The sequence below is a fragment of the Rutilus rutilus genome, assembly GCF_951802725.1.
Source record: "Rutilus rutilus genome assembly, chromosome: 7".
NCBI classification, from domain to species: Eukaryota; Metazoa; Chordata; class Actinopteri; order Cypriniformes; family Leuciscidae; genus Rutilus; species Rutilus rutilus.
In genome coordinates, this window is record NC_140221.1 from 31,229,001 (window position 1) to 31,291,697 (window position 62,697).

The following is a 62,697-nucleotide window of genomic DNA, read 5'->3' on the forward strand; positions in this document are numbered from 1 at the left end:
ATTAATTGCATACACTAACTTTAAAACTCTGGCCAATACCAATAAGCTGATAACTAAGTATGCTTTATGTTATGGTCGATAACCAATAAATGTATTATTAATTTGTAAGAAAGAAAGAAAGATTAACCACTATAACTTTCATGCTACAATTAAATTTAGGTATCCGAAGTCACCATAAAGTCTTTTCTCCCATATTGTGACTTATATCCAAGAAAACAGCTGCTTGAACAAGAAAAGATGTAGGGAATGACTTGATTTTGTCCATGAGGAATTGATTGAGTTGTTGTCTTTGTTATCACTGTGATTGACAGGTTGTCCCACCCTAACACCAGTAAACACTTCATCAGAGAATATAGCTGCAAGTAGTAGGGGATGTTATTTTGATTATAAATAAGTGCAAATGACATTCACAGTTAAATCATTTATAATAAATGCTGCAATATTCTATAACAAAATATGAATGGTGCAGTTTTGATTCCATCTATCACCATCCCTTTAAGTTACTGCATGATCTAAATCACTAAACAGTAAGTATTAGCAGATAAATGCCCAATGTTGGATACTGATGAGGTGCCAATTTTGATTCCCAATTTCAAAGCCCTTCTCGCAAATATTTTTGTCCATTTGCAAAATATATCATTCACCTCATTACTTTGAAAAGTATCTTTTTTTTTTATTATTTATTCACAATCAAACCAGTCAGATTTACAGAAGTGGGTAGTAGGCTATTGATCATTTCCAGCTAAAGCAATCGTTCACTGCAGGCTGCATTAATAGATCCGCTACACATATCATAAACATTATGAGGAAGGGCTTTGGAAAAAAAAATTCCGACAGAGAAAAAGGGTTAATCAGACCCTTAAAACGCAGTAAAACAGTCTCCAGGACGCACACCAGAAACATAAAGAATATGTGCCAATTGTCCTTGAGGACGCTGTGCTTCACTCAGTGCGCGCCCTTCTGCACCATCTGCGTGAAGCGGTTGGTGATTGAGAGCGTCGTGTCGATGAAACGCTCCACGCAGCTCACGAGACAAGTCTCAGTTCGTGAATCCAACTTAGAGCTCGGTTTTTCCATGCACTTATCCCAGCAAACATCTGTAAAGTTGTGAACCTATGAAAAGAGCGTTAAACACTGTTAAAGCCACCAGACTTGCTAATACTGGTGTTGAATGACAGAAGAGCGGTACTGAAAAGGTACCTGGGCTTGAAACTGAGCCTTCTGCTGCTCCACCGCAATCAGACGCTGGAGCTCCGCAGATTCCGCGTTTTCAGATAAACTAGCCGACGGCATGTCAAAGCTAGAATTAAAATCAGCCATGGCAAGACTTTACTAACAGATTAATATACACAGGGACATGTGTGAAGGACAAATATACTGCGCTCGATGACAAGCATGGACGTAAAGGGAACTACTTCCGCCGCAGAAATATGACGTCATGACAAGGTTGAAATTGAAAGAATTCTGGCTTCTTCTTCTCCAAATTAGGTGGTCTGTTTCTCTTTATTTGCAGTTACAACATTTTCAAAATCCCTCTGAACTTACCTTGCTTTCAAAAACGAATGTTGCTTGGTCCTTGGTCTTTGTAACAATTAGCCTATATATTATTTTTAAATAAATCTTTATTTTTTGAAAGATGGTTTTTAGCAGGCATAACAAGAGTTGAACAATTATTAAATCAAGAAATCCATAATGTCCATACATTTCCAGTGACACCAAGGGAGTATTCTATTGTTATGGATGCGATTCCCACAGGGAATAATCAGAGCTCTCTAATTGGGAAACTTATGCCCCCATAGTTTTATGTTAATAAAATGTTAATGTTAATGTTAATAAAATCTGCTCCTTACTTAAATAATAATAATAATAATTTTGTCCATTGTCACCATGGCAATATTGTTTATTGGAATAGACTTTATGGAAGGCCAAACTAATATTTATTAGTAAATAAAGTTCAGCAAAGAACTTTCAAAACCTTACACAGATGTAAATCATTTTCTTGTTAAATTTAAAAAGGATATTGATTTGACCTGTTCTTTTTGCAATACGTTGGCTGAAACCTTGTTTCGGTTATTTTGTCATTGTGCTCAAGGACATTTTGGAAAGATTTGACGATTTATAATTGATAACACTGACCCCACTTTTTCTTTGTGTTTAGGAAACATTATATTTGGTTTTTCTAATATCCCCTCAAATAAAATTAAAGAATACTATAAATGTAATTTAGATTTTTGCTAAATGTCATATAGGCCTACATACAGTAAAACCCAACCATTGTTTTTGGTTCTTAAAAAAGAAATTCAAATATATATCAAGACTATTTTTCTTTCACATATTAAGAAAGCAATTAAAACTCTTTCTGTGAGTCCTTTAATATATTTACATAATGTTTAGCCTATACCCCCCTGGCTGTATGTTTTTATATGTAGCCTATGTATTATTGCAGTTGACTGTAGCCTACATTGACGTTGTTTGTTTGAAGTTTAATTAAAAAAAAGAATCTCTTATCCCCCAAAATTATGTTGAACTTCCTTTTAAAATTGTAAAGTTTTTCGGAAGTATTTCACACAGTTGCTCCGTTGTCATCACTTAAAACAACAACAACAACAACAACAACAACAAAAAACTATACATTATTTTTGCAAAATGTATTTGTTTTTTGCAAAGTGGTGTGGATTGACTTTTCTAATTTTGTAAAAAATGAATTTATTCTGAAACTTCTGTAGCCTATTACTATTAGGCAAAAAAAAAAAAAAAAAAAAAAATTCCAATAATAATATTAATAGGCTATTAATAAATGTGTATGGTGACTCTTTGAAAAGAGACACATTTCATAGTAAGTTATTATCTTATTCCTTAATTTTACACTGTAAATGTATAAACACTATAAACTTTTTTATTTTAAAGAAAATTTTGCTAATTAGCTCTATTTTCACTTTTATATTATGTGTGTGTACAGGTTTATATTACATTGTGGGGACCAAATGTCCCCACTAGAATAGTAAAACCATCACCTACATGGGGACCAGGCAGCCAGCGAGGGACATGGATTAATATAGCACTAAATGATGGTGTTTTTTGTTTTGTTTTTTTTTTATGTAAAAATGCAGAAAGCTTTCTGTGATAGTGATAGGGTTAGGGAATAAAACATTTTTACAAAAATCATCACGCCTATGGAGAGTCCCCGCAAAGATAGCGAAAGTGTGTGTGCGTGTTGTTTGACTACTGTCCCCCAGAGCGATAGACGGCGTAAGCGAGTAGTTAAACAACGGACTCATGAGTCATGAGAAAAATGACCCGCTGCTGTTAAAGAAACCGCTCGTCCTTAAAATCACTGATCTGACCTTAGTTAAACAATCATGGCGAGCTTGACTTGTTTGAGCACGGTCCGCCAAAGAGGAATAAGACGTAAGTCACCATTTTAACATTTTATCCGGATTAATTAATATGAGAGTTATATAATGTTATACGATATAATGCACATAAATGCTGTTTGACAGATTTAACATCACATAAATTAGTCACGGAGCATTATTATTATTTTTTGTCTTTCAAGTTGTTGATATTTGTTCTAGCCTATAGCCTAATATATACATTTTCAAACGTAAAATATTATGCAGCTGTACGTCTCTGCAACACACACCTGTCTCGTGGGCTGATTGCATATCAGAAGAATCGAGATGTAACGTTAGAGCCTTTCCCATTGCCTGCTGGGAGGATCCACGCAGCTTCATCACACGTGAGCAGTGATAACTTATTATTAAATGCATTTTAGTCATTTTCTTATCCACTGGCGAAGCTACGAGTGGGTCCAGGTGGCCCACCCAGTCAAAAGTTGGACATTTTCCAAAGCCTACGACATAATTTAATAAACAATAATAATTCAAATAAACGTCTTATCACACTATATATAACTTTATTTATTTAGTTAAGAATGATTAAATGCACGTTACCATGGTCAATTACAGGCGATTTCGTAGTTCTCCCTCTCCCCATATACAGGACAGGCGTATAACGCTTGACAAAATTAAACAATGATTCCTCAGTTTCTGTTAGTCGCGTCCACAATGTTATCTTTACGACGCAAGGTTGTAAAACGTGTAATAGCGATTTGCTCGTTTGAGGAGCTGAATTTGAAAAGGGCATATCGATCAGTTAAAACTAAGCCTAAACTGAACATCTCGATCCTGACTGCTGCAAGAAACAAAGTCTAGCGATTCCTTTAATGCGAACTCTGAGTAATGGTGAATGTGACCGGTGCATTTTAATACTGGTGCATCTCTACAAGTGCCCAAGCAACTGCCCTGTCAACCACTTTATTCAGGACAGTTTGCTAAAAGCGAAACATTGGAAGACGCAAGGGCTGTTAAGTGCTGATATTTTGAAAACAAAACCAAAGGAAAACAAAACCAAAGGCTGGAAAAACTGAGCCGTTTGAGTGGAAAACATGCCTCCAAAAAAAGAGGCAAAACAGGAAGACGAATATGTGACTATCAGCAGTGTAAATGAACTGCTGCAGCAACAAAAGGCAATGTATACCGCATTACTGGAACAACAACACGACAATTTCAAAGGCTTTGTTAAGCTAATAATGGATTCCACTAACTCTAGATTAGAGTCAATAACCAGGGAACTACAAGAAATAAAAACCAGCCTGCAATATACACAAAAAGAAGTGGATGATATTAAAACTGAGACAACAGATCTGAAGGAACGCAATACCTCGACGCAAAATGATATTTTTAAAGTCTGTGACAGCTTGCTGGCGGTCTCGGACAAAGTGGAGTATCTGGAGAGCCAAACCAGGCGAAATAACCTGGTATTTGACGGGATACAGGAGTCACAAGGAGAGACCTGGTCAGAGACGGAGGAGAAGATAAAAAAAGTTGTGAAGGAAAAATTACAGCTGCAACGCGAGGTGGAGGTAGAGAGGGCTCACCGTACAGGGAAACCCGGAGGAGACCGACCAAGGCCAATTGTGGTAAAACTTCTAAGGCACAAGGACAGAACGGAAATACTACAAAGATCCAAAAATCTAAAAGGTTCCAGAATATACATCAACGAAGATTTTACAGAGGCAGTAAGAAGGAAAAGAAAAGAACTCATGCCGGATTTAAGAGCGGCGAGAGAAAAGGGGGACATTGCCTATTTACGGCAGGATAAACTGATTATTCATCCCCGGTCCAGTACACCAAAACAACCAAGACCAGCTAATATCAACACATAAACAGGTAGGCCCATGATATGTTGAAATTTTAAAGCCCACTATGTCACAAAATAAAATTCACACACATAACGGAGATAGTCACTTAATACAAAGATTGGTTGAATATGAGCACCTGGAACTGAACACCTTAGAGTACACGGAACACCATGAACAGGACATGGAAAATGACATTGATCCGGTGAACAATTTTTTTGCTAGCATCAACAATAACTGTCACTATTACACTGATGAACAATTTAATAGTTCAATCAAGACCGAGCAGCAGTTATCTATTATCCACTTTAATAGTAGAAGTCTGTATGCCAACTTTCACAGTATCAAATACTATCTAAAACAATTGAAACAGCACTTTAACATAATTGCAATAACTGAAACGTGGATAAACAGTGAAAAAGGATCAGATTTTGAAATTGAAGGATATGAAATGTCTTCTATTAACAGAGTAAATAAGAGTGGGGGTGGTGTGATACTGTATGTGGACAAGGATTTAAATTATAAGGTGGTGGAAAAAATGTCAATGGTGGTGGATAATTTGCTGGAATGTGTCACAATAGAAATATGTATGGAAAAAAAGAAAAATATTAGTGTAAGTTGTATATATAGGTCACCAGGTTCGAATATTGACACATTTAAGGACTGGATGGAGGAAACATTTATAAAAACTAGGCAAAAAGTCATGTTCATCTGTGGGGACTTCAATATTGATTTGTTAAACCCAAATAATCATAAAATGACAGAAGATTTTATTAACACCGTGTTTAGTTTAGGCCTGTATCCCCAAATTACCAGACCCAGCCGAATTACTTCTCATTCCGCAACACTAATAGACAATATATTTACAAATATCATACAAAATAATACAGTGAGTGGATTACTGATTAATGATATCAGTGACCACTTACCAATTTTTACAGTGTATGACAATAATTATAGTTTAAATAGACAGGATAAAAAAACATTTTCCAAAAGGGTCAGAACAGAAGAAACAATGGAGGCATTAAAAGTTGATCTGCTAGCACAAGATTGGGAGTTTATGGATAATGAAAAAGATGTAGATAAGGCATATGAAGAATTTCTAAGAATATTTAAATTATTATATGATAAAAATTGCCCAATTAAAATATTTAGTAAGAAACAAAAACAAAATGATAAACCATGGATTTCCAAGGGATTACAAAATGCCTGTAAAAAGAAAAATACACTTTATAGAGAATTTATAAAACATAGAACTATAGAGACTGAACATAGATATAAGAAATATAAGAATAAGTTAATCAGTATTATGAGAACTTGTAAGAAAGAATACTACGCAAAACTAATAGATAATAATAAAAATAATATTAAGGGTATGTGGAACATCTTAAATAATATTATTAAAAATAATACTAGACAGGCTACTTATCCACATTACTTTATTGATAATGATAAAAATATCAATAATATGGAGGAAGTGGTGAATGAGTTCAATACATTTTTTGTAAATGTGGGACCTAACTTAGCAGAGCAAATTCCAATTCCACAAATATTAGAAAGGAATTATAATAATTTAGTAGAAAGAAATCCCAGCTCAATATTTTTGACAGCAGTTGATGAAAAAGAAATAAAAGATATTGTTAAAGGATGCAAAAACAAACCATCCACTGATCATGATGGAATAGACATAAAAATTATACAAAAAGTAATAGAGGGGATTGCCAAACCACTAACGAACATCTGCAATTTATCATTTTTAACCGGCAAATTTCCAACAAAAATGAAAATAGCAAAAGTCACCCCTCTATACAAAACTGGAAATATACACCATTTCACAAATTACAGGCCTGTCTCTCTATTATCACAATTTTCAAAAATTTTAGAAAAACTATTTAACAACAGATTAGAAAAATTCATAGATAAAAATAACCTACTCTCTGACAGTCAATATGGATTTAGGAAAAAAAACTCAACATCATTAGCACTAACAGAACTCATTGAAGAAATCACAAATGCCACAGACAAAAATAACTATGCAGTTGGAGTATTCATTGATCTAAAAAAAGCATTTGATACAATAAATCATGAAATATTAATCAGTAAATTGGAACGAATTGGGATTAGGGGGGTAGTTTTAAACTGGGTAAGTAGTTATCTGAGAGACAGACAACAATTTGTGAAGATAGGAGAGTATTCATCTGAATGTTTGAGCATGGTTTGTGGCGTTCCACAGGGGTCAGTGTTGGGACCAAAGTTATTTTTATTATACATTAATGATATTTGTAAAGTATCTGAAGTATTGAATTTTGTATTATTTGCAGATGATACAAACATATTTGGTTCAGGGGACAGCTTACAGCAACTCTTGGAACTAATCACTTCAGAATTTAAGAAAATAAAACAATGGTTGGACATTAATAGGTTATCACTAAATTTGAGTAAAACTACATTTATGGTATTTGGAAATTGTAAGTCAAATCATCAAGCACAGATACAGATAGAGGGTGTTAACTTAGAAAGAGTACATGAAAATAAATTTCTTGGAGTGATCATAGATGAAAAGATCTGCTGGAAGCCTCACATAAAATACATCAAAAACAAACTGTCCCGAAGCATTGCAATTCTAGCAAGAGCTAAGCATATATTGGATCTTAAATCTCTTCGTATCTTGTACTGCTCATTATTGTTACCTTATTTGAATTACTGTGTAGAGGTTTGGGGAAGCACTTACCAACATTCACTACAGCCGCTAGTTATAATGCAAAAAAGAGCAATGAGAATTATTCATAATGTCGGATTTCGGGAACACACAAATTCATTATTTTTGCAGTCTAGATTAATAAAATACCATGATCAAATTGAATATCAAATTGCAGTATTCATGTTTAAAGTAAGAAATAGGTTATTGCCAGGGAATATACAAAAGATGTTCTCAGAGAGGGAGGGAGGGTACAACTTAAGGGGAAGGGGACATTTTAAGATTAATAGATTTAGAACAACAAGGAAAAGATTATGTTTATCAATTTGCGGAGTTAAATTGTGGAATCAACTAGACGAAAACTTAAAGCAATGCCCTAACATATTCCTCTTCAAAAAAATGTATAAAGAACAGATTTTCAAGAAGTATCAAGAAGCACTGTAGTGAAAGTAGGAGTGCTCCTTTGTTATGATTTAAATACTTGTTAGTGGTCACTTTGATGCATGTATGTAGGTATGTAAATATGTAGGTATGTGTATAGGTATATGTATATACATGAATGTATATGTATGCGTACAGGTATGTATATGTATGTATATATGTATGTGTGTATAAGTGTGTATGTGATATCAGATAACAAAAAATAATAATAACATAAAAAAATTGTTATTTAAAGGAATGTAAGAATTAAAGGGGTAGGAGTACATAAGTTTAGCTTCTTCCTACTCCTTTTCGCACATGAGATAGAAGTATGTTCACACAGAAAAAAAAAAAAAAAAAAATTGTAATTTGTTACGGCTTATCTGGAGTTATTTTTTCTCTTTTTTTTCTTTTATTTAAAAAAAAAAATGCTTTAAACATTTTTGTATTTTATTTTACATATTCTTCTCTCATGTTCGAAATAAAGACTTCAATCAATCAATCAATCAACTAACAGAGACACTCGATTATGTTCATCCATACTGCTGGAGGACATGTAAAGGTAAGTACAAACATTTCCTCACTATTTATAGTTTAAAAAGAAAATCTAAACATTAATTAATTTAATGTTTGTATTGTAATGACATGCTAGAAGAGCCATTATTGTATTTTTTTTTTTATGCACTGTAAAAATAATATTGATCAATAATTCATGGCAACATATTATGTTACATTACTTTATGCAATTTCAACTTTAATAAGTTATACGAGACTCAACTGGATTTTTAAGTCAGTTTTAAAGTTGAAATGACTTGTACAGACAATTTGATTGTACTTAATTTAAAGCAGCAACATAACTTACATTTTTAATTTAAAATAAGTTAAAAAAAAAAATTTTTACAGTGTAGATTTTTTTATAGGTTGTTTGCTGTTTTGAAACTTTGAATTTGAAACTGTTGCTGTTATATTTTTGAAATAAGGACATCAACATTTAAAACTGTGAATTTCCTTTTGTGCAAAAATGAAGACACTGTTTTTTTTTAACTCTCTTACTTTGCATACACAATTGGACGTTAACAGGTGAAATGAAATTTTCTAATTGTTTTTTTTAGCTGTCTTAAGTTCAAAGGCAGCCTCCAAGCACTGGACGGGTGAACGGGTATTGAGTATAGTTCTGCTAGGCATGGTTCCAGCCGCATACCTGTGTCCTGCTCCGGTAGTGGATTACTCTGTTGCTGCAGCTCTCACACTGCACGGACACTGGTGAGTGCGTGTCACACTCGTGTGTCTGAAGAGTCCTGCTCTATTATGCTTGTTGTATCAGGTGTTTTATTGAAAGTGAACTAATGAGGCACCTCATTCATCAGTGAGGTCATGTATTTAAATTATGTAAACAAACGTTACACTCTTCAATACGTTTCTCCTTCTGCAGGGGGATTGGTCAAGTTCTTACTGACTATGTCCATGGTGATGCAAAGATCAAGCTGGCTAAAGCTGGTGTTTTTATGCTCTCTACAGCCACATTCTTTGGTCTCTGCTATTTCAATTACCATGATGTTGGCCTCTGCAAGGCAGTGGCCCTGCTCTGGCAAATATAAATATAACTTACTGACTTTGAATGATTTATTGCTGTTTAGGTACTTGAACAGGTAGGCCTACATGCCTTCAGCTTTACAGAAGACAACTTAAGGTCTCTTTACATATGTTACATGTTTGATTTACAATATTTGCAATGATATTTCACAAAGACAGTTTAGTTGTTAGCTAAATGAAGAGAAATGTGAAAAAAAAAAAATATATATATTGCTTTGTCGATGACCTGTAATTACTGAGCATTTCCAAGGACCACCCGGGGTTCCCGCAGATCCTTAAAAAGTCTTAAAAATGTAAGGCCATAAGAAGTCTTAAGTCTTATTTTTACTTTTGAGAGGTCTTACATTTTAGATGACACTTTGACTTAGATGTATCTAAATACTTTACCAAATTAAAAATGTGATTTTTATTATTCTGGATTTTTACTTGTTCACGTGACAATTATAGCCTTATAATTTATATTATAGCCTACTGCCGTGTGAAAGGAAGAGAGAAGGAGAAGAAAATTGGTAAATGTTAGTCCAAATGTAAGTTTATTCTTTATGGGTGTGGGATATGTAACGCAGATTATATAGTAATTATTGTTTTAACAATATGCATCAAGTATGTCACTCGTACTTTCATATGCCCCAAAAATTCAAGATACACAGGCATTTTTGCCCAGATGAGTTTTTGTCTTATATTTATATCATATGATGTAGTGATGTATATTAATATCACACAAGCAAGAGTGTCATTTCCCCCAAATATCAGCATGATTGCAAATGTGATATTTATGTTATACAACAGTTAAATGAACAATAAGTTAACATTGTGATTTAGATTTTTGCAAGCATTGAATATGAATAATATGAATGTCTTTGTAAGTCAGCTGTCTAAACCAGCCATGGTACCAGCACAAAAACACATTCAGCAAAATATCATCTTATTATTGTTATCAACAAAATCTTTGAAAATATCGAGATACATGTTTTTGTCAGTATTGCACACCTCTAATACAGTATTCACTTTTATTTCTTCAGGTCTTAAAAAGCCTTAACTTTGACTTTAAAAAATGTGCAGAAACCATGCCACCATGGTTGTTGATCATTTGTTTTCCTTTTTGGTATATGAGAACAAGCAGTGTGTGTGTGTGTGTGTGTTTGTGTGTGTGTGTGTTTGTGTGTGTTTGTGTGTGTGTGTGTGTGTGTGTGTGTGTGTGTGTGTGTGTGTGTGTGTGTGTGTGTGTGTGTGTGTGTGTGTGTGTGTGTGTGTGTGTGTGTGTGTGTGTGTGTGTGTGTGTGTGTATTTATTTCAGCAGTTATTGTTGGTCTCCAGCAGAGGTCAATGTTTTCCAGTTTTATTGGGAATGCGTGATCGTAATCACATTGTCTGTGTAGGTCACATCTGTTTACAATATGCATTAAAACCAAGAACTTTACTTGTGTATACATTTGTGTATTTGTTACTTGAAGCATGATAACAGATTATTGCACAGAATAAACTGCTAAGATTCATTACTGCTTTTATTTATTCATTTATTTTTCTGAATAGCTTTTTAAGTTGATTCATGGTTGGAGTTTACTAACCCCAACTGATAAAAGAAAAAGAAATCATCTTGTTAAACTTATAATACTAAATTATTGGACTCTCTCACTGTTCCTTTAGCAGTGGGAATCAGCAGGGATTTGCCGGTGCAGTACAAACATATGATATAATAAAAATTCAAATAGATATATTTTTTTGAGTTTGATATTTGACCAAAATCTTACTTGGCACCAAATATGTTTTGTAAGATTGATTTGAAAGTATTTGAACACCTCTCTGAAAAGCCAGCAGGACCTTTATATTTTCACAGAATACAAATAAAAGGTAAATATAATGATATGGAGCTTAAAATATGACAATATGATCTGAATTTGAATTGTGTAAATTTGAATTATTTACAAGTGAAATCTAACAAAATTGAATTTTAGGTGGTAGTTTAAATAGTTCTGAATTAGATTTTTTTTTAACGAATATTGAACATTTGAAATGGAAAAATAAATATTTACTTATGTTGGCGATTGCATTTAGTAGTCAAAGTTCTTTGGTTAGTTTGGATGCATTTAACCAGAAAGCTATACAAATAACCTTTGTATAATGTGTTCTTCTAGAGCCATTATAAGACATGTAACAAATGAAATGATAATGACACGGTCACCTGCCAGAGTTAAAAGTAATAAACAAAAAACAGACAATATAAGCACTAAGACTTGAGTGAATGAACGTCTGTCCATTTCAAAGTCAAATTCCTCGTAAGATCAATCTTACCTCCTATTTTTGTATTCTGATTATAATGAAATACTTTCTAAAGTAGGCTAAGAGAACCTGGCCTCTGCATCATATGGTCAAAAATATCACAAAGTCTCCTATAATCTTTGATTTGACAGACATTCACTGCAAATATCTTGTCATTATAAACATGATAAATGTGAACTTTCATAAGAATGTTGTGCATAGTAATACTTCACAGTCTCAAAAACAATGAATCAGTTGAAGGTATAAGAAAACAGTGAGCCAAAGAATGACCAGGAAGTGAATGAGTTTATTGGGATTGAAGTGTACGTAAAGTGGGTCATACTGCTCCGTCCAGTGTAAATAAGAATTTTAAGCTAGCAGCATTCTCTTGTATTTGCATTAATCATGCCAACAAGTGCACTTAAAATGCATTTAGGACTAGCAAAGGTAAGCTTTTATTATTGTTTATCTCTGCATTTTATTATAACTGTGTTGTTTGTTGTAACCAAGAGCTGTGACAATTTAGCTTTTGTTGCTAACTAAACTGAGATCCAGACAAATGTTCAACACAAGACAGTATATGTAACACAAAGATAATAGATAAGTATAAAACATTTTCCACTTGCATCTAGCATTGCTTAAATGTAAATAGTGATTGAAAGTAAAAGTAAAAAATCTGTTGAATGTAAAACAAGAACCACTAGACCGGTTGAGGGTTTTGGTTTTTGTTGATCTCAGTCTGAACCAAACTTTCACAGTATTTAGCTTATTGTAACAAGTGGCTAATGTTATTATTTGTATTGATTGCTTTAATGTGACATTAAATATTTACATAATTATCAATAACCACAACAACTATGATGTGTTGCACATGGTTACATGATGCTTAATGACAAATTTTCATCTCTTTAATGTGAACAATGCACATGAACCCTGTACCATATGCACTTTTGCATGGAATAATGCAAAGAAAATTTCTCCTAATGATAAATGCATTTTTCATGCGTTAAGTGCATTTTGTAGTATTATCCAAGTCCTCTCAACTCCGTTCAGCCTTGTTGTTTCTCTCACACACGGCCATCCCCTCCCCCGCTGTCACGTAATCGTGTTATGTAACAGCTGGCAAAAGATGCATAAAGAAAGCTCGTCTCCTCCCTTCTGCGTGCACATAGTTTTTATTGCTCTTTACAATTTGTCGTACACTCTTCTTTATCCTCTGTTCTAATCAAGGGTGCAGCCTCACATATCTACAGGATGTCCTACAGAAAGCCTAAACAAATTGGTAAGAATGAGAGCTCTTCTGCATGGATGCACATCTGCACGTTTAACTTTCTGTTGTATGCTAATGCACAGGCTTTGAGATTGTTCGCATTTGTGGGTGGGTGAAGCAATGCAGTGTATATGAGGGCAGTGCACATTCCTGTGTATTCATATGAGAAAGGCCGATATACTTTGAGTCTGAGTGTTATCATATGTTTAAATTTAGCTGCAGTCACAGCTTACTTATGAATAACTTAATTTAACTTTGACTTCTCTGAAAGAAATGTCTGTGCATGTCCATGTAGTTGCTTCATTATTTATGCATTAGTGTATCAGTATCCCCGTACATGTGAGTGTGTAGAGAGGGACTGTTTTTCTAAAGGTAATACTTCTCTTTGTAATATCGCTGACTCTCTGCCATTTCAGCTCTGTCATTTGTTGACTTCAATCCTTTGTTCTTTTAGCTGACCCAAATAGTGATGGTTAGAGCAAAGTTGTATGTCTGCAAATCTGTTACTTACTACGGCTAATTTGACATAACTCAGGCTTGCAGTTTAGATTGCTGATATAAAAGTGACAGTACTCTTTATAAAAATGGTAATTGTATTACCATTATCATGATTTTAGATCCTTTGTATTCATAAGTGCATCTTTATTACATGATCTATTGTTCGTTATTTTGATCAACAGTTTCTGTTCTGTCAACTTGCCAAATAATCAGATTTTGTATATCATGTAAATCATTTGTGATTTTAACAGCTGCTGCTCAGAGAACACACTTCACAAAAGTACATGGGCTGCCAAGCATCAGTCCCTTGGTAAGTTCTGTAGAGGAGACACCTGAGCCCATCCCCACCACAGTTAAGGGCACCATCCCAACCTGGATCCGTGGGAGTCTGCTGCGGAATGGTCCAGGAAAGTTTGAGTTTGGGAATCAGCAGTGAGTATGGCTATTCTACTGTTAATATATGGTGATTTATTTTGATCTTACAAGAACATCACTGGAATGTAAGGAATAGTAAAAGAAATGAACTAATCTGTTTGGTTAGCAGTTAGTAATTGGCTATACAGCTAATGACATTTTGAAAGGTGTAATTCAGTCATTTGGGATATGCCGTGGTGGAGGTAGTGACCAAACTAGGGACAACTAATGAAACCTTTCACACAAGGCTGTTATTCTAAATTTCGATTTGTGATTTGTTTGATCACAATAATATGTCTTTCAAACTCTAACATGCATATTCAGGCGCACTCTTGCTCACGTCAATTTTTCCTCAGCTATAACCACTGGTTTGATGGCATGGCCTTGATGCATCGCTTTCGGATTGAGGACGGTCAGGTGACATACAGAAGCCGTTTTTTGAGCAGCGACTCGTATAAGCAGAACAGCGAGAGGAACCGCATTATGGTGTCAGAGTTTGGCACTTTGGCTTTACCTGATCCCTGCAAGAACATTTTTCAGCGCTTCCTGTCCAGATTTGAGATGATAAGTACGTATAGATGTTGAATATGTGTGTGAATGATAGTAAGGAGGTTAGCTGTGCTGGCGAAACGGATCTCAATCAGTTTAGAAAATGTAAACATCACGAATAGCTGTCTGCTTTAAACAGGTTACAAAAGGCTCTTTCTTTTTCTGAAAGAGTGAAGAGGCATGAGAGCCTTGCTCAAGAGGACACGAGTGGTCAGTGGAAGCGTCCAAGTGTGTCTAAAGTGTGTCCTAGACAAACAACTCTATGTCTGTAATCATGAGAACACATTTAAATCAGATACCATAAGCACTCAATTAGGATGAACTAAAGTGACACGACTACTAAAGTGTTGAGATGGAGCTGGCAGAATGTTCTGGACACTATAAATGAGATAATTATCAATTAAATATGGGTCTTTTAAAATAAAATATTGCACAACCATTTTTAAGATCAATGCCTTAAGAAATGAATAAACAAAACCCACCACTGGATGGAGAAAAAAAATCCATTAAGCTCTCAGTATGGTGGAAGTGTGACTTAATGTCATCATGAGGTTTGCATTTGGATATGTGGGTTACACAACTAAAATCAATATGAAAAGAAATATACTGTAAATAAAAATGTCTGTAAAAACAATTTCATCATTTTAAACCAGTAGTTCTTATCCAGGGGGCTGGGGCTGGGGCCCATAGGGGGCCTCATCAAACTTTTTTTAAGAGGGCTGACTTAAAAGTGTTTGAATAATAAATTATTATTGTTATCTCTAATCTAATTTAAACTCGAATCTAAATTAAAATGCAAAAAATCAAGGTGAAACTGAAATCATTTCGAAATCATTTCCCCCGCAATAAATATTGTTTTTATGGAATAATATTCTGTTCTTGAAACTTTTGTAAATGCTAAATTAATTGTAGTTAATTTAAAGGTACACTATGTACCTTTTAGTCTTCTAACAGTAAAAACAAAACAAACAAAAAACGCATGCATTTTGCGGAAGAATATTGTTTTGGTTGTGCTTCGGCTCTGCGTGACTGTGCGGCTGTATTTGGGTCTTTTTCATAACTAAAAAACTGAGAGAGAGATTATCCTACTGCTCATAATCAAACATTCACTACTAGGCTTAAGAGACATAACCTGTTTAGATGGAAAGGATCTCAAGCTGACTAGCTGAATACGTTATTGTACCCATTAATAAACACGGTAAAATAAATTCCAGCACAGCAATACAACAACCCATAATACAATAGATAATGCTTTGATTAACTCTGACAGAAAGCTAGTTCATGTGGCATAAAATACCATACTCGCCTGTTGAGTAATAAAACGCCATCTCCATGTCACTTTTACAACATTTCAAATCCCTCGGTTCTTGTCAAGCCAAGCCATTGTTGATTCTCGCTGTATTACTAGCTCTGTCACGCTCTCTTTTCAGTGTTTTTTTTAAACGGTCTGATTCCATGGAGGTTCGAGATTTAGCCTGCTCAATGTCAACCTTTCTCGCTCGTTGTTACAAACAACTAACCACCACTACCACACCATGCACGAGACATGCACGCGTCAAAGTTGCCGAATTTGCCGGAGCAACTTTTCTCTATTTACGTGTGAGACACGCGCGGGCAAATTATGTATTTCCCGCAAAAAACATCCTGTCAGGTCTAAAATATAAACACTTAGAATAGGCTTACCATAGTGAATCAGGGTAAGACAAAAAGAAGTATTGATGATGTATTGACTTGTTCAAAAAGAAAATTGATGATGATATGAGGCATTTTGATGATGTAGTGCACCTTTAATAGCCTATAATTAATAATCCCAGGTTTTGTTAATAAAAAAAGTCTGAAAATAAGCAGATTTGTCAAAATTACATAAGAAATACCTTCGAATATTAGGGTCCTTTGAGTCAAAAAGGTTAAGGTTTTAAATCCATTGCCACCTCAAAGTCCAAAAATAAATAAATAAATAAATAAATAAAAGGTATTTTTCTCTCTCTAATTCCAGAGCCAACAGATAATGCCAGCGTCAACTTTGTTAAATACAAGGGTGACTATTACGTCAGCACAGAGACAAACTACATGCACAGAGTGGATCCAGATACTCTAAAGTCCAAACAGAAGGTATGAAGAATAACCAGCTTTTAGTCACCAACCTAGACCAACAACCAGGCATGTCTAATTTAGGAAGGATGATTATTTGTAGGTGGACTGGAGCAAGTTCATAGCTGTGAACGGTGCTACTGCTCACCCACACATTGATCCAGATGGCACGGCTTACAACATGGGCAACTCATACGGAAACAAAGGTTAGGTTCTGGTCTTCTCCTTTTATACTGACCGATCTTTAGGTGGCATGATGTTGTGCTGTGATGTGTTTTATAGGGGCTCTCTATAACATCATCAGGGTGCCCCCAGAAAGAGACAGTTCAACAGATACTCTAGAGGGAGCCAAGATACTATGCTCTATCGCCCCTCATGACAAATCCAAACCCTCTTATTATCACAGCTTTGGTGAGTGAAGAAGAAAATCTTGTCATGTTTATTATGTTCAGATCTCCTAGACAGACAGACAGGTAGTCATTCAACAATGACTATCATGTGTCATTTTATTGCACATCCACTGTATGTTCTTAAAGTCATGTGTCATTTTATTGCTAGGCACTCTGAATGGTGTAATCATATAGTATGAATGGAGTGATCCTATGAATGTGCAGCACTGAAAAAAACATTTTATTTTCCTGAACCTTTCAGGCATGTCAGAGAACTATGTAGTGTTCATCGAGCAGCCCATTAAGATGGATCTGTTTAAGATAGTGACTGGTAAACTAAGGGGGAAATCCTTAAATGAGGGTATTTACTGGGACCCCAACCAGGAAACCATTTTCCACCTTATTGACAAACAAACTGGAAAGGTAAGGCAACTGTCATGACAATAGTCTCACAGAGGCACAATGAGGTTATTCTATATTTGTTCACTGATTGTGCTTCATATGGTTCAACGAAATCTGATGGAGGACATAAATACATTATCAGATTATATTTAAGGAAAAAAAATAATTAAAGATTTCTTAACAATTTAGCCAACTACTCATTATCTCTCTTTGCAGGAAATGCCAGTGAAGTATTACACCAAGGCCTTGTCCACCTTCCATCAGATCAATGCTTTTGAGCAGGATGGATTCCTCATGCTAGACATGTGCTGCTCCGACGAAGGCCAGGCCATAAACAACTTCCTCGTCCAGAACCTGCGTCAATCGGGAGAGGCACTGGATGAGGTTATGTTCTTCCTTAAACTCTCTTTCTCTGTCTATCTTAACTCTAATACTAATAATAATTATTGTTATTATAACATAAATTACATTCTGTCAGTCCTGTCGCTCTCTCTCTCAGATGTATTACACCATCTGCCAGTAGGTGTATTATTATTATTATTACAAAAACATTGTTAACAATACTACTGCTATTATTATTAAGTCTATTAGTAGTAGTATTATGCACTTTATTATTATTACATAAATGACAGTCTCATTTGTCCTGCCACTCTCTATTTTCTGTCAGATGTATAACACTATGTGCCAGCCGCTTCCCCGTCGTTTTGTGCTTCCTCTCCACATCACCAGTGAAACACCACTGGAACAGAATCTTAACACAAGGCCTGACAGCACCGCCACCGCTGTCTGCCGAACTAAAAACCAGGTGTTGTCTTTGTGCTTGTTTTTTCTTCACAGTCCTTCATGGAATTTGGTCTGTAGTATTGTTTGCTTATATTTGCCCGCACACACAGCACAATTCAAAAGTTTGGGGTCAATATTTTTTATTTAGCAAGGGCACTTAAAATTGATTTAAAGTGACAGTGAATACATTTATAATATTTTGAATTGTCTGTTCCTCAAAGAATGTATCATGGTTTCCACAAAAAATATTAAGCAGCATAGCAATTTTAACACTGTTAATAATAAGAAATGTTTCATATATAAGAATATCATGTGACTATGAGGACTGGAGTAATGGCTGCTAAAAATTCAGCATTTTTACATTTGAAAATATATTAAAAAATAAATTTTAAATTGTAATAATTCACAACATTGCTGTTTACTGTATTTTTGATCAAATAAATGCAGGCTCTGTGATCATAAGAGATTATTTTGAACGGTAGTGTAACTACAGTATTTAGACCTTCACATTTTTATGTGCTCAAAATAACAGTGATTGATACATGTCACAAAATGTGCATTTGCGTGTTTGCGAGTCTAAAGCTCTTTTAGGACTACATAATGTCTCTCTCACAGGTGTTTTGCACATTTGAGGATCTCCATGGTGAAGACCTGAAAGACTATGGTGGCTTGGAGTTTCCTCATATTAACTATGAAAAATATAACACCAAACCTTATAGATACTACTATGGTTGTGGCTTCCGCCACCTAGTGGGTGACTCCTTAATTAAGATGGATCTGGAGAGCAAAAAGTTCAAGGTGAGATCAAATTATGACCATAGCTGCTAAACTGGGACTATGACTGATACCTACAATGACCAAAAAATCCCAAAATATGTAATATATGACAGCTGTAAAACTTTTCGTGTCCATTTGGCTCACAATGTTAAGAGTGTTTATGTTTGTTAAATGAATTGATTTACAGGTATGGCACCAACCTGATCTCTACCCATCAGAGCCTGTCTTCATTCCTTCACCCAATGCTGAGGAAGAGGACGATGGAGTCATCCTGTCTGTGATCATCACACCAGTTAAGGTACCCTGAATGTGTGTAAAAAAAAAAAAAAAACCTTTAAAAAACAAACGTGCGTATTTTGTCTAAACTCTTTCTGTCTCTTCTCTCTGCAGGATAAGAGTACATTTCTCTTAGTCCTAGATGCCAAAACTTTTGAAGAACTGGGAAGAGCTGAAGTGCCTGTCAACATTCCTTATGGATTCCATGGAGTCTTCAATTCTAGTGCATGAAGCTCTTGGCATCCCTCCAACCAAATAACATCTAATGACAAGTAGCTCTTCAAAAATGGTAATGGTAAAAGCTAATACACCACTCAGCTGCTACTATTGAAAGCAAGAGACTAACAGAATAATATTTCTATGAAATTAGTCCAAAGACATCCTCCACAGATTGATCTCATTTTTTTAAAGAACAACACATACTTTATAGTAACAGTTAGTTGGTAATGTAAGAATTGAGAAATTAGAAAATGCCGGACAGTCTAGTTGAAGAGCGACCAGACCCTGAGAGACCTCTCTGGAAATGAACATTTGAACTCCCCCTTGTGCACTATCGAGACGAAAGTCTCACCTCCGAGTCATCCTCATCTACATTTCATTCCCTCATCCCTCACCCCCTCTCTCTCATGCTCAGATCACCTGAATTCACCCAAGAAAATATATAGTTTAATGTGAATGATTATCATCGAGTATTGTACATTTTGGTATCATTTGAAATGTCTCAGGGCGACTGGTACAAATGTCTCATTTCCAAATAAGTAAAACAAAATGTAACCCACGATTCAGGTCAGTGTAACCGATAACTAATTTAAGTAGCTATGAATTAAAGCTGGCTATTATCAGAAGGTCTAGGTACGACTACGGAGCCTGAAATAGTAAAAGAGTTAGCAGAGAACAGACAACACAAATCAGGTAAATTTGAGAAATGTATTACACAAAATTGAAGACAGTTATTTACATTCCCTGCCTATCTAAGCCGGCTTCCTGAGTGCACAGTGCACAATAAAATCCCAAAATAAACAACTCAAACAAAATGGAAGAGTCCATGGAAGTCCTTGGTGTGTGTGTGTGTGTTTCTTGGAGTGTGTATGCTCTTTTCACTACCCGGGTATGTTTACGTGTGTTCTTATCTGAGTTTCAAATGAAGGCACAGGATGATGATGGTTCCAAAGATGCCACGGCTGGCCACACCAGGCTCTTGGTTCGTTCACTTCTGTGGTTGGCTCGCCACTGACCACCAGGGTCAGATTCAGATGGTTTATCCCTTTCAAAAAAACCAATCTATACATACAGTACAGAATGCATTAGTTACTATGCCTCATTTCGGTTCAAATCTAATCAACTTTTCTCCATTCAAATGTCAAATCAAATATAACCAATTGTAAAGGATATAAATACTCTAATCATTATGTAAATGAATAGGTACACATCACACCACATAACATAAGTCAGTTCCAATGAACAACAATCAATCATGTACTTCCATCTCACAGTATAGATATAAAATCATGGGAATTCTGAAACCGGATATTTATGTTTTTTAACCTTTTAAATCTATTTAAGCATCTTAATAACATTGTAAACATCACATTTTAATATATTTATTCTTTTTAACAGTTAAGATGAACTTCTGCTCCTCATATACATATCAAATATGTATATTGGCAATTAAATGAACTAAATCGCCCTTATATGACATATGACAAACAAGAGGATAAACACTCCTCAATTAAATGACTTGTAAGTCAACAAAACAGGGTATAAAGTCACCTTTAGCCATGTGAATACCATCAAAGATCTGCTACAGTGGTGACTAGTCTAGCTGAGCTAGCAGCAGAGCTAAAATCAAAACACATTCACATTTGAATTGCCCGCGATTAGCACGCGGCTAGCGCGATTAACGATCTTTTACGAGCATCTCAAACAACATAAAACAATCTGAATCTGTGTCTATATGGTATCAAACAGCAAGAATCAGGGTCACAACTCCGATTGGTTTTAGAAGAACAGTATTTTGCACCATAATATGCAAGCTAGCACAGTCAGCATAACACTTAGTATTATCATCCTTACCGGAGATTTCTCGAGGAGATCACAAAGATATGCGGCTTAATTCTCGCTCAACTTTCAACCTAATGGACACACAATATTTTAATATTTAATAATATTTGGAGATTTATCTTTGAATTTGTTTCTGTCAGAGGATATTTTTCATACCAGTCCTTGTTGCTTTCTAGCAGCGTCTTCACCGGAGGAAAGGTGTATTGATTATTATTAAAAGATTCACTGGGGGTGTACGCGCCACCCTCTGGCGGAATAGAGGGTTGCACTCCAGTAACCTTGTGCGGGTTACACTCTCCCCTCCAAACTTATGCACGTCCCTGTGCATGGCAATGTTCAAATGGTTATCACCGGAGGGGACAGAACAGGGGGATGAGCCGACGCATCAATCTCACTCATGATGTCGTCCCACACAGTAGTCAGCCCTTGAAAGAGTGATTTCACCACTGTGACTAAGGGGGTTCCCAGTTCAGTGTAGTCCAGCCGCCTAGGTGGCTGACGGTTCCTCTCAGATCTCCTGATCAGGTCATCAGTATCTGTTTGTTCCTCTGTCTCCTTAATCTCCTCTTCTCCTTCATTTTCAAGGACATTTGTCTCATCACATTCTGGCATATCGGAGAGGACTGGAAGTTGTTCAGGATAGTCCTCATCTGAGCCGTTCACAAGGTCGTCATTTCCAGGTGAGTCTGTCTCTCTTTCCACAGGTTCATTTCCAGGTAGGTCTTTTATTTCCACAGGTTCATTTCCAGGTAAGTTCAGGTTCAGTGTTACTTGGTTGACTGGAGTAACATCAGGTAGGCTATTCGAATTTGCTGGAGCATCATCAGTCACCCTGTTGAGGTTTGTCGTCAGATTCTCTTTAGAATGGCTTGGATCACGGTGTCTTGGAACATCTCGCGAGACAATATATCTGGTTACCTCTGGAACTGGTTCTTTTTGGGACCAGGTAACAGGAATGATATCATCCTCATCTGAAGACTGATCAACTTCTCTTGGGTCACTTTGAATGGTCTGGCGTGTCTTGCGGCGCTCAAGTGGTTTGGGTTGTTGTTCTGGTGTTACATGGAGGAACCCACATGGGAGCAAGAGGTCTCGATGCAGCGTGCGCCAGGGGCCTTCTCCGGTCTCTGGTTTTACTGTATAGACAGGGAGGTCTCCAGCTTTCCTCACTACCACATGGACGGTGGACTCCCATTTATCAGCGAGCTTGTGCTTTCCACGAATGCGTACGTTCCTGACAAGTACTCTGTCTCCAATGTCCAGAGCAGAAGGAGTCACACGCTTGTCAAACCTTGTTTTGTTCTTTTCAGCTACCTTGGCAGCACTCCTTGTAGCTATTTTGTAGCTCTCCTCAAGGTGGGATTTGAGGTGCTTTACATACTGGGAGTGTGACTTCTGTTGTTCTTCTTTGACAGGTAAGCCGAATGCAAGGTCGACTGGCAGGCGTGGCTGGCGTCCGAACATTAACTCATACGGTGTGAACCCAGTCACTTCACTTCTGGTACAATTGTACGCGTGGACCAAAGGCTTCACGAAGTCCTTCCAGTGTGACTTATCCTGGTTTTCCAGAGTGCCAAGCATATCTAACAGGGTGCGGTTAAAACGTTCCACCGGGTTTCCTCTTGGGTGGTACGGAGTTGTTCGAATTTTCTGTATGCCTGCAACTTCACACAGTTGTTTGATTAGCCGCGACTCAAAATCAGGACCTTGGTCGCTGTGCAGTTTCTCTGGAATACCATAATGGACGATGAAATTGTCCCATAAGCACTTTGCAACCGTTTGAGCCTTTTGGTTTGGTGTTGGAATAGCCACTGCGTATTTTGTGAAGTGATCTGTGATCACGAGAATGTCCTTCGTGTTACTTCTGTCCGGTTCAATGGACAAGAAGTCCATGCAGACCAGTTCAAGCGGTCTTGTTGTCATGATGTTCACTAAAGGTGCTGCCCTCTCAGGTAAGGTTTTCCTGAGCACACACCTGTTACACATCTTGACTTTCCTCTCAATGTCAGAGGCCATCCTCGGCCAGTAGAATCTGGCTCTGGCCAAGTCCAGCGTGCGGTCTTTTCCCATATGACCCATGTTGTCATGCAGGCTCATTAAGACTGTCTCACGAAATTCTTCAGGTAAGACTAGCTGGTACTGTGTTTGGCCTTCTTCTTGGCGTGTTCTATAGAGGATGCCATTCCGCAGTTCAAGCCTGGTCAACTCTCTCAACAACAGAGGTAGGTCTGGAAGCAAAGCTCTCACAGTGGGCGGTGGTTTCTCGCCACACTCAATCTGGGAGATGACATGTTTAATACACTGGTCAGCTCTCTGTTTGTCTCTGAGATCTGCCTCTGATAAGTGTGGGATGATGGGAAGCCCTCCAAGCTCATCTTCCTGCTCAAAGCTGTCAGGTACAGCATCTCCAGAGATGGCAAGGCTCTCGACGAGGGAAATACTTCCATCTCCGCCCATTCCATCATTGGCACAATAAATAAGTTGTCTCTCACAGATGGCATGAACAACCCCCTGATCCACAGCATTAATGTTATCTGGATCTGATAGATGGTGTTGTGTGAACTGGCGGATCCTGTCCCACTCTTTTCGAGATGAGGGGTCATCACGCAGGTCGCCATGGGGACGTCGCGATAGTGCGTCAGCATCTCCATTCTGCTTTCCGGGGCGGTACTGGAGCTTAAAGGAGAAGGTAGAGAGAGCAGCTAACCACCTGTAGCTGGTTGCATCGAGTTTGGCTGAGGTAAGTATGTAGGTAAGGGGATTGCTGTCAGTGACTACTGTGAACTGATTGCCATAGAGGTAGTCACTGAACTTCTCCGTTACAGACCATTTCAGCGCTAAAAACTCAAGCTTGTGAGCTGGATAACGGGACTCACTACGTGATAACCCTCTGCTTGCATAGGCGATGACACGCAGCTGTCCCTCCTGCTCCTGATATAAGGCCGCTCCGAGGCCGGTGGAACTTGCATCGGTGTGAAGGATGTAAGGGAGTGCAGGATTTGCGAAGGCCAGAACTGGGGACGTTGTCAGCTTGCCGATGATCATCTCAAATGCCTGTTGACAGGCGGGAGTCCAACGGTTCAGAAATGGTTCTTTGGGGTGGTAGTATTGGCCACTCCTTTCCTTGGACTTTGGGTGCTTCCTTAGAGGTGGGTAACCAGATGTTAAGTCGTTCAGGGGTTTCATAATACTTGAATAGCCTTTAATGAACTTCCTATAATACCCACAGAATCCAAGGAAGGCTTTCAACTCTTTTAGATGCTGAGGGACTGGCCAGGTCTTTAGTGCTGCAATCTTTTCCGGGTCGGTCTCCACCCCCTGCTCTGAGACCACATGCCCCAAGTACCGGACTGAGGACTGAAAGAATCTGCATTTTTCCGGGGACAGCTTGAGCCCATACTCCTTCAGGCGGTTGAGGACCTTGGTGAGTCTGGCTTCATGATCTTCTAAAGTTTTTGAGAAGACTATCAAGTCATCCAGGAAAACGACAACTTCCTTCAAATTCATGTCTCCCATGCACTTTTCCATCAGTCTCTGGAAGGTACTTGGGGCGTTTGTCACTCCCTGAGGCATGCGATTAAACTCCCAGAAACCAAGTGGGCACACGAAGGCAGTCTTTGGCTTGTCAACCTCGTTAACTTCGATCTGATAGTAGCCAGACTTTAGATCGAGGACGCTGAACCACTTGGAACCGGAGAGTGCTGTGAAGCTGTCATCCAGCCTCGGAAGTGCATAGGCGTCTTTCACCGTCTGCAGGTTCAGTTTCCTGTAGTCAATACAGAGGCGTACCTGGCCATTCTTCTTCCTGACTACAACGATTGGAGAGGAGAATGGAGACTCACTTTCACGGATCACCCCAGCATCGAGAAGCTCTTGAAGATGTTGACGAACAGCTTCTACGTCGTGTGGGTGAATCGGCCGAGCTCTGAGTTTGAATGGTGTTTCATCGGACAGTTTGATGTGATGCTTGACTTTGTCTGTCCTTCCAAAGTCAGTGTCGTTCTGGGCGAAGACCTCAGGCATGCTATTTAATTTTCGAGTAATTCTGTCTTTCCATTCTGGAGGGACCGGGGACTCACCAAAATCAAAGGTTAGGTCAGCTGCCTTGGAGCGTTCTGGTTCAGATGGATTGGTCACGCTCTGTCTGTGAGACTGAATGGCCTGGATTGCACTGAGCTCAGCAATCACACACTTAGCTGGGATGATGATGTTGTGTTCTGACTCATTTGAGACCACAACTGGTAGTCTTCCTGGTAGATCAACGAGACAGGGCTTTACTAGCAGCCCCCCAGGCAGAGAAGAGGATGAAGGGTACTCCATGATAGCAGACCTCTCAGTATGGAACTCTTTAACTGATGCCACTCCCTCCAGAACAACTGTTCCTCCAGCTGGAATGAGTTTTCTGTCTCTGCCTTGCATCCTTACCAGTCCGATGTTACTGTCATGACTTTGTTCCTGTCGCAGTTGAAGTACTTTCAGCACAGTCCTGTAGCCGTTTGGGACAGGATGGTGGCTTGCTGGACTTTTCTCTCTGCACATACCATACGCTACATCGAGTGTGTTTGTACCAACCAGTATCTTGTACCCTGAAGTGCTGCTGTCTGGAACAACCAAGGCCAATGTTGGGACTTCATATTCAGCTCCAAGGAACTGTTTTGGGAAGGTGATTGTGACTTTGACATATCCAAGATAGGGAACAGATTGACCATTGGCCCCTTCAACTTCCAGAAGGTTATAGAGTGGTTCGATCTGTTGCTCAGGTAGGTATTCGTCATAGAAGGACTTGGTGACTGTGGTTACTTGCGAACCTGTGTCAAGGAGACAGTTGAACTGTTTGCCCTGGATGGTAACTAGGCCTGTAGTTTTTGTGCCTATAAGTTTTTTCGGGACTCTGAAGGGGTGTTTTCTAACATTAGATTGGTTCAAAGCAGCACTGAACTTGGGCTTGGCATCACTTTTATCTTTAGCAGGGCGTTGGTGAACTGCTTCAGCCTCAGTTTGCCCTGCAACTGAGACTCCATCTAAAAATCCTTACAATCTGGTGAGTGTTCTTTAGCCTCCCAGAGGCGCCGCTTTTCTCTCAATTGATCTCTTTTTTCATTGACGAGAGTGGGGTTTGGATTGTTACTGCAACCTGAGGAGATGTGACCGTCCTCGCCGCAGTTGAAGCAATACCAAGGTCTCGGCTGGGTGCTTGTCTTTAAGTTGGTAGGTTTCCAACTTGGTACTCTAGGGTCAAGTTTAGATGCTGGCCCACCTGACGGATGCTCAGTGTTCCCCTTCGTCTTCGGGGCTTTCTTAACTTTCTTAGACATCAGCGTGGTGAGTTGGCTCTGCAGAGACGCCACCTGCTGTTTAAGCTCTGTCAATGGATCAGACTCAGGCTGGAATGCTGCTTGTTGACTGCAGACGCATGCACTCTGAGAACTTGCCATAGCCCGCTGCCGGTGTGAGCCAAGGTGCTTCTTCATACGTGTAGCTTTAGCTGCCTGCCTATCCTCCTCAGTGCGGATTAATAACAGGAGCTCTGAAAATGCTGGTGGGTGACTTTTCTTATCTTCGAGGTTGAGGTCAGAGAGCAAAGGGTTGTCCCAACACCCGCGACAAAACTGTTTGAGGATGTGTCTATCTGCTTCTCCAGCAGCAGCTCCTCCTCTCTTAACAGCAAGGTTCAGGGCAGCTTGAAGGCGGCAGAGGTAAGCAGAGGCCTTTTCACCGGGATCCTGAAGAGTATTCATAAATTGGGCGTAAAGCTCCTCGCCGTCCTCAACGGTTCCAAAGGCTGCGTCCAGCAGTTGAAGGTAGGTTTCAGGAGTAGCTTCAGGGCTCAATCTTTTGACAATGTCTGCTGCAGGTGAGAGCAAACTTTCAAATATTTTCCGTGATTTCTGAAGATTAGACAGGGTGGGGTCTTTCCTGAGAAGCTCAACATGTGAACGCCATGTGTCGTAGTCTGTCTCACTATTGGGTCTGGGGAGCTTGCCTGAGAATGAACGAAGCTTGATGGGAAAGTGTGAATGTGTGTTTAATTCATCTCTCCTTACAATGTGCTCAACAATGACCTTTTGAATTTCAGGTGGATTCAAGTCGCTCTCCACAATGGACAGACTTCGCTTCACATCAGCCTGTGGGCATGGCTCAGCACCACTATGAATGAACCTTTCCCGAGAAGAATCTGGGAGCAGCTGAGGGTGTGGGGGTTCAAATGTGTCAAGAGGCGTGCTGAGCTGTCTGGCTCCAAACTCATCATCACCACTGCCATCAGTTTCGATTGTCTCACTGATCTCTGACATCATGTCTTTCAGCACCTCTTCGAAGCCTCGTCCACTCAGTTTCGCTAACTTCTTTATTTCATCAAGGTAGGCTTTGGTAACACTGCAGCCAATTTTAGTGGTGTACACACTTGCCAGAGCTTGAACATAGTACTTTACATCTGGACGGTCCTTAAGTTCATGTGTGTAGGGCAGAAGAGGGGCTAAGGCTTCAATGGCAACACCATCTTTATACTCAATAATCAGGTTTTTATAGAACTCTGAGTTAATGTCAGTAACTGGGACAAGTCTCATGGAGCCATACTTCTTGAGGAAGTCTATGATCTCCTCATCTTCTGGTGATTCAAGCAAACCACTCACCATTACTGCATTGGGGACTTTGATACCTGAGCTTGCTATGAACTCCATGTTTAGTAAAGAGTGATCTATAAAAAGATAACAAAGAGCTCACACACTAGAAAATAGTTTCACACACGTGTAATGTGGTTCACTGCTAACACATAACCAGACTCCTGGCTGGCTCGCCACATGTAACCCACGATTCAGGTCAGTGTAACCGATAACTAATTTAAGTAGCTATGAATTAAAGCTGGCTATTATCAGAAGGTCTAGGTACGACTACGGAGCCTGAAATAGTAAAAGAGTTAGCAGAGAACAGACAACACAAATCAGGTAAATTTGAGAAATGTATTACACAAAATTGAAGACAGTTATTTACATTCCCTGCCTATCTAAGCCGGCTTCCTGAGTGCACAGTGCACAATAAAATCCCAAAATAAACAACTCAAACAAAATGGAAGAGTCCATGGAAGTCCTTGGTGTGTGTGTGTGTGTTTCTTGGAGTGTGTATGCTCTTTTCACTACCCGGGTATGTTTACGTGTGTTCTTATCTGAGTTTCAAATGAAGGCACAGGATGATGATGGTTCCAAAGATGCCACGGCTGGCCACACCAGGCTCTTGGTTCGTTCACTTCTGTGGTTGGCTCGCCACTGACCACCAGGGTCAGATTCAGATGGTTTATCCCTTTCAAAAAAACCAATCTATACATACAGTACAGAATGCATTAGTTACTATGCCTCATTTCGGTTCAAATCTAATCAACTTTTCTCCATTCAAATGTCAAATCAAATATAACCAATTGTAAAGGATATAAATACTCTAATCATTATGTAAATGAATAGGTACACATCACACCACATAACATAAGTCAGTTCCAATGAACAACAATCAATCATGTACTTCCATCTCACAGTATAGATATAAAATCATGGGAATTCTGAAACCGGATATTTATGTTTTTTAACCTTTTAAATCTATTTAAGCATCTTAATAACATTGTAAACATCACATTTTAATATATTTATTCTTTTTAACAGTTAAGATGAACTTCTGCTCCTCATATACATATCAAATATGTATATTGGCAATTAAATGAACTAAATCGCCCTTATATGACATATGACAAACAAGAGGATAAACACTCCTCAATTAAATGACTTGTAAGTCAACAAAACAGGGTATAAAGTCACCTTTAGCCATGTGAATACCATCAAAGATCTGCTACAGTGGTGACTAGTCTAGCTGAGCTAGCAGCAGAGCTAAAATCAAAACACATTCACATTTGAATTGCCCGCGATTAGCACGCGGCTAGCGCGATTAACGATCTTTTACGAGCATCTCAAACAACATAAAACAATCTGAATCTGTGTCTATATGGTATCAAACAGCAAGAATCAGGGTCACAACTCCGATTGGTTTTAGAAGAACAGTATTTTGCACCATAATATGCAAGCTAGCACAGTCAGCATAACACTTAGTATTATCATCCTTACCGGAGATTTCTCGAGGAGATCACAAAGATATGCGGCTTAATTCTCGCTCAACTTTCAACCTAATGGACACACAATATTTTAATATTTAATAATATTTGGAGATTTATCTTTGAATTTGTTTCTGTCAGAGGATATTTTTCATACCAGTCCTTGTTGCTTTCTAGCAGCGTCTTCACCGGAGGAAAGGTGTATTGATTATTATTAAAAGATTCACTGGGGGTGTACGCGCCACCCTCTGGCGGAATAGAGGGTTGCACTCCAGTAACCTTGTGCGGGTTACAAAAAGGTAATAAGGTTTTTAAGAGTTGAGGGATAACTGGCACACAAAGGATGGTGGTCTCCTAGCAAATGGTCTCCCACCCCCAAAAGGTGTCAACTCTGAATGCAAATTTCCATTGTTAGAAGATGTTTCCATGTGAAAGAGGTTCTGTCTATATAATGGAATGCAACGAGAAGATCGGGGCCTTTTTGTAACTCAAGTTGGCCCATGATGCTAAGAATGACCAAAATTCTTCGCATCATGTATTTTAATGTCGGGTTCGCATCTTTTCTCTTTAATCCAGAGCTTTTGATGTTTTGTATTGATTATCTTTGAATTGATTATGTAATTGGCATGATACATTTACCTGACATAATAAATTGTTACATTTGATTATTCTAACTGACTTTGACATTATTTTCATTAAAGAGTTAAAAAGAATAGTCAAACATTCGCTCACATTTAATGATGCACAGATATCACTAAAACCTTTTCATTTATGGAGTCAGATGAAATAACGAGAAAATACATATTCAAATGTATTGCATTTAATCAAAAAATACTTTGCCTCGAGAAAAGACAGCAACACAGAGAAACCTTCCCCGTATTATTGGAAACCCTCATTGGACCAATAGACGGCCTTACAGTAACGCTTTACAGTAAGGTTTCATTAGTTAACATTAGTAAACTACATTAGTTAACATGAACCGCACTTCTACAGCATTTATTAATCTTTGTTTATGTTAACATATAGTAATGCATTAGTTAATGCAATGTGAACTAACATTAACAAATAAAAAACAGGTGTGTGTTTATCAACTAACGTTAACAAAGATGAACAAATACAGTAACAAATGTTTTTCTTGTGGGTAGTTCATGTTAGTTAACTATTGTTTTATGCATTAACTAATGTTAAAAAAATGAAACCTTATTTTAAAGTTCTCTGTGAGAAATTATACCTCAACTAAAATACAAGAAGTTTATTTCGAATGAACAATTTGACAAATTTAATCAAATAAAAAAAAGACCATATACTGAAAGAAAATCACACAAACAGTGTACACGTTATTGATTTGGTGTTTAGTAACTTGGCTCACCCAGTCAGTGATGTAATGAGGAGAAAGTAGAATAGATACTATAATTTCTAAACAGCAGCAGAAGATGCTATTGTTTGTATTTAACAATAAGAATAATAAGATGGGGAGATGCAAATATTGTGTTGTTTCTGGCTTTTGTAGACTTGTCAGAATGTAATATAAGCTTTGCAAAGAGGCGTATGCGGGGGGAAACAGCTTATTGAATTCTGGGTCAGAAAGGGCTGTAATGGTAATGTTACTTAAGTATGGTTTATGTTTTTTGGCTATAGTGAGAGGTGGCTATCCTGAGTAGGGTTGGGTAATGAAACCGGGTACCGATATGGAACCGTTACCTAAGTAACCGGTATGTAACCGGACCGAATCAAAACGCAGATTTCGGTGCCTCATTTCGGTGCCACTTAAATGCCTGTCGGTTGAAATATCTGCCCTCTGGTTCTCCGAAACGGACGTAAGAAGCGCATGTGATCGCTAGTTAATCCTTTGACGCGTACGATCGTTCACACTGGTTTCTAAATTCTAAAATTTGCGTTTGCGCGTTGGCTGGCGCTGAGCCAGAGAGATGGTGGTTTTCATCCACACATGCTTTATTTTAGGTTTCAGACATTTAAATAGCCTACACATAAGTACTAGGAAACCAACATTTATAGTTTGTAAAATACACACTGATGTCTATAGAAGTGGCAATAACAATCCTCTCAATTATAAATTGATAATGTGTTTAGATACACATTGTGTAGGTAACTACGGTTATTATCGTAACCTCAGTTCCCTGAGAGTAGGGAACGAGTATTGCGTAGCTATACGCAGTGGGGAAATTTCCTTGATTTACTGAAGCCTATAATGTAAAACGCATTTTGCAGCTGCACAGCTAGCACAGCGAGAGTCTGGCTCACTCATTGGCTGTGCTGTGGCAACTGCACATCCAATGGCGCGGGCGTGTAATGGCGTGATGCTAGCTCATCGGTCATTTCGTATTGCGTAGCTATACGCAGTGGGGACGCCATGCAAAATGCTGCACCATAAGTAACTGGTTGCCTACTGCAGCTCAGGATCCCTGAGCTCACAGAAACAAGCCAGAACCCAAGTATATGAACAGACCGTACACCGTCGGGTTTAGTAATATATATATGTCAGTAACTTAACCAACATAATGTACTAATAAGACCGGACACTGTCGGTCTATCAGCATAGGGAATATATAACTGGCCAAAGGCGGGTTTTATAATAAAATGCATATAATATAACCGGCCAAAGGCGGGTTTTATAATAAAATGTATATGTGATTGTGCACAGTGACATAATTCGTAGACAAGGCCAGACACCGTGGTTGTCCCTTACACACCACAAGAGCTAAAGTACTGGTCCAGCTTCTGTGGGACAAGAAAAGGGAATGGGATGACCCTCAACTTCCAGACAAGCTGCTCCAAGCCTGGCGATCATGGGAGCTCTGACAAGAGCACAACTAGCCAGATTCCCTATCCCTGACCCTATCCCTTACTTGGTATACCTTTTCTGAGTTACACATTTACACCGCAAATGTGTGGGCGGCTGTTGAAAAGGCTAGCTATGCATATATTGAGACATTAGCACCCCCTTGTGACTTTAAGATGCATAAGTCTGATGACTCAGTATTTTTCCCTTTAACGATTCAATATTAACCGGAAGCAGTACGGAGAGCTCATAGAGACTTTGCTAGTGTCCCAATGTAATTGTTGTTGCAGCAACAAGATATATTGTTCATATACAAGTGAGTGAATTTGTTTATGTTATTCATTATCTTTAAAGAGCTGTAATTTGAACTGAATAAGATTGATTGTATCTGCGTTAGTTAGTTATAATCGCGTATGTATGCAACACGCATTGTCTATTGCATCATCCATATACGGCGCTAGTGAAAGCATACAGAGACAGCTATATATTGATATTTATGTATAATATTGTAATGATGAGTCCCTTTGAGTCATTTTGAGTATGTGTATGTTCTTATTTACTGTGAAAGGGAGATTGTTCACATTATTTAAACCATATGTATTGATTCCCATGAGCTCACGTGTCAGAGAACGTGATGCCATTTTTCTTGACTGCTAATCTAGGCCCTACATGTCTGAATCGATTGCTATGTGTATAATTATGTATATAATATACGTATAATTGACAGATTGAGTTAATTCTTGTTATTACTGTTCATTACTAATTTAGTATTATTATTTTCTGTTTGTTTAGAACCACTCATACTACACTCCAGATTACTCTACCATACCCTCTACTACTTGTACTACAATTGTTCACTCAACCCAATTCTACAACTGTAAATGCCTCTACAAGCCTCAATCCATTAAAGTGTACTTCGTCTCTGACTGGACGACTTATGTCTGCTCAATATCCTCCAGCACCCCACTAGTCTTCTACCCCACAGTCATTCACCATCGTTTTGAGGTTCTCTTTTTTTTAAAGTATCGGTTCAGGCACCATTTAGGCACCGGTACCGTTTTAAAAGTATCGAAAACCCAACCCTAATCCTGAGTTCTTTAAATAATCAATCAAATAAGTGGGGTTTCACTAATAAACTTATCAGTGTTTAACTTGTGTGTGTGTGTGTGTGTGTGTGTGTGTGTAATTACGAACTTATTGTATGAAATACTCTTTCCCTTTAAAACACTATTTAAGCATTAAAGTGCCCCTATTATGCTATTTTAAAGTTTCCTAATGTTGTTTTGGAGACTCCTACGACAGGTTTACATGCATCAAAGGTAAAAAAAACTGTTTAATTTTCTCATAAAATACATTTGCACATCACCACATTTTCAATGATTCTCAGACGACAAGTCAGATGAATCAATCTCTCTAAATCCCTCCTTTCCGCAAGATACTCTGCTCTGATTGGCCAGACAGCTCAGTCTGTGGATATTGGTTTACCACGTACAGCGCACGTGTCGAAAACCAAAACGTCCATTGCCATAACAACGTCATAGCTCTTCTTGTCCTGAGGCTTCCTACACCGTAAACTAAACATAGTACCGAACAATGACGTTGATTTTACCACAGCAATCCGAGCGCGAGTCCGATGATGAAACATTGGAAGAACTAGTTATTCAACCCGAACCTCCATCGCAAGGACGACTCGAGCAGGACGTTTCTCAGTGATACGCTATTCAGTTTGAGGTGCATTATGAGATGTTGCAACTGTAATTCCTCACCATCAGCATTAACAAGTGCATGTCCATCAACAAACCGATTATTTTACTTATAGGCCTACTTATTTATTTACAGAGTATTTTTCTAATGTTATTGCGGTGAACATGTGGAAACTGTATCAATAACAGTGCATACATTAGCCGAGCTCTAGCGTGAATGACTGATGTAACATAAACGTTGGTAAAACAAATCTTGCTCCATGCTTTGTCCTAATGTTTCCTCAAAGTAGTGAGAACTGCATTAATAGACACAGTTTTAGGTAATAGTGGCCCACAATTGATTAGCAGATGTATTTCAGTAAGATATGTGATAATGTGAGTTAACCAGTTAGCAGGAGACCTAGACAATATAAAACTCAAAACTAAGTATTTTGAACACCATCTTTCAAGAGCAAGCGGTTTGAGAATCCTACATTGAACTCCGAGAGTTCGTCTCGCAGTCGTCAGTAAAATAAAGGGAGCACAGCAAACGTTTAGGATTATACTGCTGTGGTATCGTGGTAAAGATTAATTTTAACCACTGATTCTTCACATGCTTGTCCTTGGGCAGTGAAAAAAACTGGCTTTACCTTCAAGTTGTAGAGCACAGCTTCTCCTCAACATGATGCTATCCAGTATCCACTGGAATCAGCTGCCAGTTGGTTCAAGTTTTCACTGGTGTCTGCGTGCGCAATATGCTAATGTTTCGTCTTGACGTCACAACTTATATAACTTGAGTCATATGACTCGTTTGAAAAACGCTGAATTTTTTTGACTCAGAGTCGACTCTCTTACTTTTATATACGGTGAACTTTCAAATTTAAAACTTTGCAGTATGTTTTCATTCACTTAGAGCTATGTTACACACGACATGAAAGGTCATTTTCAAAAACTACATAATAAGGGCCCTTTAATATTTACACTTTAACATGAAATGAAATGTCTTGGAATTACTTTTATCCTATAAACACTTCCACTTTTAAACAAAAAAAATACTCTTTTTCTTAATTAACTTAAAATATCAAGTTAAATATTAACCACAACTGTTGTTAAAAGATTTACTTAGAACAAGTAGGTCAGTAATTAAATGTGTCTTGTCAAAATCACTTCTTTTTTTTTTTTCACAAATGCATTCAAATTCACAAGGGCCCAAGAAAAGAAAATAGCCGGTAATAACCTAGCCTAATTTGAAATACCCTTCAAATGTTCAAATGATGGAGGCCTGAATGTAGCTCTGGTACGTTGTAGCCTTAAACAAAAAACTGTGGGGTTAAAGAAAATGCTGAACATGTCATATTGCACTGTATATTATATGAGGTGGAAAGACAGGTGTTTCAATATGGGGTTTCAGGAAGCAGGGCGGGAGTGGAATCTGATGGGGATACTGGAAACAGAAGGAGAGGGAGAAGGGATAATAATCACCACAACAGCATTTTTTTAATTTCTTAAAGACACAGGGTTGATGGGTAGAATATGAGAACACTTAAAATAGTATGATGTTACACACTCCTGTACAGTAGGTGGCGGTATGCACCTAAAAGTTGTTTGCAATCTGCCATTAATCAATAGAAGAAGAAGATATGACGAGAAGATTCACGATGAAGAGAAGACAGTTGAAGAGAAGAGTCACATGGTTAATGAGAAGACTCTAGAAAAAAAAAAGCAGATATGTTTATTAAATAACATTTGAAAAACCTGTATAAACTGAATACCAAAGAACAATATTAACTATGCAAATTGTTAACAATATACGTAAGTAAAATAAATAAATAGCCAAAGCTATAACACTTCTGTTTTCTTTGGAACAAAATACTGTTGAAAAACAAACAGAACTAAACTCCTTTGTGGAGATGATTTCAATCACAGATTTCAATATTTGGTTGGGATGAGTCGCTGAGTAGGCCTATTTAATTATAGAATATAAATAGGTTGTGCGATTATTGTCTAAAAAATACTCCGCTATTGATGACGTATAATGTGTTGCGTGCGTGTGTGTGTACACTTACCTTGACAAAAAGCGGGATTGATGCACTGCAAGCAGAGAGATGATTTCTGCTTGCCTCCGCAAAAATTGTCTTCGGCGGACAGCCCACTGTCTTTGGAACGATTTTAGTGCTTTTGCGACAGACAGACATAAGTGTGTTTCTGTATCTTTTCTTTGAAAACAAAGGTTCAAAAAAAGAACAAATGTGAAATGAGCAATTCTATCCATTTTGACGCCTTTTCATTCATAGCGATTACCAAGCAACACGATTAAGCTCCAGCTGCAGCTTGATGACGCAAACGTACGGTTCGGATACAAATAATATAATGTGAACACAGTCCATCGGTGGCAGGGGGAGGGGGGAGCAATCGAACTCGGGTTCGGAACAGGCAATCGAACCAAGTGTGAAAGCTCCCTGAAACGAGCTCCAGTTCACGCAACGGCACCTCCATGTCCTGATTATATTGCCTGCTATATTTACTTCTTATTTAAATCCAGGCAATTGGTTGATGAAACATTGATTAAAATTAAAATACAATTAATACAAAACAAAATTCACTTTAAGAAAGGCTTTCTACAGAAAAAAAACTTAATGAAGTGGTCAAAATCATGTCTGCCCACTCCATTTGTCTCCCAATATATTGCGCATCTTACGATCTTACTCATGCTTTTCACTTTTCATACACATTTACACATCACATATATTATTACACAACAAATATTTAACATTTTAAATGCTCTATTCAGTAAAACATGAACATTAGGGGAGAGCGGGGCACAACGTAACGCGGGGCTAGTTGTAACACACTTGTTTTATGCATGACGAAACTTGGCGTATTCACTAGTTGCCATATCAACACTATATAGAGAAAATATTGCGCCAAAATAAAAAATTTTTGGCAGACATCAATAGACATTTATTAAACCATAGCAAAAGTAAATTTCTTAAGTTAATTTTTCATCTTTATTTTTTGTGTTTATTTAAAATTAAACAAATTTGATATTATTTGAATCTCCAATATGTTATTTAACGGTTGATATAGTTATTTAATGCTTTGCTAACTAGCAGAAGACACTAGCAGGGTTTAAATCCCAGTTGTGCAGGTGGGGCATGTTGTCACACTGCGTTACAATGAGCCCCTATTAGAAATACACTATTCTATTCTATTCTGTTCTATTCTATACTTTTATGAATTATATTGAGAAAACATGACAAAATGGTGAATAAAGACTGAGAGTCAATGTTCAGAAATTACTAATTATTAATATGTTTTGAACTACGTTGCATATAGCTGTGTTTTCCTGCGTTCGTAGTCAAACTCAAAAATTAGTTTGACTACGATTAATTATTAAAAAATGCCATTATTTTATATGAAAAAGTTAATAATTGTATTTTATTGAGAAAATATTTTAGTTTGTCTTGTATATTTGTTTGATTAGATCAGATAGCATTTTAATCTATCATATGGTCATGTTACAATGTGCCCCTCACATGTTACAATGTACCCCACCTATGGGGCATGTTGTCACATTTCACTTCCATTCTAAAAGTATATACTGTATTAATAAAACAAAACCACATAATTGTACTAGACATGTGGGAAATTAATGTGGGAAAAAAATAAATACTCTGAACCCTAAGTAGATTTACACAAACTGAGAAAGTCAAAAAGCGTTACTTTGTGCCCCGCTCTCCCCTACCCAATATGCATTTCTCTCACTGAGCAAAATCATAACTTCCTTGCTGGTCAATGAATCTTAACTTTTTAACCTTAAATTTAATTTATTAAACTATGAAATGATTTATTCAAACTTGTAGCCTATATCTTATATTAATGAATACATTTCAACAGGGTTACACCTCCATCATGAAAACATCAAATTAAAAAAAAGCCCAGAAGTGCCAATATAAGCATAATTATTATTTGGTTAAATAAAAACAGATTATCACCATACAGAATATATCATTGTATCAACTTTCTACCTCTTTGCAAAGTAACATTTTAAAGACTTTAAAGCTTTTCTTGTGTATTATGCATTTTACTTTTTACGTTTTAAATTTGTTTCAATATATATATGTGTGTGTGTGTGTGTGTGTGTGTTTTAACACATTTCTAATTTGTAACTTGATCACAATTACTGTGATAAATATTTTCACACACAATATGCCATCTGCTGCATGGCTTAATTCCTAGTCCACTTTTATAAAAAAAACATTCACAAAGCAAGCAAAACAGGAAAGTGTCCAGTTGTTTCCACATCATTTCACATTCTAATACACGTTTGTTAAGGTAATCTTGACGACGTGCATCCAACAGAGGCTATACTTTTCTTGTCCACTAGGGAGCAGCAAACACTCATAGCAGGTATGCCTGAGTTAAGTCATAAACCTGGCGTAAAAACAACCTTATACATTCATTCTATGCAACAAACTATATATCTGAAATGCTTTCATTAACCAATAGTGCATTCATTCAGTTCATATAGAGACATGTGTGCAACGTGTGAGTGTATGTGCTCTTGCATGTGAATATTTCCGTGGCTCGGCTAAATTGGGAGCTCTCAGATTTCCCCTAATCCCTGCACATCAAACAGCAGGCAGAGCGGAGCAGATGCAGACAGACAGAGGCACTGCTCTCCTGTGGTATCTCGACCTGCCGGATCTTCTTTCCCCGTACACAGTGCTGTTATTGTCCCTGTATCTGTATGTGTGTTTGTGTGAGAGACACAGCATGGGTTGTTTGTCCCTGTGTCTCTCCATCCCTCTCTTTTTGGGTTTAAACACTGTTCTGATTGGTAGCAAGCAGAGACACTGATGCTACACATCCACACTTCAGCTTTTGTTCTAGACAAATGCCTTCAATGTTGGTGTGGTGGTTCTTTATTGACATCGATAGATCCATAAAGAACCTTTAACATTCCTGGAACATTTCCACTGCACAAAAGGTATACTTAAAATTGGAAAAAGGATCTTCAGATTACTAAAATACTCTTCACACTAAGAAAAAAAATGGTTCTTTAAAGAACTGTTCACTGAAAGGCTCTTTGGGGAACTTTCCTTTTATTTTTAAGAGTGTAAGAAAAATTAAGATACAATGAATTAAAATTAGAGAAGTGAGGGAATGAATGAATGAATGAATGAATGAATGAATGAATGATCGAAAGCAGCGGTGGGACCTAAACCAATACACTAACCAGGTGGTGGTCACAACAAAGACAGCTGTGTATATATGTGTGTGCGCTCGCCTTTTTGCCCTGCAAATCCCACTCAGACACCTGCACTCAAAGCTTCCACTGCTGAACCTCCACTTCAAACAACTACCGACACATTGAGCGGAAACAAATATCTACGAAGAAGGGAACAAAGGACTGCGAAAGAAAGCAAAGAATAGGATTCCTGCTAAACTTTCCTGATGAAAACAACTGATCATACAATGCTGTGTTTGATTTTCAAAAAGAAATCATTGCAGGCACAAGTACTGAAATGTCTTTATTTATAGCTTTGATGTTGCTGAAATAAAAGGAATGAATTTGCATATGCGTATCATTACAGAGCATGTGAATTCATGCTAAATGTTAAAATGACCTCCATCTGACTAGATGTCACAGACCAAAACACCAGATGTGAAGTTCCAGATCACTCTACAGGTCCAGTGTTGCTTTAGTCACCCAGAATGAAGCTGCAGCCTATAAACTGAAGACAGTAAAATAACTGTTTTCTATTTTAATTTATTTCTGTATTGGTAAAGCAGAATTTTCAACATCATTACTCCAGTCTTCAGTGTCACATGATCCTTCCGAAATCATTCTAATATGCTGATTTGCTGCTCAAGAAACATTTATTATTATTATTATGATGATTCACAATCTATGTGAATTCATAAATATTGTACTATATGTGTTTTCATAAGCCAGTGTTATAAAACATCTAGCAGGGGGTCAGCTTTATCTCTCGTATCCACCAAGGGCTCCTTGGCCGAAAAAAAAGGTTAAAGACGAACTCTGATGTTGAAAACTGAAGATTACAGAAGAATGTCTCTGTCCAGGTCTGTGTCTTACATTTTGAGCCGAAGCACAATAAACAAGCGTGTTTGTGGCTTATTATCTTGATATAGTGTATCTGTGTTTTTTCCATTTTGTTGGCAACAAATGTCTTTGAATGCACAATAACATGGTCTAATGCCATACCGAACCTGATGTATTAGCCACCAGTAGTGAAAATATGGATTTAACAAATAGTTTTTCCACAAAAACATCTATTTAGTAAACAATACACAACATACGTATTTGCTGGACATGTTAACAACACAATGCTGCTTATACATATGGTTACCATAACAACTATAGAGGACAAGACATTCCAGAAAATAACCATTTAAACCTCTATCTGTGACTTATTGTAGGACTTTTAAGGTATATTGTACTTTAGTTGAAGTTCTGTAAAGAAACATGCTTGTAACACACCAAAGTCAAGCAAGCGTGTTAAAAAATATATACAAAACCAGAAACTGAATATTGCATGCCTGATAGCACCTACACTTAGAAATGACAGTGCAATCCCAGGAAAATACAAATAGACTTATTTGAAAAAAGTCTCATGCAATAAGACAGCAACATAGTCTCCAGTGTTACCATTGTTTTATCAATACATTTTACTCCCAGACTTATTTTAACCCATAAAACATGGCTAACATATTAATCAGGTCTTGTAGTGTGGCCCGTTCTCTCTCTCTCTCTCTCGCTGATACCAGAGCTCTCTGATTGGATAATGGAGCTACTCATAGCCAATAAGAGAGGACGGCACCTTTTTTCTCCTAGCAACAACAGTGACTGTTTCCTTTCAGCACGACAAACTACTACAATACGAATAATGGCAACTGCACAGCTTTATGGAGGAGAATTTCTCTCTTTTCTGCCATTCGGCTCTTTATTTTAACCTCTGTTGGTTCCTCTCTGATTCCCGCTCATTCTCTGTCATCCCCTTATTTCTTGCCCCTCATCTTGGCTTCTTCCTATCGCTCATCTCTCACACGCTCTTTCTCCTAATTTTTTTTATACATTACCTTCGTTTCACTCTGTCTGTATCTCTCTATCCTCCCCACCCCTCTCCTCAACTCTTACCCCACCCCACCCCCCACCTCTCCCTCTCTCTTGGCTGACTGTGTGTCTCTGGTAGGGGCACACAGCCGGCTCCTGTTTCATGCTCTTAAAGGAGCAGCATGTTTTTCGTTTCACTGAAGGACTATGCTGAGGGATTCTGGGTAACAGCATGCACTCGCTGACCCTGGGAGAGGTTCTGCAGGCAGTCGCTGTGGAGCAAACATCCCGCCAAACTCTCTCTCTTTCTCACACACACACACACATACACACACACACACTTAAAACTGCACACTGCCTGGAACACAAAATTTATAGTCAAGAACATAAATCAGAGATACAGCAGTCCAAATTTTCTGAAGAGACTCGATCGCTTTATATGATGAACAGATTTAATTTAGTCTTTTAATCGCATATAAACATTGATCAGCGAACATAAACAGAAGCTCATCCGAACTTGCTTGACGCGCGAGAACAAACCTCATTGGTTCTATTGGAAGCTCAAACGTGCTGCATAATACATGAGAATGAATCTCATTGGTTCCTGCGGAAGCTCAAACGTGCCGCATAACACACGAGAATGAACCTCATTGGTTCTTGCAGAAGCTCAAACGTGCTGCGTAACACATGAGAATGAACCTTAGTGGTTCCTGAGGAAGCTCAAATGTGCTGCGTAACACGAAAATGAACCTCATTGGTTCCTGCAGAAGCTCAAACATGCTGCGTAACACGAGAATGAACCCCATTGGTTCTTGAGGAAGTTCAAATGTGCTGTGTAACACGAGAATGAACCTCATTGGTTCTAGCGGAAGCTCAATGGTGCTGTGTGTGTAACACGAAAATGAACCTCATTGGTTCCTGCAGAAGCTCAAACATGCTGCGTAACACGAGAATGAACCTCATTGGTTCTTGAGGAAGTTCAAATGTGCTGCTTAACACATGAGAATGAACCTTAGTGGTTCCTGCAGAAGCTCAAACATGCTGCGTAACACATGAGAATGAACCTCATTGGTTCTTGAGGAAGTTCAAACGTGCTGCTAACACACAAGAATTAATCTCATTGGTTCTTGCAGAAGCTCAAACATGCTGCGTAACACATGAGAATGAACCGCATTGGTTCTTGAGGAAGTTCAAATGTGCTGCGTAACACATGAGAATGAACCTCATTGGTTCTTGAGGAAGCTCAAACGTGCTGCGTAACACGAGAATGAACCTCATTGTTCTTGCAGAAGCTCAAACATGCTGCGTAACACATGAGAATGAACCGCATTGGTTCTTGAGGAAGTTCAAATGTGCTGCTTAACACACGAGAATGAACCTTAGTGGTTCCCGAGGAAGCTCAAACGTGCTGCGTAACACGAAAATGAACCTCATTGGTTCCTGCAGAAGCTCAAACATGCTGCGTAACACGAGAATGAAACCCATTGGTTCTTGAGGAAGTTCAAATGTGCTGCTTAACACACGAGAATGAACCTTAGTGGTTCCTGCAGATGCTCAAACATGCTGCGTAACACATGAGAATGAACCTCATTGATTCTAGCGGAAGCTCAAACGTGCTGTGTGTGTAACACATGAGAATGAACCTCATTGATTCTAGCGGAAGCTCAAACGTGCTGTGTGTGTAACACATGAGAATGAACCTCATTGGTTCCTTTGGAACTGTTGATGAATGTTTATATGTGATTAAAAGACTAAATTAAATCTGTTCATCATATAAAGCGATCGAGTCTCTTCAGAAAATTTGGACTAAACCGCTCGATTCATATGGATTAGTTTTACGATCTCTTTATTAACTTTTTGAAGCTTGAAAGTGGTAATTGCGTAGCTGTCAATGGAGGCACAGAAATCTCTCAGATTTCATTAAAAATAACTTAATTTGTGTTCTGAAGATGAACGAAAATCTTACAGGCTTTGGAACGACAAGAGGGTGAGTAATAAATGAAAGAATTTTCATTTTTGTGTGAACTAACTCTTTAACATGATATGTCACTTTACTTTTAAGAAAACAACCAAAAATAATATATATATATTCTTACATGTTCATAATTTGGGTAGAAAACCACAAATATCTTGTTTATACACAAAATTAACAGTGTTAAATGTGAAAATGGTTTAGTTCATCAATTACTGAAAATAACATGAAATAATTTTTTTTAAATACTGTAAATATCTAAATAGGGACAATTTTCTCGAATGATTAATAATGGGTTTACATTACCTAAAAATTACTGTTTGGGAGTTAAAAAAAAAAGATGTTAATATTTAATATATTTATGTGGTATCAGTTCCATGTTGATTCATTCAGTCCTGCAGCGTGACACCTCACACATACAAGAAAGGGACATTTTCAGATTTAATATGGATATAAAAAGCCAAAGCTTTACTTTTTTGTGTGAATAGTACACTGGAGTCTAACTGTTATCAACCGTGTGAAAATAATAACGTGAAGTGTCCTGCAGTTTGACACGCTCTCAAATTATTTTTCTAATATAATAATGTACGCAGATTTATGTTATTTAATCAATTGGGAGACAAAAAACAAGGCAAAAGGTATATAAACATGGTCTAAAAATATACTTTTTCTAAAATATACTGGTTTAAGTGCAAGAAAAGGTGCCTGTAGTAAACTTTAAAAGTTCATATGCACCTAGACGGTCATCTTCCTGCCAGTAATCCATTCCTCGTTTTCATCTTGCGATTGAAACTTCACGCTTTGCTGTTGGCCATACCACCCAACCTTAATTGACCTCGCTCTCTCCCTCCTTCCAGCTCTTTCTCCCTCCTCATCTCTGCTCCAGAGGAATTCTGCCGCTGGGCTTTTTAATATTCCCTGTGCTTCAGTGCGGCCCGGCCAAAGCGGGCTGACACTACAGATTAACCACAGACAGAAGGAATGCCGCGGCGCTTTTGTGCCACGTGGAGAGCCGCCAACTAAATGCCTTTGGCCAGGTCGGACTGTAGGAGATCTCAGAAAACAAGGAGAGTGGGAAGAGAAGAGAGCGAAACAGAGTAAGAGAGAGAGAGAGAGAGAGAGAGAGAGAGAGAGAGAGCGTGACAGTCTTGAAGTAAAGATGCTGCAGACAGCCCACAGTCGCCCTGGTCGGGAGGTGTCAGCCTAATTTGTCAGCTGCTTAATGATGACCTCAAGCTAGCCACATGAAGATGGCATGGGGAATTTGCTAATAAGCTGCTGGTAAGAGTGAGAACTAATGCCAAAAATGTTATACTCAAGCACAGCAACCTTTGACATGTCATATTGATTTATCAAAAGCATTTTTCTTCTTGCAATATGCTCAGAATAATTCCCTTTTCATGAAAAGTAAAGTTCAGCGAGTTAAAATTCCCTCAGTCCTCTGCTTATCTGGCCTCTCAGAGACAAGGAGGCATCATGGGAAGACTGTAGAGTGAGACGGCCCATGCAGGGAGGGGCTGGAGACCCAGTGGCGCCAGCAGTATGTCTTCAGACACCTGGCATTTTGTTGGTGGTCAGGGTTACTATGGCAACCCACCAAGACTTTGCCAGGGCCCCAAAGGCAGTGTTGGACTGCACAGGTGTATGTGTCTATTAGTTTTGTGTTTTCGGTTTTGTTTAACTGAAACCTCAAATATTTCACTGTTCAATTATCATAAGAAATGATAAGAGGAGTTGTGGTGCCAAAATTAATTTGGACATAGTTATAAATATAGAAAAATGTGCATGTGTGAGCATAATTACAGCACAGAATGAAACAAGATAAATTAAAAATGAGAAATATAATTAATAAAGGAAACAATGGAGGAAGAAAGAACTTCGAAGAGAATAGAGGGAATTAACACAAAAAGCTGTCTTCTGCAGATTAGCACAGTAGTACGACACTGCAAAAAAATATATATATATATATATAATTTGTGGCATTAGAGTAAAGGTAGAAGAGGAAAAGAAAAGAAGTTAGAGAAAAAGAAATAGCGATTATGAGAGGATGATGAAGAGATAGAAGGAATCTAATGGAGGTATTTGGGGAAATTAGAAAGCTGTTCAATCAACTGTGGCACAAAAGGGGGGAAATGTAAAATGAGAGGAATATCAAGGGAATGAAAAGCTTGCACAAAGGGGCCAGAGAGAGGGAGATCTATACGGACAACAATGAAACGGTGTCTACGATTGCTGTGCCCGTATGAAAGTTTGTGTTACCATCGTCATTTGAGTGATTTCTCAACATGAGAAACTGAAGCTAATCAAGTTGTCATAACAGATTCCAAAACATGCATAGAAATATTATAAAATACAATGCTTCATAAAAACTACATACCCCATATTCTGCTGTAATACATGAATAATATAATACAATGATAACAGTTGTAAATGTAAATGTATGTTCTTTTTTTTGTTGTTGTCAAGGAACAAACTATAATTATAATATGTATATACTACCATTAAAACCATTACCATTTTTTTTTTATGTTTTTGAAAGATGTCTCTTATGCTAACCCAGGCTGAACTATTTTGATGATAAGTAAAACAGTAATATCATGAAAAATTATTATAATTTAAAAAAAACTGTTTTCTATTTATATTTTAAAATGTCATTTATTCATGCGAATTTTTCAGTGTCACACACTATTTCAAAAATCATTCTAATATGCTGATATGCTATTATTACTATCAATGTTGAAAACGGTTGCGTTGCTTAATATGTTTAGTTGAGTAGTCAGTTCAAATGAACGTAATTTATTTGAAATCTTTTGTAAGATTATACATGCATGTCTTTATATAATGTTTTTAAAATATTATAATAATCAACTCTAATTTTAACCTGGCTATAATTATAATTTTAAGTTGTTGTTATTAATAATATTTTTTTAAATGATAATTTTATAGTGTTATTTGATTTATTTAGTTTATTATAATTTTAATGTAATTAAATATTTCACTGCTTCTAAAAGAAAACGAGTCTGTAATAGACACCTTGCAAATAAACATAATAGACTAAATTATTCTTTTGTAGTAAATCATGTTTGTCTTGCACTCTGGAGACAATGAAAACAAACAGCTTTACATATTTGTTTAAATGGGTTGTAACAGGTTTATATAGTTCCATCTCATGTGCAATAAATGGGCTTTGCCGTGAAGGAAGGTTTTCATAACCTGACACACACACACACACACACACACACACACACACACACACACACACGCACACACAGCCTTAAGCACATTGTCATTATCACCAGAGTCATTTCACCTCAAACAAACGCAAACACCAGCCACAACACTAACAAAAGTAATTCTGTTTCATCTCCCTGTGTGTTGATCTGTCTCACCCCTTCACCCCTCCTACAGTATCGTCACTCCTCTCTTTTAACCATGCTAATCGTTTTAGTATTTCAAATTACCACGTTTTGTAAAGCTAAATGGCACGACAAAACCTAACATTTTAATGACACTATTCCACTTGCTGGATTTCAGTCTCTTATGGTGGTCTCATTAACCGTCGGTTAGCGTATTTAAATGTAATTTGTTGATTTTAAATGGTTGCTATTGCATTGTTGCAAAGTATTTCAAATAGTTTGCATTACCATGCCATGGAGAAACATTGCAGCAATTCGGTTTAAAAATGAATTAATGCATACCTGATAATGGAAAGTTTAATAATGCAGAACATAGAACTGTGAGTGATAGGAATTTTGAACCATTGTATGATTTGTGACAACAATTTTTTTTAAATGTCCTTTTTTATAATATTATGAGGACAGTGTTCAAATTCCATTCCAAAAGGTATTTCATTCCACAGTGTATACAATCTGAAGAAACGAATGCTTTGAATAAAAAAATATAAAAAAAAATCAATATTGAATTACTTTATCTTTTCACTTTTTTAGCACAATGGAAAATAAAAAAAGATGTAAATATTATTTTTTTTAAACAACGTAATTTTAGTTTTAATAACTAATGCAGCCAAAATCACAAGGCATACACGTATATTTCAGAAAGCAAGAGATTTACAGTCCTTGAGTATACGTGTCCTGCAGTCCTATCCAGTGCATTAAACATATGGCCAGAAATGACTAAGTGTCAAGAGAGCACAGTGACCTCTGACTTCTCCTGAGGCAAAAGCACATAATGTGCACCCCTGCCCACCCACTTCACTCCCATGATGCATCTGAACCAATGACCCCATGTGAAGTACTGTGTGAATGTTGAAGATGAATGGATGCCTGAACATACAGTCAGAATACCACATTTACCAGAATACCACTGACAAAGAACAGACAAGCATATCAACAAACTTTTTGTGTTATGCCCATGACCATCCATTCAGGCTTTCAGCCCTAGTTGAATATCTGTGGTGAAACAGAAAACCCAAGTGTGCAAAGGAATAAGAAATAAAGGTAGAGACTTTGGTTTTGAACTTGTGCCAACCAATCCCAACAACCTTGCTATCACTATGGGTTTTTATTTATTCTTATAAATATTTTCTGACCATTTGCATACATTTTCAGGGTTTTGTAAAAAAAAAGCTTTGTTGCGAGATGACAATAAAGTTGTAAAATACGCAACACTATACATTTTATTGATCATGTTTCGTGACAGCCTGCAGCATCATAAGCTGTAAAAGCTTAGTGTTTGTCAGTGGGTAATAATACATATTTACATAACGATATATTTATTTACACTTTACCTAAAGCATGTTAAATGGTTCCATGCAACTGTAAATCTGCTTTTATTAAAATCAGTGAATTCAGTTAAAGCAAAAGTTCATATTTATATTTAAAACATAATGGTTTTGTTCAAGTAATACTAAGGCATAATTAATTACTATTTTATGCATTTATGAAACTAAATTAGGTTAGTATAGAAATGTCTAGTTCATTATACTGACTTGATAAACAAATATTACTGCAGTACTTTGAAATGTTTAGTTCTTCATATTCATATCAAGTGACTATTGGATGTGTGGATAAAATGGTTTGACATGTATTATGCATAGTGAACGACAAAATTATTTAATTTTACAGAAGTATTTACTAAAATTACTCAAGTAAATCTCATAAGGCAATATCTGTAATTACAACAAAGTGACTCAGTTTGGCACTAAAACATGCATGTAATTTCAGTGAAAGATGAATTATTACAGCCAACAACACTATATTTTCTGTGACCTCTGCAATCATTTATGATTTAAAAATGGGTTGGTTATGAATGTTTGATTTATCATAAGTTGAACAAATTAAAAATAGGAAATAGAAGTGCCACTAGAGCTCGCTTAATGAAAAGCATGTTTTCTAACTGTGCTCATGTACAATATGTTTTGTGTCTTTTTGTCTGTGTGTGTTAAAGAGAAAAGTAGTACATAGAAAATGTACAGCAATTTTTTTTTTAGCAAATAAAAAGCTTTTTTTTTTCATTCCCATCCTCTCCTCCCATTGTTAGTGTCACTAATTTCCTTCCTCTTTTCCCTTTTCCTCCACACACACACACACACACACACACACACACACACACACACCCTCTATCCCCTAACCCTATCTCTAAACCTACCCATCACAGAAAATGTTCTGCATTTTTACATTTTCAAAAATGTAAAAGTATGATTTATAAGCTGTCCTTCTCGTGGGGACCAAAAAAGTCCCCATAATGTAGGGTATATCATAACCACACACGCTGCAACGTAACCTCATGAGTATTCGTGCATATTTTTACGTAAAGTTTTACATTTAGGGAAGACCGGGAATGGTTGTTACATGGGGAGAGTTGTGACTACATCAATTCCACCAATTAAGATTTATTTATTTATTCGGGACAGTGCACATTAATGAACAATCTTACACTTCTGTACAGACTTTAAATGAGCCAGATTATAGCATAAATGCTAATTTTCATCTGTAGTCCTGAGGCAGGACAACAACACAAAAGGATAATATGGCAATATACAGTATCAGTCAAGAAACACATTAACACGCATTCAGACAAATTACATTATATCAATGAAATTTGTCAAAATGAGGACATAACTGGGAACTTTTAAGAAACTGTTTAAGGTGCTTTTTAAATGTGCAACAAGTGGGACATTCTCTAATGTTTGTTGGGAGGCTGTTCCAAAAGTGACTTCCTCTGATAGACAGAACAGTTTGTCCAGAGGTTGTTTTTCTGTGTGGGATCTCTGGTGCCAAAACCTCTGTCAGTCCTTGGTTTAATGTATGTAGAAAGTGGAGGTGGGGCTAGTCCATGAAAAACTGTATAAATTAAACAGCTATTTTTAAAATGAATACAATTTGCAAAATTTAGCATTTTGTATTTTTCCCAAATATAACACTGATGGAATGACTCAGATTGATTGAAAAGCAAATATTTTCGTAGGTTTTTTGAATAACATTTCTATGGGTTTTAAAATTGTGTCTCCAGTGAGTGACCAGGTTGTGATGCAGTAATCTATGTGTGAAAATATCATTGAATGTAGGAACATTTTAGCAGAAGTAATTGTCATTGATGGTCTGATTTGTTTAAAGTTATGTAGATTGAATTAAGAAGATATGAGTCATGTGATCACTTCAGTATTTTCCTACTTCCTCCCCGATCCATCATGGTGATTGTCAAGGCTGGAAACAGACACATGCAGAATATATAGAGAAAAAAACGGATTTTGAGGTCAAAAAGTAAACATTTTGACCAAGGCTATATTTTGTTTAGTATCTGTACTATTGCAGATCAAACTGTATGACTTATATTAGATTAAACAGTAGTTTCTTAGGCAATATGGGATGCATTTCCCCCCTGCTAATTTCAAACTACTATGCTAATACAGCTAGTTAAAAAAAATTCAGCGAGTTATAGGTGCTGAAGCAAAAAGTCTCCCCTACTTACGCTTTCATACACACTCAAACATACAATATTGACAGCACTAAAAAGTAAATAATTTACATATTGGCAGCTTTACAGACGTACAAGTACGAATTCTTATTATTTATGAATATAAAATGGTATTGTTTTGATTCTATTGTATTCAATTGTCATATAAATGACATGTTTTCAGTATTTATTATGCAGTTTACTCATATAGCCTAGCCTACTTCATATGAAATTATAACATTTCACTCTGTTCGTGACTTCTGCTGTAAACTTAGAGTTTTTTAAGAGTTACATTATGTTAAACAAGACTACACTTTAAAACCTTCAAATGAATTACATTTCTGTAATCGTTTAATCATTAATTATCATGTATCATGTTTACCGGCGGTCTTCATTTCCATTCTCCATTCTCCAATTCTCCACAGCGACCTGGAAGTTCCAGGCTGGAACTTCAAATCCCGCACTCATTATGAATGAAAAAAATTGCCGCCAACAAAAGCTCATTGGCTCTCGCCTGCTCCGTCACAGATCGCGACACGTGTTTTAGTTAGTGCGCTTGAATGGGAAATGTGCGTGAATCGGAATAATATTTAACTAAAATTAAAAACTTCAACTGTACCTTATACAAAACTATTAGGCTATATACCGCCAGAGAGGACTGCAAATGCAACACGTTGTCATTTGAATTACTTTTGAACATGCTTTTGACATTTTTGTAATAAATAAATTATTGTGATTCCACTTGTCTGTTTTTCTTTATAACTGTAATTTTTTTTTAAAGAAATGGCTATGGGTATGTTTAGAGGAGTGGGATTAGCGGCTCAACATATCTTTTTAATGCTATATTGTTACTAAAATTGTCAGTTCCCCACATATTTCTGTCCATTAAGTTGTATTCTTTTAATAAATGGTTATATTTAGGTTTGGGGTAGAGTTTAGGGATCTAAAAAAAATGTCTATAAAATTGTAAAAGGGCAATTATACAAATATCTTTATGATAAAATAGATTTGTAAACATTTTGTTTTTTAGCAGTAAAACCATTATATACATTTTTTTTTTTTTTGTAACATATTTTTTACATTTAAATGTTGCCAAAAAGCCCATATTGTATGTTTCAGCATCTATCCAAAAAGTATGTTTCATTCAAGTAAATGTTACATTGTATGTTAATGTTAAAATGTTAAATTGCCCATATTATGGATTTTTGAAAATGACCTTTCATGTAGTGTGTAACATAGCTCTAAGTAAATGAAAACATACTGCAAAGTTTGTAAATACATTATTGTCTTTTAAAAGTAAGAGTCGACTCTGAGTCAATAAAATGAATCGTTTTTCAAACGAGTCATAAGCCGTTTCGTTGTGATGTCAAGACGAAACATTAGCATATTGCCCGCCCACTTATTGAGCATGCAGACACCAGGGGAAACTTGAACGCCCTCAAACCGGCAGCTGATTCCTGTGGACACTGGATAGCATCATGTCGAGAAGACACTGTGCTCTACAATGTGAAGGTAAAGCCAGGGTTTTTTTTCACTGCCCAAGGACAAGCATGTGAAGAATCAGTGGTTAAAATTAATCTTTACCACGATATCACAGCAGTATAATCCTAAACTTTTGCTGTGCTCCCTTTATTTTACTGTCGAGACTTCTAAAATCTCGGAGTTCAATGCAGGACCGTAAACCGCTTGCTCTTAAAAGATAGTGTTCAAAATACTTAGTTTTGAGTTTTATATTGTGTACACACACACACACACACACACACACACACACACACACACACACACACACACGCACGCTTTAATTAAAAACTCTCACAGTCCAACATATTTCACATATGTAAAGAATTATGACACAGCAGCTACTTTATTTTAAATTTACTTTAATACGTTAGCTCTGTTTGGGGTCTGAGAGACTTTACATTTAAGTAAAATTACATCTTTTCTCTTCTCTCACTCACATGAGATCACAGCAATAGCAAACCACAACCATCCACAATCAAATCAATTTTAAGTCCCGCCCTACTTTTTTTTTTTTTTTCACTGAGACATACTTCACAATATAGGGAAGAAAAGACAATCACAACTTCAGTTCCATGCTGACCTGAATCTCTGAAAGACTGCGGTCTTAAACTTTGATATAATATTTTCATATTTATCTGCTATAAAAAGTCGTAAAAAAAAAACAAAAAAAAACTTAGACTGTGAATTAATGTCAAGTACAATAACAGTAGGTGGGCTGAGTGTAGAACAAAATACATGAGTTTATATTTTGTACATGAAAATCAATTTTCCCTGAAATGTTGTACCATCCCAGTCAAAACCTACCTTTAATTTGAAAAGTCTAACAAATACAAATGTATTGTTTATATGCATGTGTGTGTCATTTATTTTATATTTTTACACAGAGACCAACATATTAATCTATCATCTTTGGAGGGTGGTGTGCATGTTTATTACAACGCTCTCCCCTAAACATCAGCACTCTCGGTTATCATAAATAATAGTAATAATTTCTTTGCACACTTTTCTTTTCCTGCATTGTAATTTATTGACTTATGAAATACATCCTATGTAATATTGTTGCTTTGAAGTGAAATGAAATTGTACAAACTGAAGTAGACGTAAGTGCTCGCTTTTAAGTTATTGACCCAAGATAACAGCTTTTCATCTGGCAGAACCGAACAAAGCAGTAACATTCAAATAAACAAAGAGTTTTTTTTTTTTTTTGCATTTAAGCATCAAGAAAAATTAAGCATTGTGGGAAAACAGCCCCATTAAGTCACAGTTAAAGCATCAAGATTGAAAGCTGAGTCAAGCTAAAGTAGAACATTGCATCTATACAGTAAACATCACCCTTGTGACATGTGCAGGATAACGGTTGCATTAAGACCTGTTGCTATGGATACAAAAGCAGGTCTACATTACATTTGAGAAATATCCTGATGCATTAACAGCCACAGGTTGCAGGCCACATTTAACCATTATACAGGTCAAAAGTTGAATTGCTCCTGTGTTTCAAGTAAGAACGATCTGTGATGCTCTGACTGTATCTATGCAATATGGCCTCTACCATTAAATTTCACATATATCCTACATATATTGCAATAAATACACATCTAGGCAGAACACTTAATTCTGATTGGTCAATCGCTGCACAATTGACTGTTAGTCCAGGCAACATACTGTACCTCCTTATAACTCAGCTGTCTCTTTCTTCTCTCATTACAGAATTATTGAAACTCAATACTTCACATGCATTTATTTATTTGGTAAAGAGGTCTTTGGTGTCACATGATCCTTCAAAAATCATTCTAATATGCTGATTTGGTGCTCAAGACTTTTTTGTTTGTTTTTTCAGAAGAATTTTTTTTCAGGATTCTTTGATGAATAGACAGTTCAAAATTATGATTACAGCCTATATTATATATTATTTATTATAAATGTTTTACTGTCACTTTTAATTGTATTAATTTGTTTAAAACAATTCTGAACAGTAGTGTAACAGTTGGAAAAATGTACAATAATTGTAAGGAATTAAAAATAAATGTCTTACTAGCTGCATTTACAAAGAATTATGGAGCTGGGAAGAATCTGCGGCAGAGAGTGAAAGAGAGAATCCTGACAGTCAGAGAGACTGCAGACTGTCTGAAAGTAAAACATACAGTAAGAACAAGAACATGGTAAGATTTAACAACTCATAAATAAAAAGTTGACATTATATGTTTGTTCGGAGCATTTGACTGCAGATTGTTGTTGTTTTTTAAAGGAGAACTTGGTAACTTTTTTAACTTAATAAAACTGTCTAGAAATCATTTGGATGGTTAAACAACCTGTTCTGGTGATATTGGTGACTTCCCCCGCTCCCCCCAGTGTTCCCAGGCGGAAAACCAACCTTGCAACTTGGGCACTACCGTCCCGGCAAGATAGAAATTGGAAGTCTCGTGAGAAGCGAGAACTAGAACGAGAACGAGCGCGAAACACAAATTGCTTTACGGCAATTCGACATAAACACACACGCATGTATGATGTATTACCAGATTACCCACCTCGGTAGACATAGCTCCACGCGATACAGTTGGCTTGCTCCGATCAAAACAAACGCACATGAGCAGCGGTAGAGAGGGGGAGGAGGCCGCCGCAAGTGAGTTTTTTACGACTGTGTTGTGAAATATACGCCCCCCCACAGCTGTAGGGGGAGCTCGTGGGGAAAACATGCGACAACAAAAGGGAAAATCAGCGAAGAAGTGACTAGAGTTCGCTAGAGTTACCGAGTTCTCCTTTAAGCCACAGTTTAAAGGCGAGTTCGTAAAGAAACTTTTGTTGAAAGATGGAGCAGCCAACTGTATTGGATCTCAAACCATAAGTAAACTATTTTACAATGCCTTGTCTGTAAATGATTTATTTCACATGCAATTGCGTGGAGGCATTAGCCAATCATAACAGTGGCTTTTTACTGACAAGCCTTAAAAGCAGGAGTCTTAAAAACTGATCATTTCAGACAGAGTGACGGAATGAGGGTGGAAATGAATCATTTCTTCACAAATATATATTTTCTTTTGTGCAAATTACAAGTGAACCTCAAGGAACATTAAAATAATAAAAAACAAAAAACAATCCATGTCATTGCCCCTTTTTATTTTATTTTTTTAAGTGGCAATGTGATATCACTATAGAGACTCTTGTCTATTGCACTCGTAATCTCTATCTTTCATTGTGATTCACTCACTCTGTCATGCCATTCAAATTAAACAGGATATGATTCAGCAAACAGTGATATTATTGTTCCAAGCAATGGCAAGTGACTCTATCAGCTGAAGTCTTTACCTCATATATGAACAGCCTCCACACTGCATATTCAAGCCCTTTCATACTGCCATCTTGGCTCCCATTTGAAAGCTTCCAACAGCTCATAATCCATCTATCATCCATTTAACATATTCAAGTTATCATTAACATAAACAGAGCTTATGGCTTTGATTATCATTGTTTTACTACCAAACACTGTTCTCCACAAGTAAAAAAAAACAAAAACCTGAACTATTGTAGTATTGCTATGGAAATTTCCTGGAAAAGAAACGCACATTGAAGGGACACAGACTTACGTGTGGAGAGGATTAGAAACAGCGCCAACTGCGAACAAGTCCAGGATAAAAAGCCACTCAGCCATGATAAGCTTAACATTGAATTATGAGGGCTGGCAAAACTCAGGACCATCCATTCCCCTATACACTCATTCTCAGCAGAGATACTGAAAGAAAGTGACTATAATAAGGGTGTGTAGAGAGTTTTGTATACGGGAATGGAGTCACTGGAGTTCATTAATATTTACATGGATTTTACTGGCAGTAAATGCATGTCCATCCACATACTTACACTCATGGGGTAACAAATCTAAGTGAGGCACAAAGACAAAAACATGAAATAACATTAAGAACACATACTTTGAGAAGAAAGGTGGCAATGTTTTAGAAAGCTTACATTTTACATTTATGCATTTGGCAGACACTTTTACAGTTCATGCATTCTCTGGGAATCAAATCCATGACCGTAGCATTGTAGTGTCATGCTCTACTGTTTTAGCTACAGTAATTTGCTCCGAGATCTAAAAATGTTAAGTAGCAATATTCATTCAACTTTTAAGCTTGAGCAAGTTTTTAGTGCTATTAATACCCTGTCCAAGGGAACCTTCTAAAATAAAAAGTTGGAAGCTGAATGACAAGACAAACCACAAGTTAACCACATGAGTCTGATGGGAAACATATAATGGGTTTGACAAAAAATACTTCCTTTAGAGGAAGGGAAGAAAAGATGCATCCATGTTTTGCACAGACATGTCTAATTCTCTGAAAAATGCATATCCTCAGAGTACAAAGCATAAACAGAGGAGTTTGTGAGAGTCCTATGGTGTGACATCTGGTTTGGGTTTGATAAGCAAAAATGTGATAAGGAATGATAGAGGTTTAGGGATTGTGAACCAAGAACCACTTAAATGAAATAACAGAACCAAGTGATTTTCATGATATTCGATTCTGTTGACATTTTTCTCACCCTGAAAGTGTTCCCTGCGTCACTATTCAGAACGAAACTGTGCGACCAATGAAGTCTGACTTTCAAGTAAATTATTCATATGATCCGGTTCTTTTTAGTGAATAAAAAACATAGTCTGATCGGTGGTCCGATTCTCAATTAAATGACTCATATGATCTGATTCTTCTTAGAGAATCAGAAACATACAGCCTGACCATTGAAGTCTGATTCTCAAAGGAAACACTCTCATGAGACTCTTTTCTTCTCTTATGAGAGTTCTTTTTTTACATCACAAACAGTCAAAGCTGTTTCTAAATTAATGCACATATGACAATGTGTACTTAAAGAAACACACTGTGAGTTTTGTCAGTGGTATTTAAAAAAAGAGAAAAGTCATGTGACTACACCTTTTATTATTTGTTGTTTGACACTTATTATTGAAATGACCACAACATTTGGCCGCAGAATTGCATTTCTGTTTTCCAAATATTCAAAAGAATCATTAATAGAATAAGAATCAGAACCAGAATCATTACATTTCATACAGAGGCATGACCGTCTTCAGCGCTGTTGGGAAATAATGTGTGAAGACAAAAACCAATATATCCCACCATCATTCATCAGGTGAACCTCATCAGAGCAAGAGCACAGATACGCTCTGTGTCCGAATATGCCAACTTCCATATATATAGTAGGCGAAAAACAGTATGTGAGCCGAGTAGTTTGTCCAAATTCATAGCATTCATAAAACAGTAGGCGAAAAGTACCTGGATGACTTACTACTAGTGGCGAGATTCTGAAGTGCGCTTTTGATGGACACTTCAATATCCCATGAGGCCACAGAAGAGGATTTTTGACTGGAGGTGAAGCGACGCCACTAGCGCTTTAGGTCACATGACTGTGACAACATGGCGGGTGTAATGAGCCCGAATTTCTTTCAACTACACACATTCATACCAGATAGACCTTATGTAGCCCCGCGCCTTTTCAGCGCTGTGCTCGTTGTCTTTTGTCTTCCGGTCTGTATTTTCACAGCGATCTTGCGTATTTATGAATGAATGACTCGTTTTAAAACCTTCCCGATCTACTAACATTTGTTAAGACATCTGCTTTAAACATTACAATCCTCATGATAACTTTCGTTAACTTTACATTAAGTAAATCCACTTCAAAAGCGAATTACTCCTCGACAGCAATGCCACAGAGATATACAGAGCGACCGCAAAAGCGGAAGTTCAAAGACAATATTCTAAAGATGGCTGCACCCTCATTTCTCTTGCGCATAAGGTCTATAGAACGTACATTTTTAACAGTCGCGAAGTAAGTTTCAAACCAAATGTAGTTCCTAATAAACAGTATGCGATTTCGCACACAGCAACACTCTCTCAATGTAAAGATATCAGCATTGCTAGCACCTAACATCAAGCCATATGCTGACAGATCAGCAATCCCCAGAGTTCACCCTCCATCCCTCAGTGCTTCCTGGGCAGGTTTTCCCCCTTTTTTCTGTAGTTAATAAGCTTAAATTTGTCAGGTGCTCAAGTCTGTCTCCTGGGCTGGCCCACACTAATCCTTTCTTTGATGATACATTGAATCGCTGAGGGGGAGGGAAGCGAGAGGTCCTCTAAAGGGCCGCAGGAAGTCTTAGAGTGCACCAGTCCTCTGGGATGTCCAAAGAGAGGAAAGGGGACGGACAATAAGACAAGTATCGGGGACCTATTTGACATGCTTTAGAGGGAATACGATGAGCTGTCCGATCCATCTGTTGCACATGCTCGGATACACACAGAATGCGTCCTCCATACTTCAGATTCATAATGCTATAATATAAACACTTCAAAGACTCACAATTATTGTACAAAAATACGTTTGCAACCCAAATCTTTGTATACGGTGTCATACGCAGATGCTGGCCGCTAACAGACATACACATTTTGAAGTGGGAGTTGAGCAGACTCAATCAATACAGTTTCTACCGAGAGCAGCTGTTGGCTGGGATCTTTAGTAGCACACTGCTGTCGCTATGGTGACACCACCAGCTTCAACAGCTGCACGGAGAGGGTGTGTGCGCGCATGTTTGCTTGTGTGTTGATGATTAATCTGTGTCCACCACTTATCGCCCCACTATAGGTGCTAAGGCCATGGGCACAATACACTGCTGCCTCTGAACGTGTGATCTGTACAGACAAATGGAAAAACTAGGCACCGCATTCACATCAAAAATCATCAGCACCTTGAAACTGGACACTTTTGCATTTTATTTTACTGTAACTCAAAATGCAAATGAAAAATAAATGCCTCCATTGTGTATCCTGTGTCATGAGTAGAAACCAGTTTAGCAGAACTCAATTAGGTTTGATATATCAGGCAAAGCATCACAGAAACGATTCATATAATCAAGTTTTAAATGATTTTTACAAGGAAGCTAAAAACAACATTTTATAAAATTGTACAAAATAAACACACATACACATATATCAGGGGTGGTTCCTCCAAGGAGGCAAGGGAGGCAGCGCCTCCTCAAAAAATTGGATGAGAAAATAATCCACAGTACAAAGATAAAGATAAAGCAACGCAAATTTCGCTCATTTCAAATTGACAGTGTCCAACAACACCACGAGCAATTAAATTTACAGCGGGAAGCATCTAGCCTCACCTGAGCCCACTGAGTTTTAACAGAAGCGTGCCGTGGGTTTGGTGGGGGGTAATTGAGAATGAATGGGGAAAAGTCACATTAGAGGAGGCAATGATTCCATCACGCTTTGATTGGCTGTTCTGACAATAAATCCCTTCTCTTATTTTTGTGCGAGTTCCGTGTCGGCGAATCAGTCTGAATGAACAAATAATAGCGTTGTTGTGAAGACTAATTAAAAAGAAAGTAAACAACTCACCCACTTAAATATCACCACTTAATGTATTAAAATCACCTGATATTACGTGAAAAACACAATCTGTGAGGTTTTTTTTAGTGAGCAATCTGCTTGGTGAAATTAAAGGTACATGTCTATGTCTGTGACCATCATGACACCTGCAGTATTTAGTAAGCTTTGATGATGCAAAAATACGTGACTGTTAAACAATAATTAAGACTATTAAAAAGAACAGCTGAACAAATTAAATAGATGCAATCTAAAATTTGTTACAGTGTTTTTATAGTTACTATTTAGAAATAAATGTAAACATGCTTAAAATGCTTAATGAGAAAAATACTTGGTTTTATTAAATAGAACATTAATTGCATTGTTAATGTAATAATACAAAATAGCATGTTTATTATTATACATGCTATTTTGGCTCTTGCATGTGCAAAATTATATAAAAGTATAATTTTATATTACGTTTCTAATAGAATATGGAACTCTATTCTCGGATGAACCTGTTTGTCATATTAAGGATGCAGAAGAGGACAGGCAAATACGAAAGAACAGAGGGAATCTGCTGTGACTGTATGAGAAAGAGAAAAAGGGAAAGTGAGAGGGAGGGTTTCGCCTCACATTCCACTGTCATTTGCCCCCCTGGAAAAAAAATAAAGGACAAAAAATACAGCAGGAACTGAGCTCCTGTCTGGTTACTATAGCAACCGAAAGGCTATTATCGTACCTTGCCATTCATTATGAAAGGGCTTTAGTTGACAGAGTGAGGGTTGGGAAGAGGGGAGAGAGAGGGAGAAAGAGAGAAAGAGAGAAAGAGGCAGACAGACAGAGAGAGAGAGAGAGAGAGAGAGGAAGGAAGGAATATTCTCAGTGCTTGTGGCTGTGAAATCGAGTGAGACAGGAAGAATGATTTAGACGCAAATATATATTAAGTAGGAAAAAGAAATACATAGCAAAGAAAAACGATCAAACACATTAATATCAAACATCTTTCAGAAGGGGAAAAAAATGTTTTATACATTATAAATAGCTTCGTAGACACTCTATTACACAGAATGCTGATTTCCAGACCTGCACCCGCAGATCTCCACAGATTTACATAGAAATGGTCTTGCACACATTAACTGTCCTTTGCATGTTTACTTACTTTGGCTAAATTGAATAACCTTTTTGCTATGTTTAGTATGTTTAAATTTATTACACAGAATTGTGTGCACTTTCCGCAAAAAAAATCTGTGCTGAAAATATGAAAAACGTCTGCAGATTCCATCTGGGCCCAGTTATTGCTTTACTCGGTGCATTGTGGAAAAGACAGAAAGATAAACAAAGAAACACAAAGCATACTCAAGGTGCACTTGACACACACTCATATGTACATACAGTACCCACACACTTAAAGGGGGCATTTATCTGGTGCTTGTGCCTCTGACTGTGAATGCTGACTCTACTCTGCTCTGTTTTCTGTTATAGGAAAGTAGGCTGAAAGCCATCTGAGGACAGAGAGACAGAGGGAGGGAAAGAGAGAGGGCACATGCAAGAGCCAGAGATTGAAAACAAGAGTATCCAGAGAATCCAGTATCCAAGATGGCGCCAGTGTGGTGTTTGGCAAGCCGTCGCCTGGTGTCTGTGTTCTCTTTATTGAGTATATTCATCTTGTTTGTGTGTTTGTCTGCACAAAAAGTTACCACAGCGCTTGCTTATGATCGCTCGTTTCTCCTCAATATACGAAGGACTGTTGAAACTTTTTCGGATCTGAATTACAAGATAATTACGGGGGGGGGGATTCCTGATCCTCCTTTTTCGACCTTCCTGCTATTTGAAATATGTCGCTTACCGGCCTGCGAATACCACCAGAGGAAGAAGCGCTATAGAAGACGGGGAACACGTGGCGGTGTGTTGGTACGGGTGAGGACACACCTCCGTGCCTCGCTGAGTGAAGGCCCGAGTCATGCGGATCTTGTGGGTCTGGCTTCCAGTTGCGACCATGGCCGGATTTTGTACTCTTTTAAGCACGGTCCTGACTTTGTTTACCCGGAACAACCACGATCAGTGCTATCGTCAAGGAGGTTGTCTGTTACTCTGTTGTGCCAAATGCAGATAGGATTTTGATATTGGGCGATTTTAATATACATGTTTGGTGTCCTTCTAAACCTATGGTTAAAGAATTTCTACAAACTATTGATACTTTTAATCTTACACAGTCTGTTCTTGGGCCCACTCATAAACAAGGGCACGCACTTGATTTGATCTTATCTTACGGCTTTTCAGTTAGCGATGTAGTTATCAAAGAATTTTTTCTGTCTGATCATAAGACTATTACTTTTAATATAGATGTTCCCAGCCCTGAACCACATCATGTGCCGGTAGCCCGGTATGCTCGTAACTCATTTACATCTGAAAAATTCCTAGATGCTTATATTAGTTCCCCAAAAACTCACAAAATTGAGTCAAACTGTTTTGGAGCAAATACAGTTGAGTTAGTGAATATGTTCAATATGTTATGTTTAAACATACTGGATGCCGTTGCCCCGTTTAAATTGAAGAGAACTAGAAGTCGTGCACATCCTTGGCTTAATGATGAAACTAGGGATATTAGACGGAAATGGAGGAAAGCAGAAAGGAAGTGAAAGTGTACAAATTACAAATATCTTATGAATGTGTTAGAGATTGTATGATCCAATATCAAAAAGCTATTAAGTTTGCAAAAGCAAAATATTTTTCAGATATCATCACTAAAAATGCACAATATAAATTCTAATTTATATCCTGATCCCTCCCATACGGCCTGTGAAACCTTCCTTAAGTTCTTTTGCGACAAAATTTATGTTATAAGATCATGTGTTTTAGCCTCTTCTTTGGACCTACCTCAGTCAATATCGTCACAGATTTTAACAAATTTATCTGAGTTTTCTCCAGTGTCTCTCATTCATCTGCTACAAATTTTCCGACAAATGAAGTTCACTTTTTGCTCACTGGATGTTGTTTATCCTCGCTTTTTATCAGATATACTTGATACTATCAGTCCTAACTTACTGTCAATAATCAATAGTAGTTTAGTTAGTCGGAAAGTTCCATCTCATTTTAAACATGCCATTGTGCAGCCGCTGCTCAAAAAGTCAAATCTTGATCCAACAGTTTTGAATAACTATCGTCCCATCTCTAAATTACCATTTCTATCAAAAGTTTTGGAGAAGGTTGTGTTTAATCAGCTTTCTTCCTTCTTACAGGAAAATTGTATTTTGGATAAATATCAGTCTGATTTCAGATCACAGCACAGTACAGAGTCTGCACTGCTTAAAGTATTAAATTACTTGTTTCTGATTGTTGATTCTGGTAAATGTGCTGTTTTAATTCTGCTGGATCTTAGCGCGGCATTCGACACTCTTGATCATGGCATTCTTTTGAATCGTTTACAGCAAATTGGGATCCAAGGTTGTGCTTTGAATTGGTTTGCTTCTTATTTAAAGGATCGAACCTTCTCAGTAGAGACGGGCAATTATTATCTCGTGCACCGGTTTTGTATGGGGTTCCGCAGGGCTCAATCCTGGGTCCTGTTTTATTTTCCTTATACATGC

The 62,697-nt window shown here is 37.4% G+C and overlaps 2 protein-coding genes across 3 annotated transcripts; one reads left to right on the forward strand and one right to left on the reverse strand.

Annotated features, from left to right (window-relative positions):
• Window positions 1–648: 648 nt before the first annotated feature.
• timm8b (translocase of inner mitochondrial membrane 8 homolog B (yeast)) lies at window positions 649–1,478 on the reverse strand. Its single transcript, XM_084413396.1, has 2 exons — window positions 1,201–1,478; window positions 649–1,113 (listed from the first exon to the last, which is right to left on the reverse strand). Exons 1-2 carry the CDS (start codon window positions 1,318–1,320, stop codon window positions 946–948), a joined length of 288 nt encoding a protein of 95 aa, XP_084269522.1. The 5' UTR covers window positions 1,321–1,478; the 3' UTR covers window positions 649–945.
• A 1,781-nt stretch (window positions 1,479–3,259) lies between these two features.
• bco2a (beta-carotene oxygenase 2a) lies at window positions 3,260–30,446 on the forward strand. Of its 2 annotated transcripts, XM_084413397.1 has the most exons (15): window positions 3,260–3,408; window positions 3,621–3,739; window positions 13,401–13,452; window positions 14,190–14,370; window positions 14,709–14,920; window positions 16,898–17,013; window positions 17,096–17,198; window positions 17,275–17,403; window positions 17,644–17,804; window positions 18,000–18,167; window positions 18,451–18,588; window positions 19,182–19,364; window positions 19,531–19,641; window positions 19,734–20,389; window positions 30,072–30,446. In XM_084413397.1, the coding sequence occupies exons 1-14, from the start codon at window positions 3,360–3,362 to the stop codon at window positions 19,848–19,850; spliced, it is 1,839 nt and encodes a 612-aa protein (XP_084269523.1). In that variant the 5' UTR covers window positions 3,260–3,359; the 3' UTR covers window positions 19,851–20,389; window positions 30,072–30,446. The 2 variants fall into 2 exon arrangements, with proteins under 2 accessions (XP_084269523.1, XP_084269524.1); XM_084413398.1 differs by lacking the exons at window positions 3,260–3,408; window positions 3,621–3,739 and adding an exon at window positions 12,459–12,617.
• The last annotated feature ends 32,251 nt before the right edge of the window (window positions 30,447–62,697 follow it).

Coding starts and splice junctions, on each gene's coding strand:
- timm8b (XM_084413396.1), bottom strand. CDS start 1,320: ATGGCTGATTTTAATTCTAGCTTTGACATGCCGTCGGCTAGTTTATCT. Junction 1,114..1,200: donor AGGCTCAGTTTCAAGCCCAG/GTACCTTTTCAG, acceptor CTCTTTTCATAG/GTTCACAACTTTACAGATGT.
- bco2a (XM_084413397.1), top strand. CDS start 3,360: ATGGCGAGCTTGACTTGTTTGAGCACGGTCCGCCAAAGAGGAATAAGA. Junction 14,371..14,708: donor TTTGAGTTTGGGAATCAGCA/GTGAGTATGGCT, acceptor ATTTTTCCTCAG/CTATAACCACTGGTTTGATG. Junction 17,199..17,274: donor CAACTCATACGGAAACAAAG/GTTAGGTTCTGG, acceptor TGTGTTTTATAG/GGGCTCTCTATAACATCATC.